The sequence below is a fragment of the Bidens hawaiensis genome, unplaced genomic scaffold (genome assembly GCF_021521415.1).
Source record: "Bidens hawaiensis isolate Kalapana, Puna unplaced genomic scaffold, B.hawaiensis_p1.1 tig00012479_1, whole genome shotgun sequence".
Lineage (NCBI taxonomy): Eukaryota > Viridiplantae > Streptophyta > Magnoliopsida > Asterales > Asteraceae > Bidens > Bidens hawaiensis.
The window spans coordinates 274,572-346,660 of NW_027492022.1; the positions used below are offsets into that span (position 1 = coordinate 274,572).

Sequence of the window (72,089 nt, forward strand, 5' to 3'; positions counted from 1 at the left end):
AGGTAGATACGAGTGTAGAGTATGTAGAGATCGAACACACAAGCAATAAACCAACCACGTTATATTGATAACAAACACGTGACCCGAGGTCACCGTTACAGACTATGACACGTAACTCGGTTACTGAAAACTGAAACGAAAACCCTAAACCAACTTACTAAACTGTTTCGTCTGAAACAGTATATAAACACGACAACTTCGCCACAGGCGAAGTTGTCAATAACTTCGCTGATTCAACAAGTTCGCCATAGCGAACTTGTTGACAACTTCGCGCATTACAAAACAAATATAAACAAAACATAATTACATTACAGACTCGATTACAAATGCTAGACTATGAACTACTGACATACATGTACCAACAGACTCCCCCTTGGCAGTAGCTTCATATCTTGATCTTCAAATCTTGAGTCTTGTAATCTTTACCTCTACGCGTGCGCCCCTTCTCTCACACATACCGACACTACCCTTTGATATTTCCTAGCTTGATCCTTCCAAGCAGGAATGTAGAAGATCTTCTTCTCGTTGAGCACTTTCAAATCATCCTTCGATAGATTAACAAGATGCATCGGGTCGTACACCCGAAGTACTTCTTGTTCATCCTCATCTTCCATTACCGCCTCAGCTGTCTCACAATCCACGTACCACCATTTTAAATCTTTTAGGACGTTCTTGGGCATAACTTTCATCGGTACTTCTTTCAAATGACGGACTGGTTTATACTTCATTACCATCCAAGGTTTGCCGTCAGCCCTCATTCCACGATCTTTGTCTTCTATCAACTTTCCTTTTTGAGGCTTTAGGAGTTCAAACTTTTTGTCTTTAATGGCTTCTTTCCAGACGATCTTCCCAATGATTCTTGCCATATCATCATTACTTCTATTGATCAGCCCCAATCTCGCTAAATCTCTCACCTCACATTCTGGTAAGGAATTCAGAGATCTCAACAATCTCTTAAAGTACTGAATGCCGTCGTACCGTTTGATCACAAATAGTTTCAGCTCTTTGTCGTACAACCAGCATATGATTCCTTTCTTTGACTCTGCATAGCCCTTTATATTATAAGTCTTTCTGAACATCGTTGGCACTGCAGGCTTCTTGGTTTTAACAAACCACTGAGCACAGCCTTCTTTCCAGTTCGGCTGCTCCTCCCATACTGTATCTTCTATCACACTCTCATCCCCCAATTCTGATCTCTCAACAGCTGGAATCTCATGTTCCACTGACTCATCTACAATCTCACCTTCTTCTAATACATCTTCCACATTAATCTGTTCTCCAATCCTCTCAATCTCATCCATAGGCAACACGTCATCATCATCCATCAACTCATCGTCCTCCTCCTCATCCAACTCCTTCAACGCATCAATAACGTCTTCAACATCAGCGTCGTCATCCACAACTACAACATCATCACCAGCTGCATTTGTAGACTCCCCCTCAGTTGTGGAAGCTCCAAGAGCCTGAGAGGTTCTTGGCAGCTCACCACCTGCACCTGAAGGTGCATTGGGATCATCGTCATGATCTTCTCGTCTTTTCGTTCTCAACTCATCGCCCCTACACGTCTTCTCCCCCTGAGATGCCAAGTAATCCTTGAAGGCATCTATTATTCGTCCATGTTCTACCAGGAGGGCAGCTTGTAGTCGATTGGATTCCACTAGGCGGTCAATAGTCTTTGACTGTTCAGCAACAATCCGCTCTAGCGAAAGAATCCTCTCGGTATCTGAAGTAGGCAATGGAGTTGGTGGAACATCAGCAGAAGTGACCGCAGGTGGTACACTTGGTAACCCTGCAGTAGAGGTGATTGTCGACTCCACAAACCGTGCAACTACCACCGGTGGATTAAGCGGTTGAGGTGGTAGGGACACAATTGTTGGTGCCGACGTCTCGATCGCTGAAACCTGTGCAGTAGTAGGAATAAGAGACATACCAGATAAGGCAGGTGGAGCAAAACGTACTAGTCTTGAAGATTCTCCAGCTCCCGAACCTATCCCTCTCTGTTCTCTTCTTGAGCGTCTTAGCACAATCTGTACTGCCTCCTCTTCATCCACTTCATCCTCATCCTCCCCCACAGTTCTCGGCCTCTTTCCCGTAGTCCGTTCACGAGACACCATAAGTCTTCTTGCCTCAGCAAACGTCTCGTCTAGATCAGAGTCAGCTACCGAAGTAGCTGCTCTGGTAACATCCATAAACTGAGGACCCGAGACATCCATATCAAACAAACCATGTCCACTAAAAGCAGCATCTAGATCAACGTTTTCAGCATTGGACACAGCCTGAGATATAGTAGCTGGCACAGCAGCAGAAGATACAACAGGCGCAGCTGATACAGCATGAGGTGCTGCCGCCTGATGTGGTTGCGGATCCCTGAACTCGTCCCCTCCTGCAGGAACATACTCCGGGTTAATGAGATACCCGAAAAGTGGAGTATGACTGGGACGCCGCTCAGGGTTGCTTCGAGTGCTCGACGTTCTGCACTGAGCAAAGATACGTTTTGTTACGCACTCAACGTATCTGATAGGGCGTCTTTGCGGTACAGACGGAGCGACATGATTGATAATCATTTGTAGGAACCGAGGATACATAATAAAACGCTCGCGCGCCGTCGCCCGTCTCTGACGATCAATCTCGTAAAAGATTAGCTGACTAAACGAATATCTGCGGTTGTAAGTCAGCGCAATCATAGCCGATTGCATCGTCGCACCCATCCCATCTGTTCCTGCCTTTCTGCCGGACATGCATACTATCAACACATGCATCAAAAAGCGCCATTGATCCAGCAGAAAGCCTTTCCTCCTCTGCGAGTCCCCCAGCGGACCCGAATAACCCATCCTTAAGTAAGCTCCGTCACGGAAAGGAGCTACGAATTCCGTTGGGTCGTCTCTCGTTTCATCACCGAACTGCAGAGCCAACCGTATGTCTTCCGAGGAAAACTGTATGTCTTGACCATTGACAGTTGCTCGCATCACTGGAGGCTCAGGTCTGCAATCATAATACACCGTCTGCCAGAAATCTTGAATGTTGGGCAGAGATATGGGTAGTGTATTAGTGATCGCGTGAAAAACTCGTGATCGTTGGAGAAATGTGATAATCTCCCTATAGTCTTCAACGCCTCGTGCGTCTGGATCCAAAGTGATGTATTGGTTATGAGCTGGGAAGAATTGTCGTTGCTCATCACCATCATCACCTCCAGCACCTCCAACAGCAGCCATATCTGCACAAAACAAATCAAGTTAGAGACCATAAAACCATCTCACAAGTTCGCTGTGTACCATATGCGAAGTTGTGATGTACAGGCGAATTTAAAGGTGAGGCGAAGTTGGGAACAACTTCGCTTCATCTGTAAGTTCGTCTATAAACTTATAAAAAATTTGAAATAGGCGAAGTTGTGTTCAAGGCGAAGTTATGGATAACTTCGCCATAGGCGAAATTAAGCTTCAAGCGAAGTTGTGGATAACTTCGCTGAAGGCGAACTTAAGCCACTGGCGAAGTTGAGAATAACTTCGCGTAAACCTTAACTTCGCCTGAATCTGAAACGGCGACTGTTCAGATTCAAACAAGTGTTATCCGACGTTTCGGACCGATTTAATGATCCATCAATGAAGAACGGCATGGATTAATGATATTGAAACGTGAAGGACGTCCATGAACACGTAACACAAAGGTGAAAAACTTGGTTTCGAAGGTTCGACGACCCGAGGTCTCGAACCGGGTAAAACTATAGAGAATGAGTATGTTTGTGAAAGATATTGACCATACATACCGTCAATGAGTACTAGAAACTGAAATCAAGGATCGAAATCGAAGATAACAAGATCGCGGATAATCTGTATTTGATATTATGTTCGCCGGAAAGTTTTCAATATATGTTACTGTTCCCGTTAGAAAGTCCTTATATAGGGCTGAGTTGGTTCAGGCGAAGTTACGCTTAACTTCGCCAAGGCGAAGTTAAGCACAACTTCGCTGAATTCAACAACTTCGCCCGAATTTTCAAAATCAGCCCTTTAAGTTTGAATAATCCTGAATTTAACCTTAGAAATTACCAAAAAGAGTTAAACAAATATGATCAAGACCCAGTAACCAACAATAAAATAATATAACTACAAAAACTAAAAAAAAACTTAGAAAAATTTTAACGAAATAAGGGATCAAATTTCAGTCTAGTCAGGGACCACTACGTTTTAGAAAAGATCCTAACAGGAATCATACTAACGATGTGACTGTCACTTAGATCCGTCTTTGGCTGTATTATGACATAGAGACACAGGTTGCAAGCATGTAAATAACGTAAATGGTTTTCATCGTTTCTGTGATACGGATTAAGGTTCAGTTAAGCTCAAAAATTTAAGTTGGCAACATCTCAGAGATAATGATGTCTTCTATCTATTCTCAAAGCGTATTTGGCTATACCCAAGTCACCCCGAATTGACTTCGACCCATAATGTCTGATTAACTTGTATATACTCGTTGACTGCTTCCCGTTCTCTTCTTACTCCAGACATGAGAAGTCTTGATTGTTACTATGTCTCATAAGTACTAAAAATATACATGTTTTTTTTTTTTTTTTTTTTTTTTTTTTAACCAAACATTCTTATTGACTTCGGAGTATTAAACTACTGCAAGTCCCGAATCTGGATCACTGCAGTGTCTTGAAATGCTTTCTTCACGGGAATCAGATCACTCAGGGGCTCGTGTATGACTGGGTAGTCGCTTTTCTGCCTATCATTCGGAAAGATATGTGTGAAGACATTCAAAACTCTTAAGGAGTTTCCACGTAAATTCGAGTAGTTTAAGTTAGTATCACATACACTTTTACGCACCATAAAAATTACCACGACATACAATGACTGTTCTAAAGCCTTTTAAGCCTAATAACTTCACTAGTTAAGCACACACGATTAGTATATATATCATTTTCCAAGGTTGGATCAATTTTCTGTTAAACACAGCATAGAACTTCATACGAAGTAACAGACTTGAAAATTAATTTCATTTCCTTAAAAAAAACTTTAAATTCAATCGCCCCAATCACGTCAAAGTCGTCAGGTAAACGGCTATCCTGAAGATCCAATGGATCAACTGGACCGACCACATACAAGTATGTGTCCTTCTTACTAAGTATGACCGACTAATTTTCAGCAACTGAAAGAACACACGTCATAGCTGCACCGGTCACTTTCAGTCTTCCGGTTAATGGCTATCCTCATTCTCTAAGTTGAAACGAGGACCAAAACATATCCTAGGATATGTCCATCAAACTGAGGTAACCGACTCATTTTAAGCAAAAATGACCCATGTTTTTTTTTTTTTTTTTTTTTTTTTTTTTTTTTTTTTTGAAAATCAAAGACATGGTTACTCGGGATTGATCATCCCGTTTAGCTCAATTAGGTTTTGAAATCTAGATTTATCAAACGCTTTTGTAAACAAGTCAGCAAAATTTTCAAGTGTATCAACTTTTTCGATCTTGATCAGTTTCTTCTCAGCACAATCCCGTATGAAGTGATGACGAATGTCAATATGTTTAGTTTTACTGTGCTTCACGGGATTGTTAATTACTGAGATGGCGGCAGTGTTATCAATTAAAATAGGAGTAAGTAAGAAATTCAGACCATAGTCGCGCAATTGTTGCTGAATCCACAAAACCTGAGAGCAGCAGTTGGATGCTGCCATGTATTCAGCTTCGCATGTTGAAATTGCAACTGATGTCTGTTTCTTGCACTGCCAGGAAACTAATCTTCCTCCAAGAAACTGACAGCCTCCTGTTGTTGACTTCCGACTCTGATTACAGCCACCATAATCAGAATCTGTATACGCCACCAGTTCAACGTCTCCCCCCCTTGGGTACCACAACCCTAGTTTCGGCTTGCCCTTAAGATACCGCAAAATCCTCTTCACACCTTTCATGTGAGATTCCTTTGGGTTTGCCTGAAAACGAGCACAAAGACAAACAGAAAACATTATATCGGGCCTAGAAGCAGTTAAATACATTAATGAACCTATTATCGCCCGATACAGAGTAGGGTCCACATCTGCGTCACCATCTGATTCAGCGCCCAATTTGTGATTGACGCAGATTGGGGTGTCATATGGAGAACTGTCCTCCATCTTGAATCTCTTCAGCACATCATGAACATACTTTGTTTGATGAATGAACATCCCATCCTTCTTCTGATCAACCTGCAATCCTAGAAAGAAGGTTAGTTCACCCATAGCACTCATCTCGAATCGTTTCTTCATGACAGCCTCAAAATCCTGACACATGGATACTCTTGATGCAGCAAAAATGATATCATCCACGTAGACTTGAACCAGTAAGAAGTCACATCCTTCTCTCTTCACAAACAGCGTACTGTCAATCAATCCCCTTTCAAAACCATTTTCCAGCAAGTAGTCCGATAACGTTGAATACCAGGCACGAGGTGCCTGATGTAACCCATATAACGCCTTGCTCAACCTGTATACGTGATCCGGAAAGTCTGGGTCAGGAAAACCCGGAGGTTGTTCAACAAACACAACCTCATCAACTTTCCCGTTAAGAAACGCGCTCTTCACATCTAACTGAAACACCTTCATCTTTTTAGATGCAGCAAACGCCAAAAACAATCGAATCGCTTCTAACCGGGCAACAGGAGCGAAAACCTCATTGTAGTCAATACCCTCTTGTTGATTAAAACCTTTAACAACCAGCCTCGCCTTATTTCTCACGATAATCCCCTTTTCATCCCTCTTACACTTGAACACCCATTTCGTGCCTATAGCATGCACATTTCTTGGTTTTTCAACCAAGGTCCAAACTTCCATTTTCTCGAACTGAGCCAATTCTTCTTGCATGGCTTCGACCCACGAGCTGTCCTTTAAAGCCATTTGATAATTCTTTGGTTCAATTTGGCTTATAAAGCAGGAGTACAAACATTCATTCATTATACCCGTTTCTTTTATGCTTGTATAAACACAGGTGTGCTCATTCAAGCTACTTCTGGTTTGTACACTCGAGGACACATCACCTATAACGTTCTCCAAAGGGTGATCTTTGTGAATTCTCGTGGTCGGAACAGCACCGACATGTAAATTGTCTTCCAAGTTCGAAGAGATCTCATCTATGGTTGTTTCTGGCTGAGAGTGAAAAGGATTAATAAACTCATCTTCAGTTGAGGCCGCAGGGGTATCGATAGGATTTGATGTGGAAGGCTGAGATTTTTCTGTCATCTGATGTTGCACTACCTCCTCTTCCTCATCAAAAATCATCTTCGTCACTGCTCTTTCGTCTTCTTCAGAAATTTCCAAAGTAGGTACGTTAAACGACTTAAAAAGTTTAACATAGTCAAACAGCTCAGCAGGTCCATTGCTTGGTTTTGGCGGTTGGTAACTAGTAATGTCGGTGTTACAAACCACCTCCACCTTGCAAGTTGTCGTATTGAAGACCCGTCTGTTGGGAGTCCCAACAACATAACCGACTAGGATTCCCTCATCGGCTACTTCACCAAATTTCGAGTTAGTCTTCAAAATCGAACAAGGAGACCCAAAAGGTTCAAGACCGCACAAGTTGGGCTTCCTTCCGTGCATAAGCTCGTAACAAGTTTTTCCAAGTCTCTTAACGGTTAACACCCGATTCAGAACATAGCAGGCTGTAGCAACTGCTTCAGCCCAGAACATCACAGGAAGCTTTGAGTCTGCCAGCATAGTTCTGGCTCCTTCAATCAACGTTCGGTTCTTCCTTTCAGCTACTCCGTTCTGTTGTGGAGTATACGGAGCGCTGTATTGATGCTCAATACCCTTCTGAAGACAAAAGATTTCCATCTCAAAGTTCTTGAACTCTGTCCCATTGTCACTTCTGATGAATTTAACTGATTTACTCATGACGTTCTCGACTTTTGTAATCAGATTCTTCACCATCTGAGTCGTCTCGTCTTTCGTTTTCAGAAAATATACCCACGAGTATCGCGAGTAATCATCAGTTATCACCAAGCAGTAAGAAGTACCACCTAGACTTTGTACATTCACCGGACCGAAGAGATCCATATGAAGTAGTTCTAGAGTACCAGCAATTGAGTTGATCGTCTTGGTGAGATGGCTTTTCTTGTGTTGTTTTCCCTTCTTGCACGCTATGCATTTATCTTCAAAGTTAAAACTCTTTAAGGGAACGCCCATCACAAGCCCATTTTTGACAATGAAGTTCATCTTACGAAGATGAATATGTCCCATTCTCCTGTGCCATAATTCTGATTCTGATTCGCTTGCCTTTGTCATTAAACAGGATTCTCCGGTGGCCATTTCAGTAGACCTCATATCCATCACGTATGTATTCGTTTCACGTGGAGCTTTCATTACTATCCATTCTTCTGGTATATGAAAACCAGGCTTCAATACAATCGCTTCATTCTTAGTGAAATGGACAGTGTATTCTTTATCACAGATCTGCGACACACTCAGCAGATTGTGCTTTAATTCCTCCACAAAATTTACGTTTTCAAGTGTCATTCTCCCATTCGACACAGTTCCTCTACCGGTAATCCTTCCTCCGCTTTCACCAGCAAAACTAACTCTAGCTCCCTGAACAGGTTTTAAGTCTTGCAACAAGTGTCTGTTGCCTGTCATGTGCCTGGAACAGCCGCTATCTACAATCCAAAGATTGTTTGCAGCCCTGTTCAACTGTTCCTGCACAATAAAACAAAGAGTTAGAATCTTGGGACCCAAGACCAATTGGTCTTGGATCGATACGTCCCGTACCCTGGCTTTCTTAAGTTAGCATCAGGATAATTTCTGTAAGTCCTGTTAGGGAATCTCCCTGCAGATTGTGTGTAATGCCTTCCAAACCTTTGAGAATTGAAGGTGTTATATCTTGAGGTTTGGTTGTAAAAATGAGGTTGGTTTTTATGAAAACTTGAATTCGTTATATTTTGGCATTTTTTAAAGTTTTCATTTTTAGCAGGAACAAAATGATGCTTATTCTCATTTTTATTTGTCTTTACATCTCTAAATCTCGGTTTCAAAGGGCAATCTGCAACTAGATGTCCTAACTTGTTACATCTAAAGCAACATCTACTCTCCATTTTCTTGTCAAATGTTGGTTTGGATGTAGAGGCAGCGTTACCAGCCGTTCGTCTCACATAAGGTGGGACGTACGGATTGAGTGGAGAACTCTTTTTAGAAACTTCATTTTTATCTCCATCGGTGGGTAACCCTACCTTCTCTTTTGTCTGATCAGATTCAGACAACTTATCCGAATCCGATGAGACTGGACTCAAAACAGAAATATTCACATTAGAAACTTTCGAACTTGTTTCTCCACAGCTAACACTTGGTTTTACACTTGTAATCTTGATTGGAGTTGTCTGAGGAACTTCGAAATCGACAGATTTCTGAACACTCGGATTATAAGTATAGTTGTGGTTAAAGGGTGGTGGAACTTCATTATATCCGATTCCTCCCCTCTTTGCAGAGGTACCTGGATCACTCACGAGGTGATCAAGGATGGCCGAGGAATTCCTGAACTGCTCAAGTTTGCGGTTCAGTTCCACCACCTTTACCTGGTGGTCAGCAATCTGTTTATCTCGATCAGCAATCACTTTAGTTTTTTCCTCCAAAACTTCATAACTAAGATCAATTATTTCAATTTTCTCAGCAAGTTTAATTTTTAAGCTTTGAACGTCTTTTTCACATGCTTTTATTTTAATTTTATAACTCGTTTCTCTTGCTTTCGTAAAATGGTGATCTTCTTTAATAGTTTTAAAGTCAGCATCTAAATGGACATACTGATCAGTTATTGTTTTAAGTTGCTCAGACAAATTCTCACAACTAGTACAAATAGTTTTAGGACTTACCTCGGAGCGATTATCTTTGTCATTTGCCATGAAAGCGGTTTCTTCTTCATTTGCTTTCTCAATTTCTTCAACCTTCTTACATTCTTCAGCTTCAGACTCAGCCATGTTTGCTTGCTCACCAGAACCACTTGAGCGTTGATTCCAGTTGTACTCTCCTGCCTCTCTGGTCAACATGGCATTTATCTCTCTTTTAACTCCTGAGTGTTGTGTAGGTCGACCTTGTCCTCGTTCAACCCTCTCATTTCTGCATTCCTTGGCAAAGTGCCCGTACTGTTGACAATTATAGCACCTTACTTTGGACTTGTCGAACCCGGGCCGACCACCAACAAACTTTCTCCCCGTCTTATTCATGAAACGCTTGACTCTCCTCACTATCATGGCCATTTGCCATTGCAAATCCATCTCCTCCAGATCATCAGCATCGATCTGGTCATAATCCTCATCCAGAACAGCAGGGTCCACAATCTTCCCCTGGATGTAGTTTTCATAGGAAGCAATAAATGATGCATAGACTGCAAACTGCTCTTCAGCAGATTTTACACTCATAGGCATCTTGGAATAACTATTGCTAGATGCATTTGCAGAAAAACTACTTGTGGATGCTTGAGGCTTTGAAGTACTAGATCCTCCAGCAACGAAACATACATCACCATTCGTGTTTACAGAAACTTTTCCTTCATGAGACGAGTCAGAGCCTGACTCCCCTTTAGAGTAATAAGCAGCAGATTCAGGCCTTGAACTTGAGCCTGAGTTGACCTTTGCACCATACATACCAGGGTCTTGTATCTGATCTGTAGGTGTTTCTTTTCGAACCATATTAAGCTCATAAGTTCTGAGCTTGTTCACTGCCGTTTCAAGATCATAATTAGGAAAGTCTCTGTCTTCCCTCATAAGAACGGTGTACATTTCCCACTTCGGTGGAAGAGCATCGAGAAGTTTTTCAACGATCTCTTCTTCTCGGTAAGCAATCGAATAATTGCTAAGCTCTGTCATTAGATGATAGTATCTGGTGATAATATCATCCAGCGATTCGTTCTTCAAAAATTTGAAGACGGAGAACTGGGTCTTCAAAAGTTTTACCTTCGATGCACGGATACCCACATTCCCCTCGAATCTATTTTCAAGAGCATCCCAAAGCTCTCTTGCAGAAGTGTACTTTCGGAATGTATGGAGAACCTCTTGAGGAAGTGCCATTGTTATCGCAGCATGGGCCTTGCTTTCGGCCTCGTACATTTTCTTTTCTTCCTCCTCCATTTTGCTGTACTTCTTAACCACATCGCGACCTTCGTATTGCGCAGTTGGAGGGATATATCCATCCTGGATGCACACCCACATTTTGGCATCCTGGTATTTGATGTATTGGATGAATCTGTCCTTCCATGCCACGAAGTCAGTTCCCTTCATCAGCCTCGGGGCCTTAGTGGCAGACCCCGCTTCTACTTCCATCTTGACCAAGTCGGAGATATTGATCGACGACATCCTTGCAAAAACCTGAAAAACCTGGAAAGAAAAAAAAATATTAAAACAGCTCAGTTGGCGAAGTTAAGAATAACTTCGCTTGAAGGTTAACTTCGCTGAAAGAGAACTTCGCTGAGATCTTAAATTCGCTTGATTTGGGCGAAGTTAAGAATAACTTCGCTTAGCTCTGGCGAACTTATGAGTTGAGCGAACTTGGGTTTGAAGCGAAGTTGCGGATAACTTCGCTAAGGCGAACTTATGAAGTGAGCGAAGTTGTAGTTAACTTCGCTAATCCTTATATCTTCGCCAAAAACCCTAATTCCAGCGACGGCAACTTCGCCTGAAGAATGGTAACTTCGCCCGATGAACAGGGAAGTTTGTTCAGATCTGTTTTCGTCAATCCAGCAGCTCCCGATCAATGCAAAGGCTTGAAAATGACTGTCAAGCACTAGCAAAACTCAATCCCAACAAAAACACGTCCCGCGAATAGGTCAAACGAGACGTTTTCTACACCCGCGTGAAATCCCGAACCTCACAATCGAGCCGATTGGCTCTGATACCAATTGTAGGTTCCTGGACGGATCGTACACGGGATGTCTCTAACAACGCAGGTGCGGAATCCCTGCGTAGGTAGATACGAGTGTAGAGTATGTAGAGATCGAACACACAAGCAATAAACCAACCACGTTATATTGATAACAAACACGTGACCCGAGGTCACCGTTACAGACTATGACACGTAACTCGGTTACTGAAAACTGAAACGAAAACCCTAAACCAACTTACTAAACTGTTTCGTCTGAAACAGTATATAAACACGACAACTTCGCCACAGGCGAAGTTGTCAATAACTTCGCTGATTCAACAAGTTCGCCATAGCGAACTTGTTGACAACTTCGCGCATTACAAAACAAACATAAACAAAACATAATTACATTACAGACTCGATTACAAATGCTAGACTATGAACTACTGACATACATGTACCAACAGAGATAGCTTCAATCTTAGCAGGGTCCACTTGAATACCGTTAACGTTAATGACGTGACCAAGAAATTGTACCTCGTGCAACCAGAACTCGCATTTCGAGAACTTAGCGTACAACTTCTCGGTTCTAAAAATTTCAAGTAACGTTCGAAGATGAATTTCATGATCGGCCTTTGACTTAGAATAAATTAGCGTACAACTTCTCGGTTTTCGGAATATATTCGGTTTGAACTTTGAGTTGGTGATAGCCGGAACGAAGATCGATTTTTGAAAAATAGCTAGCACCTTGAAGTTGGTCGAAAAGATCATCGATACGAGGGAGTGGATATCGGTTTTTGATTGTGACTTTGTTCAACGCACGATAATCGATACACATTCACATGGATTCGTCCTTCTTCTTGAAGAATAAAATTGGTGCTCTCCAAGGCGACGAACTTGGTCGAATAAAACCTTTCTCCAATAATTCGTCGAGTTGTTTCTTTAACTCCTTCATTTTTGTCGGCGCTAAACGATACGGAGCTTTGGCGATCGGAGCAGTACCAGGAATAAGATCGATCCTAAACTCTACTTCACGATCGGGAGGGATACCAGGAAGTTAATCAGGAAAGACGTTTGAAACGATAGGAACGTCTTTGATTTCTTTTGGCTTGGATTCTTCAGTGACGTAGGCCATGAATGCGAGGCATCCTTGATTCAAACACTTGTTAGCCCTAATCATAGAAATTATGCTAACTTGGCCAGCGTCTTTATCCCTTTCAATTCGAATCGTTCGTTTATCGGGGGCTTGAAGTTCAACACCTTGTTTCTTTGGTGACCTTCTCCATTCCACAACATCAATTGAGTGTTTAACGAGTTGGGACGAAGAGATCGATCTCTGATTTACCAAGATATTCAACCCCTTTCTTTCTATGTGCTTACAGTTTTGCTATTGCAGATGATACGAGCATGGTTATCGGATAACCAATCCATACCAAGTACAATATCAAAACCAGCCAGACTCATGGGTAACAAACATATAAGCAAAATATAACCAGCTAAAAGTATTTTTCCGTTTTCAAGGGCTTCGGAGATCTTAACGATTCGCCACTAGCAGTCTCGACGCTTAGAGTTTTATCTAATTTTTTTAATGGTTCGTTTAATAGACTACAAAAACTATAATCTATAAACCTTAAATTGGCACCTTAATCAAATAAAACTCTAGCATAGGTGTCGTTGACTAGAAACGTACCGGCTATGGTTTCCGGCATATCAGCGGCCCTTTTTGTGTCGAGTACAAAGACTCGAGCGTTTCCTTTCTTGTCTTTGCCACTTCCACTCGCACCACCAGCAGCGGGTTTGTTCTTTGGGCTCAAATGGCCCATTACCTTGCAGTTGAAGCAAGTCATCTTCTTTTTCCAACAATTAGCGGCATCATGTCCCGTACGGTTACAGGACTCACAGACTTTAGGAGACGGGGCAAAGTTGCATCTACCCTTGTGGTACCTCCTATAAGTCTTGCATGGCGTAGAGTTGTTTCGGTTTACGCCCTTGCCTCTAAAGTTGGAACTTCCTCCAATCTTTCCTTGAGCAGTCGTTGGTGTCACCTTCTTGTCTTCTTCCTTATTGCGGACCATGCCGCCCATCAAATAGCCGGCCAACTCCATAGCAAAGTCAGCGGTTTGAGGTAGATGAGACCTCACCATGTCACGGATTTCCCGCGGAAATCCCCATATGTATCGAGTGACTTTGCTGGACTCAGGGTTAACCAGCTGGGGAACAAGGCGACAGTACTCGAGGAATTTGATATTGTACTCTTGAAGGTTTGTCCCTACGACCTTATGGTTAAGGAACTTAGTTTGGATTTGATCAGTCTCGTGCATCGGACAAAACTTCCCCATCACCATGGCCTTAAACTCTTCCCACGTCAGGCCGTACATCACATCTCTTCCCTTACTCATTAATAGCACATTCCACCACTCGTGCGCTTCACCCTTGAACATTAGGGCAGAGTACTGAATTTTCTCCTCCTCGGAACACTTGCTTGTGATAACAAGAGTTTCCATCTCCTCAAGCCATCTTACGGTTGTGATGGCTCCTTTGTCACCATGGAACTCTTTCGGTCCATAGTACTTAAAATCTTTGAACGTACACCCACTAATTTTCAACCTTTTCAATTCTCGTCTAATGCCACCGTCGGCGTTAGACTCATGTACACTCACCTCGTCACGAAATGGTTTAGGACGAGATTTAACAGATTTTGATGGATGAATAGAAGGATTAGCAGTTTGGGAATGTCTAGATTGTCGAGATTGAGATCTAAACGTGGATTCTTCCCTAACAGTATCTTTAATCATCTTTTGGATTTTATTCATGTATTTCTCGGGAATTTCTTCCTCTCGCTCGTTCTCGGGGCCTTTTCCTTTATCTCTCATTTCTTTCTCTTTTCGAGCGTTGTTGTTACTTTGTTCAGACATTTTCTTTTTCTTTTCAAATTAGTCTGAGAATTTTAACAACATTTTTCTTATTAAACACTCGTTTATTTATTACATAATTATATATATCCCAAGGATATATATATATATATATATATTTCATATTACACATATTTATATATATCGTTTCAACGATATATATAACTTATCCTATCATTACAATAGAACGTTTTACACGTTCTTTTATTTATACTTATATTACATATAACAGACAAGGTCCTATTACACAAACAACTTCATGTTGCATCCTTTCTCATAATCTCTAATCTTTCATAAACTTCTTCACGACTTTCGTCAACTTGTTGCATTTGTGAAGAAATTTCTCCCCCGTTGTCTTTTTCTTCTTTCCTTCCTCATGCACTTTCTTCCTCCAATAGTCGGTTTCATGTAGAGCGCGGTCCAAGTGCTTTTCATACGATTGAGGAATTACATTGGGGTATCCATACTGCGGAGGTGGGTCACGGTAACCCAGTGTCACCATTTCGTAATGGTTCCTCGGTTCTGGATACGGAACATAATCCATGTCGGATGAAAGGTAGAGATAAGTCTAAGCAGCTTGGTTCTGCTCTTGGATCTCATCAGTTTGTTCTTGAATTGACGGAACTTCTCCTTGAAATGGTGGGAAGCTTGATAAAGCTTGATTCTTAAGTTTCTCAAGATGCTGAACATATGGATCCACAGAGCCATAGCTTGCGATTTGGGAAGTGAGTGGTCCATTCATTGAGCTTGACATCTCATTAGGGTTCTCAGGATGCTCTTCTATCGGTTCCTCTTCAGATTCTTCCTCGGGTTCTTCCTCTTAATCAGGGTCCTCTTCTTCATCAGGATCCTCTACTTCATCGGGTTCTTCTTCTTCTGGTTCATCTTCCTCCATGGGTTGTGTGGTCTCATTGTTTATTGGGATCATCTGGAAAATCTATGAAGGCATCATTACCCTCATCTTGGGTCTACGGGACGGTCCTTCACCGTTGTTTGGTTGGGAACTAACTTCTTTGAAGGTGGAACTTCCGGCATGCCACTCTTGTTGTTCTGAGAGATATTTCATTCACTCGGAGGATGGTTGAGAGTTTGGTAGGTATCCGGCTGGATAGCATTGTGGTATCTCCGAGGGTTGGTAAGTAGGGATTTCTGTTGGATGGTACGTCGGTATTTCGGAGGGATTATACACCGGTATTGTAGGTGGATGATAGCTTGAGTGTCTTGGTGGCTCAATTCCTTGCTTTGGTGGACAATCGGGAACGTCTATTGGGTAATGTCGACTTCCGGGGTAGTACACGGGTTTGTACAAGTCATGTTCCACCGAGAACTCACGACAACTCAAGCACTGACAACATAAACAACAACAACTTTGGGAATGCAAAAAGAGGAAATTTGACAACACCAGGTCCTCATCATCGAACCCCCCACAGCAACAACACCACCGTAAACCCGAACTCGCTTGGAACTTCAATAATCAGGGTTCCAACAATAACAACAACGGTGGCGGACAGGGTTCGAGTGGCTATGCTGGAAAGTACCCGAAGTGCAACAAGTGCAACTATCACCATGCTGGCCCATGCGACCGTATCAAGTGTTTGCGAAGCGGTAAATTGGGTCATCAGGCCAAGGACTGTAGGGGAGACCTAGCGGCTAAGGGTGCTCCTAAAGATCCTACAGCGACGAAAGGGTGCTTTGAGTGTGGTCAATAGGGTCACTTCAGTAAGGATTGCCCAAAACTGAAGCAGAATGAGAACAATGGAGGCAATAACAGTGGCGGGAGCAGTGGTAAAGATAGAGCTTTCGTCATTGGGTCGGGCCAGGCCCGCAGCGATCCGAATGTGGTTACCAGTAAGTTCCCTATGAACGACTGTTTTGCTTCTGTTTTGTTTGACACTGGAGCTGATAGGAGTTTTGTATCGAAAGCCTTTAGTAAACTCTTAGACTTAACTCCAACCCCGTTAGATGCTAAATTTCCTGTTGAATTAGCCTACGGTAAGTCTATAGAAACAACTCATGTACTAGTGGGATGTAAGTTGAAACTGTCAGGTCATACTTTCGATATCGACCTCATACCCTTTACGCTTGGTAGTTTCGACGTCGTTGTCGGCATGGACTTGCTATCCGAGAATAGAGCTGAGATTATATGTCATGACAAGGTAGTCCATATCACTAACTCGTCCGGCGAAATCATCTCGGTACAGGGCGAGAAGAGCGGCATGACTACAAGCGTCATCACCCTCATGAAGGCGCAAAAATATTTACGAAAGGGCCATCCGACGATTTTAGCTCATATTGTCGAGAAACCCGCGGAGGAGAAGCGAATCGAAGACATACCGATTGTGCGAGATTTTCCGGAAGTCTTCCCGGAGGATTTGCCGGGACTTCCACCTATTCGACAAGTCGAGTTCCAAATCGATTTAGCCCCCGGTGCTGCACCCATAGCACGAGCCCCGTATCGGCTCGCACCGACGGAGCTTCAGGAGTTGTCCACTCAACTACAAGACTTGTTGGATAAAGGTTTCATCCAACCTAGCTCATCACCAAGGGGAGCCCCTGTCTTATTTGTTCGAAAGAATGACGGGACTTTCCGCATGTGCATTGACTATCGGGAGCTGAACAAGGTGACGGTCAAGAACCGTTATCCCCTACCCCGAATTGATGATCTTTTCGACCAGCTTCAAGGATCGAGTTACTACTCGAATATCGATCTGAGATCTGGTTACCATCAGTTAAGAGTGAGCGAAGAAGACATTTCAAAGAAGGCATTTAGAACTCGGTACGGTCACTACGAGTTTTCGGTTTTGTCTTTTGGCTTAACCAACGCACCAGTCGTATTTATGGATCTCATGAACAGAGTATGCAAGGCGTACCTCGACAAGTTTGTGATTGTTTTCATTGATGATATCCTCGTCTACTCCAAGAACAAGACCGACCATGAAGAACACCTGAGGTTAATCCTGGAATTGCTAAAGAAGGAACAACTGTACGTTAAACTCTTGAAATGCGAATTTTGGCTTCGCGAGGTTCACTTCTTAGGGCATGTGATCAATGAGAATGGTATCCATGTCGACCCAGGCAAGGTAGAGGCTATCAAAAAACTGAGAAGCACCTAAGACTCCGATTGAGGTGTGACAATTCCTAGGACTGGCTGGCTATTATCGACGTTTCATCGAGGGATTTTCAAAGATTGCTCAACTCCTCACCGCATTGACACACAAGGGTACTAAATACATTTGGAGTGACGCGCAGGAGTCTGCTTTCCAACTGTTGAAAACCAAACTCTGTAGCGCCCCTATCCTAGCCCTTCCCAAGGGAACGGAAAATTTTGAGGTGCATTGTGACGCATCGATACAGGGTCTCGGTTGAGTGTTAATGCAACTCAAGAAGGTTATAGCCTATGCTTCTCGACAGCTACGGATCCACAAGAAGAACTACACGACCCATGACTTGGAACTCAGAGCTGTGGTGTTTGCTCTTAAGATATGGAGACATTACTTGTACGGTACCAAGTTTACCATTTACACCAACCACAAGAGTCTCCAACATATCTACGATCAAAAGGAGTTGAACATGCGACAACGTCGTTGGGTCGAGCTACTTAAGGATTATGACTGTGCCATCAAGTACCACTCGGGCAAGGCCAATATAGTGGCCGATGCTCTCAGCAGAAAAGAAACCGATAAGCCTAGACGGGTGCGAGCGTTACAACTCACCATTCACGCCAACATACCTAATCAGATTCGTGATGCTCAACTCGAAGCGTTGAAAGACGATAACCTCCCATTAGAACTCATGCGGGGTATGGACAAGCAACTTGAAACCAAATCGGACGGGGTCCGATATTTCAAAAACCGGATTTGGGTCCCTCGATACGGAGACTTGAGGAATCTGGTGATGGACGAAGCACACAAGTCCCGATATTCCATTCAACCTGGCTCAGATAAAATGTACCATGACCTAAAGGCACTTTATTGGTGGCCAAACATGAAAGCCGACATCGCCACCTATGTGAGCAAATGCTTGACTTGTGCAAGAGTCAAAGTGGAATATCATAAACCATCTGGTCTGCTACAGCAACCGGAACTCCCAACATGGAAATGGGAACACATTTCCATAGATTTTATCACGGGATTACCCAAAACACCGACGGGATGCGATACCATCTGGGTGATCGTTGACCGGTTGACGAAGTCTGCGCATTTCTTAGCGATCACGGAATCGGACAAAATGGAAAGACTGACTCGGATCTATATGAAAGAAGTAGTGTCTAGACACGGAGTGCCTGTCTCATCATATCTGATCGAGATTCCCGTTTCACTTCGCACTTTTGGAAGTCACTACAGAGCGCACTAGGCACCCGCCTTGATATGAGCACAGCATACCATCCTCAAACGGATGGGCAAAGTGAACGCACCATTCACACCTTGGAAGACATGTTGCGTGCATTCGTGTTGGATTTCGGAAAAAGTTGGGAACCCCACTTGCCCTTGGTGGAGTTTTCGTATAATAACAGCTACCACGCCAGCATTAAAGCAGCGCCGTTGGAAGCGTTGTACGGATGAAAGTGTTGATCACCTCTTTGCTGGGCAGAAGTGGGTGACAGCCAAATCACTGGTCCAGAACTAGTACTTGAAACCTCTGTAAAGATTGTCCAAATCCGAAACCGCATGGCAGCAGCACGGGATCGCCAAAAGAGTTACGCCGACAAGCGCCGAAAACCTCTGGAATTCTAAGTGGACGACCAAGTTTTACTCAAAGTCTCACCTTGGAAAGGTGTAGTTCGCTTCGGAAAGCGAAACAAACTCAACCCACGATACGTTGGCCCATACCGGATAACTGAACGCGTTGGTCCGGTAGCATACCGATTGGATTTACCAACGGAAATCAGTGGCATACATAATGTTTTCCATGTATCCAACTTGAAGAAATGCCTTTCTGATGAAACACAAGCAGTCCCTTTGGCTAGTTGCAAGTTGATAAACAGCTACGCTTCATCGAAGAACCAGTCGAAGTTTGGATTGGGAAACCAAAACACTCAAACACAGCAAAATTCCCATCGTTAAAGATCGTTGGAACTCAAGACGTGGACTAGAGTTCACATGGGAACGCGAGGATCAAATGATGCAAAAGTATCCCCACCTTTTTGAAGGGTTGACCAAACACCGAAAACCGCGAAAGTCGACAAACTGTCAGAAATCACAGGAGGTATGAATTAAATTTCGGGACGAAATTTCTTTCTACTAGGGGATGATATGACAAACTGAAAATTTTTGCCTTTTTCAGACACCCATCGCGACTTGACTCAAATTTTCGGGACGAAAATTCTTTCAACATGGAATGATGTGACACTCGTCAATTTCAGGTTAACTCCGTTTCAAACATAATATCACACGAACTGTAACGCATATCTCATTACATTTAAATTAGGGTTTTAAATGACGCATGACAATCACTACACAAGTAGTCTTTCGGAATTTCACCGAAACACACACGAGTCGACTCAAACCGTTGGTAAACAAACGATAAGTATCATAAAGAAGTTGATAATTATGTGTTACGTTTATGTGCTACTTGGTGTTTACTTGCATAATGTTAATTCATGTGGAAAATAAACTAACTTGTGCTAGAAATTGATTAACTAGAAGATTAGGGGGTTAAGTGTAATATATTAATATTATAATCAGGTTATTACACAACCCTAATCCCCCTCCCACCCACATACGATCGATTTTTCCCCCTCCCTCTCTTGGCGACCGTACCCACACACACACACATACAATCTCTTTTTCAAGCTTGTTTTGAAGGATTCAAGGTTCTAGATAGGTAATTAACATCACCTCTAGCAATTCTAATGATTTAATTATGATATTGAGCATGTTAATTAAAACCCTAAATCTTGAAATTGATGATTGAAGATGAGTTAGGGTTTAATTATGTGTTTGTTGATGATTGCTAGTGAATTGATAACTAATTATGTTGTTATTGATTGTTAATTACATGTTTCTTGAAATTGAACTTCGAAGTAAAACCCTAACTGTGTGTGTAAAGTAAAATTGAGAAGCATGGTTGGTGAATTATGCATCTAGAGGGTTGTATGTATGATTTATAGTTCATAGGTTATTTGTATGTTGAGTTTTGATGAAAACTGATGCTGGACAGATTATGAAATTCGTGTTTAAATGACTGTAAATCGATGTTAATTACATGTTTTGATGTGATTTTTGATTCTTTAATATACTAAGTCGAGTATAGTTTCTGAAAAGTCTGAGTTTGTAAATTTTCGACGTGTAAAAGTTTGTTTTTATTATTTACAAATCTGTTGTGCAAGTCTGATTCGGGAAGCCTGCTGGTAAGCTCTTTTGCAACTGAGATATCTCATAAACGACAAGACCAAATGGGTTGGTTCCACTTCTGCAAGTTAATATTTTGAGATAGAAATCTAACCCAATTGGTCTTGCATTAATTGGATTTGTCATTTAACAGTAATAACAAATAACATTCTGTTGCGCATGATAATGATTGTTGTGTGTTTGCTGTGATGTTTTAATCATTGTGATAAAACCGTATACGATAAAAATATAATAAAAATATTTTTAGAAACCTAACTCACGTGTGCTTCTGTGATGATTTTTGGTGATATTTGACCTGTTAGGATTTATTAAATAGAGTAATCTTGTTGAGTGAAAATCTGCCTGGACAATTTAGCTGCTGAATTACTTGAATTATCATGAAAAGTGCATAACTGATCGATGTTTGCTATGTTTTGACTAAATTGCCCTTGTGGGAGTTAGTTTACTAGTAATGTACAATAGTAACACTTGACACAATATTTGTTCACGCATGTAGCTTATCACCAACGTGTTTGTCGAGTCGCACTTATTTCACAAACGAAACACGAAACGCATCTCATGCATAAGTTGTATGTGTCGAGTCTAGGGACTCACTCGTAGTTCAATACTTAGAAAATATCGTTTTTGTTTTTAGAACACTAGTGAGGATTTTCTGTGATGCACACCTTTCTCGGATCTTTTTGGTTATCTTCGCAAACAGTGAGTTTCACGTCCCCTTTTACTCTTTTTAAAAGCTTTTATTTGGTGGAGATAACGTACTCCAACGCTGTAGATTTTGTTAGTTTTTATATATCACTTGTAAGGCTAAGTGGCAAACAAACCAACTAAAGTCCTTCATAACATCGAACCGGTTAATATTTGGATAATAGCGAGTCACTGTTGAGTAGTACTACTGGGTTTGACAAATCCCACCCAACTCTAAACTCGACTGTAGGTCGAGTGGGTGTAATCTTGGCTAACACATTACCATGGTCGTGGATGACATGGTGGCAAGACAATTGATAAACAGTCAGCTTCGGTGTCGAACACTTAGTAATACATGCATGATAGGTTAGCTACCTATTGATATATAATTGACTTAACACTATCTGGTAACGCAAACGCAAACGCAAACGCTTTAATTATTAAAACCTGTGAACCCACCAACCTTTTTGTTGACACTTTTAGTATGTTATTCTCATGTAGCCGAGGTGGGCGCGCGGTATAGGAAACATGCATTTGCTAAACACCATTGCTTTAGAAACTTCTTTTAATTATTATCTTGATAACTTGGGTTTTTAAGTCATCCAGTGTGGCACAAACTTTTTGGTTTACAATTTACGCTTCCGCATTTTATTTAAGACTTAATGTCTTGTTGGTTTGAAAACTTTAAACATGGTGTTTGATTATAACTGTTAAATGTATTGCCAGTTGTTTTAATTAGGGTTTTAGTCCATGTAGTTTGCTAAAGCCCATGGGCCCTTTATGGGTTGTAGTTAGGGTTTTACTTGTGTATATATAGGTGGTTCCCCCATTGTATTATTCACACCCTCAAGTAATAAACATTACTTCACTACAACCATCTTATTCTTTACATGGTATCAGAGCTACGGCTCTCGATCCAAACCCTAGCCGCCATCTGATCCGAACCATAGTCTGACCAGCCCGCTACCAGATCTGAAACGAGCTTTAACCTCGTTATACCTACTGTTTTACCACGAAATCTTTTTTCGAGACACCTCCTACCATCACCGCCACCACCATCGTAACCAGCAACCTCCGAAACATCATCCGTCAAAAAATCGCCGCCAGCCGCCGCCTGACGCGCCGCCACGCGCCGTCCAGTTGCCGTCACTGTCTCCCATGCGCCGGCGCGTGTGGGCGCGTGACTGGGTTTTCGGTCACCGGATTTTTTCCAGATCTGTTGTTTTTTACTTCCGAAGCTTCCTGTGTTGTTAGTTTTCTGATATAACAACCTTTTCTTTTTTCCGTCTGTCTCGGTTATTGTGTTCGAGTTTGTTCAAGCACCTAAGCCACCAGATCTGAAACAAACCCCATCACCGGTTTCCGGATTTGTTTCAAACCCGTCCAGCCAGCCACTGTCGGAGTACTGTCACTGTTCATGCCGGATTTACTGTTCACGACGAGTTACTGTTCACTGCCGGAAAAGTTATTGTTCGCTGCCGGAAGTTATTGTTCACTGCCGGAATCTACCATGAGAAACGAAAAACACACGTATACATTTACTAAGGAGGAGTATGATCTGATTCAGCGGTTTCTTGCCTCCCAGTTGAATCCTCCTCAAACCAACTCAGCACATCCGGGTAAGTTTTCTAGCCTCGACTCATCGTGGGTAATCGATTCTGGAGCCACACATCACATGACTGGGAATCGGGGTATTTTTTCTAGTCTTCAAAATGTTTCCCATGCACCGGTACGTCTTGCCGATGGATCTTCATGTCCCGTTCTCGGCATAGGATCCATCAGCAACTCGGAAAACCTAAAACTGTCTTCTATCCTATTTGTTCCTAAATTTCCTACCAGTCTTTGTTCAGTGAATCAGATTACCAAACAAAACAACTGTTCTGTGACCTTTTACCCAACTCACTGCGTTTTTCATGAACTAGGAACAAACCGGGTAATTGGTACTGGTTTTGAATCAGGAGGTCTCTATCGTATATCCCCGTTTTCGCATCCTGTAGCAAACTTATGTGATTCCGCTGTCAGGGAGGCTCACTGTCGGTTAGGTCATCCTTCTACAGCGGTTCTAAGGCAAATGCGACCAGATTTACCACTTTCCTCTTTTAATTTTCATTGTGAGTCGTGTCAACTTGGTAAACATACCAGGCGTCCCTATCCCCCTAGGGTGCCTAATCGAGTCAGTTCTTGTTTTGAACTGTTGCATTCTGACGTATAGGGTCCTTGCCCTATCAAATCTACGTTGGGTTTTGAATATTTTATTACCTTTATTGATGACTATTCTCGCACTACTTGGGTTTATTTGATGAAATCTCGTAGTGAGGTATTTTCCATATTTCGAGAATTTAATGCTTATGTTCAAAACCAATTTAACACCACCATTAAAACTTTACGATCTGATAATGCTAAAGAATACTTTTCCACCGACTTTTCTTCATACTTAAAAACCAACGGCATTATTCATGAGTCATCGTGTGCGTATACATCTCAACAAAATGGTGTGTCCGAACGCAAAAATCGTCACATATTGGATGTTGCTCGCACAATCATGATCCAGTCACGTGTTCCTCATCGTTTTTGGGGAGATGTCGTTCTCACTGCCACATATCTGATTAACTGCATGCCCACACCCATTCTTCATGGTAAAACACCGTTTTCTGTACTATTTCCCAACGATGATCCATTTCCTCTCGCACCTAAAGTTTTTGGTTGCGTCGCCTATGTTCATGACCATCGTCCGAAAACCATCAAACTTTATCCCCGAGCCATTCGTTGTGTCTTCCTTGGTTACTCACGGGTTCAAAAAGGGTATCGGTGCTATAGCCCATCACTTCACCGATACTTTACTAGTGCTGATGTCACCTTTCATGAGTATCCTTACTTTCCCGAGTGTTCCACTCCTGTTTCTGACCCGTTTCCTGACCTCGATATACCCACATCTCCCTTCCTCCCCACCATTCATGTGTCGATTCCCTCTACAGATCCTATATCTGCTGATTCTGACCCACCGATTGAACCTCCGCCACTACTTTTCACATATGCTAGGCTAGGTAAGGGTCAAATATCAGAGACACTTGATTCACATCCAGACCGCAACCCTGAGATCTCCTCAGATCTTCCGTCTGCATCCGAACAATCTACACCTCTCACTGATACATCCATACCCGATCCAGACACTACCCCTGATACACCCGTTTATGATCCTCCTGGTGCACCACTACCCGATATACCTATTTCTTTTCGCAAAGAACCCCGGAAATGCACTCGTTACCCGATTCAGGACTATGTTGCCTACACCCACCTATCTTCTGAATCTCATGCGTACACCACTACCCTTGATTCCTACCCGATTCCCAAAAATGTGACGAGCGCTCTCGCTCACCCAGGATGGCGACAGGCTATGGAAGATGAAATTGGGGCTCTAAAGTCCAATCATACATGGGATATTGAAACACTTCCTAAAGGGAAGCGTATTGTTGGTTGTCGTTGGGTGTTTACAGTTAAACTACACCCGGACGACTCCTTACTCCGCTTAAAGGCTCGGTTGGTCGCAAAAGGGTATTCTCAGGCATATGGCATTGATTATAATGAGACCTTCTCGCCAGTTGCTAAGATGCCATCTGTCCGTATTTGTATTGCTCTTGCTGCCATTAATCATTGGCCGCTCCACCAGCTTGATCTCAAGAACGCCTTTCTTAATGGTGTTCTTGAGGAGGAGGTATATATGGAGCAGCCGCTAGGGTTCGTTGTTGAGGAGGAGGCCTCGAAAGTTTGCAGACTACGTCGTTCTCTATATGGTCTTAAACAGTCTCCCAGGGCATGGTTTGGTCGATTCTCTAGTGTTATGGGACAGTTTGGGATGACTCGGAGTGCCTACGATCACTCTGTCTTCTTTAGACACCAGAAAGGAAAGAGGATTATCGTAGTTGTTTATGTGGATGACATTATAATCACAGGTGATAACGAGGTCGAGATCACCGAACTCAAGCAGTTTCTTCAGTCTCAGTTTCAGGTCAGCGACTTAGGTCGATTGAGGTATTTTCTTGGCATAGAAGTATCTCGCTCTCCACAAGGAATACTTCTCTCCTAACGAAAGTATGTCCTTGATATGTTGACCGAATGTGGCTTACTAGGTTGTAAACCTGTTGATACCCCAATGCTTCCTACAAAGAAACTCCTCCCAAATGAAGGAGATCCAATGAAAGATCCTGAGCGATACAGACGATTGGTTGGTAAACTTAATTATTTAACCGTCACACGACCGAATATCTCCTTTACTGTCAGTGTTCTGAGCCAATTTATGGCTGCACCATACACCGGTCACTGGGATGCTGCCCTTCGTGTCTTAAGATATCTTAAGACCTCACCTGGTTTGGGTATATTATACTCTGATCAGGGTCATTGTCGTGTGAGTGCCTTCACGGAAGAAGGAGATGGTCGGATATCAGGGTTCTCAGATGCAGATTGGGCAGGTTGTCCGATTTCTCGACGATCTACCACCGGATATTGTGTATTTGTTGGAGGAAATCTTGTATCATGGAAGAGTAAGAAGCAACACACGGTTTCCCGGTCGAGTGCCGAATCGGAGTATAGAGCCATGGCAGATGTAACATCAGAGATGACATGGGTACGTCGTCTTCTCATAGAACTCGGGGTTGTTTCTAATAACTTGATGAGGTTATACTGTGATAATCAATCAGCCATTCACATAGCCAAGAATCAAGTATTTCATGAAAGGACAAAACATATTGAGGTCGACTGCCACCTTATCGGAGATCGAGTAGTAGGCACACAAACTGATCCTCCATCCATTCAACCGGTTCATGTGAAGACAAACTTTCAGCTTGCAGACATTCTAACTAAACCGCTCCGGAAAGCTTAGATAAATTTCATTTGTAACAAGTTGGGCATGATTAACATCTATGCTCCAACTTGAGGAGGAGTGTTAAATGTATTGCTAGTTGTTTTAATTAGGGTTTTAGCCCATGTAGTTTGCTAAAGCCCATGGGCCATTTATGGGTTGTAGTTAGGGTTTTACTTGTGTATATATAGGTGGTTCCCCCTTTGTATTATTCACACCTTCAAGTAATAAACATTACTTCACTACAACCATCTTATTCTTTACAATAACTAATGATTCCGATCCTGTTAGTTCACACCCTCTGACGGTAAAACTCCGGTAGTGGATTTTGAGGGTGTGACATCGATGGCTCTGATACCAACCTGACACACCCCTATCTAAGGCCTAGGAGTATAATCAATAGTTGGTACCACAAGTGTAAATAAATCAAAGTTGCATTCATTAGCAGAAGACTTGTAAAACTTGTGGATTTAATTTGTAAATATTTACAATACAAAAGTTGGGATTATAAAAGATTCCCAAAATATTCCAAAAGATTATTTGTTATATATTACAAAACCACTAGTGTTTATAAGTTTAAGTTTAGCAAAAGATCCGAGCCATCGGATATTCAAAGCACTTCGTCACTCCAAGTGCTAAACTTGTTCACCTGCAAAATGTAAGAAAATACGTCAGCAACGAATGCTGTTGAACACGCTGACGCAAAATAACTTCTTTTACTTTATTACCCCTCGAGACTACGCCTGCCTCGGCCCAACGTGGCTTAGGAATAACAAAGTCAAATAACACATTATAAACTAGAGTCTCTACACTAGGTCACCTCAACAAACACCGCAACGTTTGACTTAGTTAAGTACCCGTAAATATACACATAAGGTCGTACTCCCTGCAGGAGAGTGTCCTACGACCAAGGGTGGTGCGATCATGCCCATACAACGCATAGTACCACCTATGTAAGGATCCAGACATACGCATACCACAGCCTGGGGGCTAGGTTTATACCCATAGTTATAAAGGTTTTAGGAACACATAGTTCCTTGTAAACAATTTCATATAACAAGTTTGACTCATTTAAAAACAAGTTTAAAAGTTTGGGGGCGTATTCACTTTATCTCTTTAGGATCGGCTTCACTCACCGTCCAAGGGTCTTTCCCTTTCTTTATGTCGCACCTATAGTACGAGTATAAATATTTGTTAGTCGGATACACGATCCATCTTAAGACCTTTAGCCTTATATCTCAATCCTCGATTGAACCTTTAGTTCAATTCTTTATTTACTTAAAAACTTCCAGTTTAAAAGTAAATTATAAACCTTTAGTTTATATTGAAAACCCGACGTTTCTTCTTTTCCAAGAAACGTAATCTATTCTTTTATTATTTAAGAATACTCTTTATTCATTAAATAATATTCTCATAACAAAGAATATATACATATATACTTACACACATATATATGTTATCACAATATTCAACAATCATACTTTCATTCGTTTCTTTGTTATGTTTTCTTTTCTTTTCTTTTATCGAGGCATCGACTATAACCTCGACTTAAGGCTTAAGCCTTGAATATAATATTGAATTATATTGTATTCATTATTACGCCTAACCTTAGTGGCGTATCGAAACTCTAGAGAAATAAGCAGCACTCTGACGCCGCTTTACTTTTCTCGATCAACTTTGATATGCCAACTTCAACACTTGTCAGCACGTCTTTAGGGACTCTTTGCCATTATAACAACGCCTTTTTGATGAATGAGGGTGGAGGGTGGCACAAACTTCAAGAAATCGTTGGTACACAATTGAAGGTTCGGGATACGTTTTACGAGGAAACAAGGCACGTTTATCGAGGCAAATCGAGTATACGATTGTGGTATTGTAGAGAGATGTTAGAGAGAGAAAGAAGAGCAGGTTTTGGTGTGCCAAGAGTGAGATCCCGACCTTGCTATTTATAGGCAAAATCTGGTGTCCCATCACGGTATGCGATGGGCTCCTGGGCACCCGTCGCGTACCGCGACGTAGCCCAAGTGAGTCACAACGTAGGTCTGCCACGTGTCGCCACGTGGCAGACGTTGTGCCACGTGTTGACACGTGGCGGACGTTGCGCCACGTATCTCGTTGTCAGACGCCCCATCGCGGTACGTGATGGGTCTCTCGGATGACCTATTGCGTAGCGCGATGGGTAGAAAAATCAGAATTTTTATTTTAACCCTCAAGTTTGGAATTTGGCAATTTCAGTCACTAGACTTTGGAAAGTTGATACTTTGAACTCGAAATTTTCACGTTGTTACATTGACATCGTGAATTGTAGCTCGATTCAAGCTTTTATCGTGTTAAATGTCAAGTAACCAACTAGCAGCTCGGCTCATTTACAACATACGATTAACTTACTAGATTCAACAATTATGTTTAGTAATAAATATTTTTAGAATTATTATATACTTTTATCGCTTTATAACTAATCTAAAAAAACACAATGTGATTATAGCTTATTTGATAGAGGTTTTTCCCCTCTAGAGTGTCGATTATGAAACAACATAGGTATTCTGAGACCACGTCCCCATACCGCTACCCCCTTCACCCCTTCGAGCCAAAACTCCTTACTGTCCCGCGCTTACTATCGCTCCGTCATGGTGTTTAGTGTCCCTCCACTTGCAAAAGTGTCGCTAACACGGGTTCTAACATATCTAGGAGTCTTGAATATAATAGTTAATTTTCAAAACCATTAAAGAAAAGAAAATTTTAACTTTAATGTATGTTAATAACTAAAAAGTCAGTTACTTTTAACCAAAAAACCTGTTCGAGTCTGCCACGTGAGCGGCACACAAGGGCCATTTTCGTAAAACCACATGACACCCTTTAAAAACCCGTGTATCCCAACACACCCTAAAATAAAACTAAACCCTCTTATTCTCTCACATTATCATCAATGGCAACATTACGGCACAAACAAACGCTCACTGTACTATGTGTTTTATTTCTTTATCTTCTTCATTCAACCAAATCAAACCCATCACCCGTATCCGAATCATCAATCCACGATCTCCTCAAAAGCAAAGGCCTGCCGGTGGGCCTGTTCCCGAAAGAAGTCGAATCGTTCACTCTGTACGATACAGGCCTGTTGGAAGTGTTCTTACGAGGCCCATGTTTAACGAAATTTGATACCATGGCGTTTTACGAGAGTACTGTTAGAGCTAATTTGACCCACGGTAGTCTTACCGGCGTTGAGGGTTTGTCTCAGGAGGAGTTGTTTTTGTGGTTACCGGTGAAGGATATTATTGTTGATGATCCGAAATCTGGGCTTATTTTGTTTGACATTGGGCTTGCGCATAAGCAGTTGTCTTTGTCGTTGTTTGAAGATCCACCGGATTGTAAATCGGAAGGTAGATCTGTGATTTCCGTACAATTTTGATTCATTTTTGAATTTTTTTGTTGAATTAATTTTGGAATCCAGACAGATCCGGTTTCAATTTTGAGAGATTGTTGAATTAATTGTAATTAATTTATGATAATATAATAAAATCCGCCTGAATTCCAGCTGTTTTCATAACGTAAATAACAGAAAATTATTAATAATTTTTTTAATTTTATTTTGGTGCAGATGTGTTGAAAATGAAGAACAGGTCCAGAAAGGAGTATGGATTTGAAGCTCAAATGTAGGAGAATAAGAAGAAGAAATTGGTTTTAATTTTTCAATTTATTAATTAGGTTTTTTGTTTTTCAAGGAATTGTTTGTTTGTTGATCAGGTGGGGGGTGATTGTACCAATGTAAATTTTGAATTCTTGTTCTCTAAAATCACCATAATTTTCTTCTGGTTTTAGGGTTTATAGATTCATGAATGATTGAATAAATTAAATTAATCTTTGTTTTGTTTGATTGATTCCAGCAACAATGTTTGATTTGATTGGGGGTACAGAAAAAAGTGTTTTTTTTAGTTTTTTTACCCGGTTTTGTGGCTTTATAGACCGGTTCAAACTTCAAACTGCAATGATTATGATTAAAGTATTATTTGTTTATTGTGAAAACAAAACTTGGAAAGGAATTTTTAAATCAAAATGTGTTATTTATTACTTTATTGGTGTGTTATTATTATATGTCTCTTTCACAAAAGTGTAATTCCTATTTACCCATGTGTAGGCCTTGCCTTGGACAAGTGTTGGCGATTGTTGTCCATGGGAATTGCTTTTATAATTTTGTTATTTTGTTAAAATATCTTCTAGAATGGTAAATTAGACTTACCTGTATGATTTTAACTGTTTGTTTAACATAAGGTTTTTAAAAAAATGCTTTAACAGATCAAACCATTCATTCTGAAACGAGTCGGTTGGTTTGGGATTCTAATGGTTTGGTTTATGGTTGTCTCTTGATAGTTCAGTTTAGATTGAAACTTGGATTTGACCATCTAAACTGAACTTGTTATTTTTTATGTTTTTTTTTATTTATATAAATCTATATTTTTATCTATACTTCTATTCTATCTAATATTTATATATATACTATCTAATAAACGGATAACTAGTAGAACACTTGCATATATTCTAGTCCTCATGATCATTTTCCTGCCTAACCCCGTTTACCTGTTTAACTTATATGTGGATCCTAGCCGGTAACCGATCTCACTCAACTATAATAAATGAACGTGAACTAGAAAATCCTTATATTTGTAGTTTATGTTTGTTTATAAAAAAATAAAAAACTTATTAAGAACATGATTGTGTTCGTTTATAAAAAAACTAGCTTTAGAAACCCGTGTATTACATGTGATAAGTTAATGTATAAATTACAATGAATAACTTTCATACACATAAAAAAAAGATAATTAAGTTTATATTATTTAATTTTTAAGACTTATTAAACATTGAATATTTGAAAAGTAAAATAAAATAAATTACTATAGTTTATTTAGATGTTTCAAAAATTAAATGTTAGTATACTCTTTAAACATAAATTCTTTTATTTAAAGAAAATATACTTTATGACACGTAATTATTATATTTATATTAAGTATGTTTACAATATAATTTATAACATTAATAATTCAATTAATAGAGATTAACCAAATAATATGGTATGTTGAATTTATAATCAATACTAGAGTATTTTTTTTTTCTTTTCCATTAATATAAAAGAAGTGATTTGAGCGGGAATTTGATAGTGAGAATTAATCTAAGAATGTCATGTGTTTAGAATTATTATTTTTTTTATTAGTATAGGTAGATAACGAATTTATTCACCTACTCTAATTATTTTTATTGCCATTATAGCAAGTTGTTCTATTTGATGATTTAGTATGACCAATCTACCCATGTTTAGGGCTGTGCAACGGTTCAGAACCGTGAGAACTGAACCGCAACCGAAAATGAGTGAAAAATAGAACCGGAACCGGTTATAGTAAACCGGTTCGGTTTCAGAACCGCTAAAGCCGGTTCTCGCTAAGCGGTTCTGGCTAGAACCGGTTCGATCATTTATTTATCAAATGAGTTATGCAAACTTTGCAAATTGCAAAACAAGTTTATACAATTGTACGTCTTTTTTCACAGCAAAACTAATTTAGATTACGACATGAACATCCGTTATTAGAACCTAAGTGTTGAAGTTAAATAAATCATTAACAATGATAGATTCATGAAAAATCATATCATTTTATATTAAATTACCTTGATAGCTTAAATCAAGATTGATCATGGTTGCTAGTTCTTGAACGTAAAGAAAGAAGATTTGAATTAAAAAATGAATGAATGGATGTCGGTTAATAAATTACTCTATAAAAAATGAGGATTTGTAAATTTATTTAAAACGTTTTGAATATTCCGGTTCTTCGGTTCCAGGTCTAGAACCGCCGGTTTTACCCGGAACCGAACCGGAAACCGTTTAATGCAAATTTTGAGAACCGGGAACCGAACCGGTACACACATTAGCGGTTCTGAGGCACCGGTTCGGTTCCAGTTCCTCGGTTCTAACGGTTCCGAACCGTTTTTTGCTCACCCCTACCCGTGTTCATGTATCATTAGTTCTAACTTCTAACTATAAATTTACATTTGACAATTTTAAAATTGATGCCAATAAATATTTGAATTGAAGAGTTATTATGTCTAATACATTTGATATTCTCACAACATTTTAATTAGTGTTTTGACTGATCGATTACTTGTTTGACTGGTCAATATAATTTTGCTTTATGTAACAAATTATTTTGTCTATACATTGGCATCCTCACCGTTGAACCACCTTCTGGAACCTCATCATCAATGCCGGACCACCATCAATCAGCACGTACTATCACTCTCGAACCACTACATGTGTGATGTGTCTCCAACCTAAAACATATATACAACCTAAACGCCTTCTATTATTATCTCCCAAACCTAAGACTTAAACGTAGATACATAAAACACGACCTGTAAAATCTAACACGAATTGAACTACAAACCCAGTTCACGAACTAGAGATATGTTTATAGCAAAAGAAATGTGTATGGGACAAGGGGAGTTGAAGTTGAAGTTAAAAAAAATCCAAATCCAGCTAGTAATCATTTAAGGATTTACTTGTTTGCTTTCGTTTATTAAGAACATGATTGTGCTTGTTTTCGTTCATTTATTTTCTACATAAATGAACTTTTTTTTTAATGTAAGAGATTATATTAAAAAATGTTTAATTCGGTAAGAAGCCGAAAACAAAATAAACAGCTTACATCAAGAGTAGAGGGTTTTTTAACCACTTGTCCCAAGAAAATAGTGTAAAACTTTATGCAGGATTTTCCTCAGCGTCATCTACATAAATGAACTTAAACAAACATAAATGAATTATATTAAAAAAAAGGTATATTAGTTTTAAATATCCCAGCTATCATCTTTTGGTTGTCGTCGATCCCAACTAACGAATTGGTTGTTAACAGTCCCACCAATTAACATGTTTGCTTCTAACAGTCCACGACTAACATAAACATAACTCCGTTAGTCCTCGGTTCCAGAAAAACCTTAGATCGGACCTTTAGAAACTTTTTATAGTAAAAACCTCAATTATTGATGTCGCCGGAACCCTAGTTGGTGGTCACCGAAAAAACACTTTCTGTCAGGAAACTACTTTTTCGCTGCAAAACTAAACTTTTTCGTCCAAAACCTCTTTGTAACCTTTGACCAGCCCTTTAGAAACATTATTTTAGTAAAAACCCAAATTATTGAGGTCGTTGGAATCTTAAAACTATCATCGATGGTGGTTTTCAAATAGTGGTGGTCAGTGGTGGTGGTGCTCAGGTGGTAATGGTCAGCAATGGTGTTCAGGTCGAGTGTTCCGTTAAAAAAGGAGTTTTCCGATGAAAAACGTTTTTCTGGCAACCGATGACTACCGAAGTTACACTTCCGTTAGTCGTGGACCATGAGAAGCAAACATGTTAAAAGACGGAACTGTTATAAGCAATTTCATTAGTTGAGACTAACAACCACCAATAAATTAAAGTCGATATTATTTAAAACCAATATACCTAAAAAGAATAACGCATATTCATCCGTTCAATTCATTAGTAGATTATCTGGTGCTTGGTTCTAGAACTTAATTTTGGGTGACGTGTTAATGCGTGATAGCCTATTTAGTATTTCTAATAAGTAAAGTATATTTAATAATAAATATGTTATACAACGAACATAAATCAACAAATATAAATGAAATAAATGTGAGTGAACGAACATAAATGAATGTTTATAAGCGTGATCGAGCTAAACATATGTTTCTATTCGTTCATTTAACAAAATAAATAAATTTTGTTGGTAATGATATTTGCTTATTAACTAAACAAATAAAAATGAATTTCGAATAAATGGTTCATACAAGAATCACTAAACATAGAATACTAAACAGCGTATTGGTGAATGTTTACGCAATTATAGGCTTTTAACCCAATCATATGTGTGTTTGAAAAAGACTAATGGGTCCGCAAATAGTTGGACAAGTAACATGGGGTGGGAAGGTTTGATTGTGTCCTTTTGTGGCCCATGGACCAAAATCGTTCATTGCTTCTATTGTCAGTAATCTCATTTATGAGTGTAATCGGAGGCGTGCAGTAAAACAGGATTTGGAGTTGAACCCGGTTTTGCAACCTAATCGGAACCGATTGTAAAATCCCTTTGAACCCGAACCGAATGTAGGGTTGAAACAAGTCAAGATATCTTGTGTTGATATATCTTTGATTATACTCTTCACTCTATGAATAAAGACTATTTTAGAACGTTTATACAATTATACTCTAGATACTCTTATACATGATTTGTGTTATGTATACATAGTAGTTTATGTAGTTATGTAGAAATGATAAAAATGACGCGAAGCGTAAGAAGACACACAATGTGTCACATGTATTTCATTTCAGGAGAAGATGGTAAATATTAATATATAACTGCGTAACATGTTAATCACGTATTGTGTTATATGATCACAAGCAACATGTTTTGTAATTATGTATGACGCATATAGTTACCTACCATATTTTATAGGCATGAAAGTCCATACATAATTATGTATCATTTTATATAATCATGTTCCAAGTTATATAATCACGCATTATGTTATACGATCACATATCATCAAAAATATATATATATATGTGTATATATATATATTAGTTTTTATCCCCCATATTACGGGGGTTGTTTTATATTATTTTTCTAATATTTATTTATTTTTTGTATTTATATTTTTTTATTGTATGAAAGTTAATAATATACTTATGGTTTGATGATAAATTGTTTGACAAATAAATGAGATGTTATAACTCGGTTTAAAAATTATATGGTTTTGATGAGACCCAAGACTCGTTTATTTCTTTTAGTATAAAATTGGTTTTTTTTATTATAATTAATATTTATGAAAGTTAATAATATACTTTTGGTTTGATGAGACTCAAGACCCGTTTATTTTTTTTACTATCAAATTGGTTTTTTAATTTAAATTATATATATATATATATATATATATATATATATATACATATATCTTTTTTAATATAAATAAGATATTAATTTTTAGTATATCCTATTTTATAGGATTTTTACACCAATAATTTGGTGAGAATAATTTTTTATTTAATGAGATGTTATAACCCGTTTAAAGATTATCTGGGTTTGGTAAGACTCATACCCATGAATTCGGGTCAAATGCATGAGAAGCCTCAATTTAAAAATCTAGCAAATCTGGTGACTCCAAAAAAGGGGAGCGACCAAATCGCGACACGTAGGATTTTTTTGTCTTCGTTTATATATATTATATATATAGATAGATAGATATATATATATATATATTCAAAAATGCTATTGCAATACTAGATTCAAATTAAAGATAATAAAATTCTATAATATCAGAATTTTTTTTTGAAAGTAATATAGCAATAAAATGTTAATTCGATATTTAAAGAATTGTTGGAGAGAGATTTAACTACACAAAAAGTCAACAATGATACGTTTTCAACTTTTCATTTTAATTTAGACAAGTCATCACGTTTAACTTTGACTCATTAACTCTTCTTGAGCTCGGTCTATTGATACTTTTGAGCTCAGCTTGACTCTAATTGCTTAAGAAAGTTAATAGTTACTTAAAGTTGGAATTAATTGACTCATTTGATTTGAGTAAAACTTGAGTACTTGACAAGACTTAATCAATTAGTACAAAAGTTATATTGACGGGCATATTAAAAGACTCGCAAACTTTACGTGCCCATGATTCAAATACCCGATCTTAAACCAAAATTATGTACATATAGCTTGCTAAGCTCGACGTACACTTAATTCAGGTTTTTTCTAGTCGATTTCAAATCGATCCTGACTTGATTAAACTGGATTAATTAAACCCCTAAGTCCCAAACTCAATGGAGCTTTAGTAAGAAATAAGCATGTCTTTGGACAGTTTTTCAAAGGTTAATTTTAAGTTTAAAAAACAAAAGCGAAAACACTTCACAAAGAAGCCACTAATGCTAAATATAGATGCGTTGAATAAAAGCCAATGATGAAAGATGATCACTCTTACATTTTTTTTAATTAAACTAGTTTAAATTAACTCAATGCGTTTAGTATTTAACTTACCTGGATTTTCATAAAACTAAATTTTTTATAGAGACTAGTCAAAGATTTGTGAGAGTAATATTCTCTAAATAAAAGTGTTCCAAACTGAAATTAAGTCAAAGAATTAGACTAAAGACAAATAAGAACGTAATCATCAAAGTAAAAAATGGAATAAAGTCTCCCCGTTGCTCTTGATCATAGTCCATAGATATTTTGTGACATCTCTCCATATTCCTAGTGTCCAAAGCCCAACGTGAAGTAGTAATAGTAATATTAATAATAATAGTTATTATTATTATTATACGTTTATTTGACTAAGATAAATAGAATTAGTGAACCATAGCACACCCACTATGTTGATGTCCGGTTTCATCATAGAATTGACCGTAGAGGCTCCGATAAACTTTTAAAGGTCAATCTCTTTTATCAATTTGAAGAAACACAGATTCTATTCCCGGGTATGGATCCTGGATCTAATGAGTCCATAAGGTAGGATAGGATAATTACAACCAAGTATGAGTACAACCTCCCAAAGTCCAGTGACCGGAACCTGCAAAACAGACACCGTGAGTCTCGTTACAGGAAGGATAAGAGGGGGGATCTTCCTGTAACCACCCTCCGGCGTGAGAATCAGTAACCTTCGTAACGGAGAAAGTATTGAAGTATATAGACTAAGTGCTGTCAGAATATAGGTGAGTGAATGGATACCTCATACCGTTTGATAAGGTATTTATAGCCGAAGGATGATGGAAGATGATTGGGGCAGCTGTCCTCTTCCAGAAGACCTTTGATAACCGCCTAGACACGTGTCCTCTTGTGATAGGTTGAGCTATACGTCTCATGTGCGTAAGCATAACAACCTGGACACGCGTCACGAGCTGAAATGATGGATCGCGCCCTGGCCATGTGCACGGTTATAACAACCTGGCCAGGTGTCCTTTGTTCATTGGTTAGTATGTCACGTATTCCCCAAGTAAGAATCATGAGCCTTCTTCTAGAGAGTACTTGAATGGTGACAGCTGTCCCGCTGGCATTATCCTCCAGTTGTTTTATGCGGACAGATGTCTTGTCCTGCGGATGACTTTTGAGGATGCCCGGATGCTTCCGCGCGTGTTATGAGGACGTTCCTCCTCTATCGTGACTTTTGATCACCCACATATCACGATAGAGGAGGAACGTCCTCATAACACGCGCGGAAGCATCCAGGCATCCTCAAAAGTCATCCGCAGGACAAGACATCTGTCCGCATAAAACAACTGGAGAATAATGCCAGCGGGACAGCTGTCACCATTCAAGTACTCTCTAGAAGAAGGCTCATGATTCTTACTTGGGGAATACGTGACATACTAACCAATGAACAAAGGACACCTGGCCAGGTTGTTATAACCGTGCACATGGCCAGAGCGCGATCCATCCTTTCAGCTCGTGACGCGTGTCCAGGTTGTTATGCTTATGCACATGAGACGTATAGCTCAACCTATCACAAGAGGACACGTGTCTAGGCGGTTATCAAAGGTCTTCTGGAAGAGGACAGCTGCCCCAATCATCTTCCATCATCATTCGGCTATAAATACCTTGTCAAACGGTATGAGGTATCCATTCACTCACCTATATTCTGACAGCACTTAGTCTATATTCTTCAATACTTTCTCCGTTACGAAGGTTACTGATTCTCACGCCGGAGGGTGGTTACAGGAAGATCCCCTCTCTTGTCCTTCCTGTAACGAGACTCACGGTGTCTGTTTTGCAGGTTCCGGTCACTGGACTTTGGGAGGCTGTACTCAAATCTTGGTTGTAATTATCCTATCCTACCTTGTGGACTCATTAGATCCAGGACCCATACCCGGGGATAGGATCTGTGTTTCTTCAACAACCAAGCTTGGTGTAAGTTGCAAACGATGCCTATATTTTAGAGAGAAGCTGATAGCGTAGCTTAATTCCTCTTGATCAAGGATCAAGCTACAATCGTATGACGTGCTTCTTATTGTCACCCGAGTCTTCGTGAATTGATGTGTTCTTATAGTAAACGATGACTATCCATTCTATATCAACTATCTTATTATGTGCATTCATTTCTCAGTTTACAAGATAACATATAGAACCCTTACTACACTTTTTTTTATTCAATTAACAAAATCCGAAAAACTAAATTTGAACAAAAGAAGGTAGAAAGTTCAATAAATTGAACCTATAAGTAATGTTTTGGAGTTTGATGAACTAAAATTGAACATAGAATTGATGTTTCGGTTTTCAGATTTTAATTAGAAACTGGTTTCAGTTATAAACAGTTTGATTATTTCAGTCATTAGATTTAGGATTATTTGTCGTCCACTTTGGACGTAGATGTATTCAAGTTTATTTCAATTAATAAACCCCCTCCTAAATCAAACAAAATATCAGCAATTTTTCTAGTTTAAAATAAAATATAACGTGTTCACCAAGTCATTCTCATCCCTTCTCATATCCCTAAATTCAGACTTACATTAAAAATCATTACACTCATTTCTTTTTTTTAATTTAAATAATATTTTTTTTATATCTTTGTCATTACAATTTTTTTTCCTTCACTCACAACCACTTTCAAAATATATTAAAAAATTATATGATGTGAACAGTAACTTTTCAAATATATAGAAAAATCATTGTATTTATATCTCCTTCACTCACAACACTCTAAACTACTATTTACATTATAAAAACTTTACACACATTTTTTAATGGATTGAATGTATATGTATCTTCCCCTATCTTCAAATTTTTGAGATGTGATGTATTTATACTACTATGAAATACATTTTCTGTAAGCAAGAAGTTACAAAATTTAAGTAATTATAAGATTTAGAGCTTATGGTACAACACCTAGTGTAAAGGTAAGGAGGATAAATATGTTTTTTTGTCTTGCACTTTTTGTTCCTTATAATCTTTACAATTTTACATAGCTTTTAGTTATTTAAAATCTATTTACACTTTTGTTTCATCATCTTTAACCATATACTTCTTTATATTTATTTGCAAATAAGCCTTTTCCCGTAATTTTTAAAGGACCACAGATTTTGCTATGTTATATTTAAAAAATTACCCCATAAGAAAATGTATATTATTTTCTTTAATTTGATATATTATTGCTATAACTTTTTATTTAATTAAAAAAATTAACAAGTTAAGTGATTATCAGTTTATATGTTCCGCACTGCATCATGTGAATACTTTTTAATGTATTATGGTGTCTAAATATAACATATTGTATCTCAAGCTTCTCGATTGGTATACTGATAAAACAAATAAATTAAATATATATCGAGATTTATATAGAATGTAAAGTAGGAGATTAATTTTTTTTTATTAAACTAAGTAAATGTTGATATAAAGAAACCTTTTCGGCTAGCCAGTTGGTTAAAACAACGAAGATAAAAACTAGGTTTCTTTCGGGAGGTCGTAATAGGATGGTCAATGATGAAACTTGAAAGAACCCGAAAATCATGGGTCATGCCATTTGAGAGAAATTCTTTGGAATACCTGACCCGGGTATGAAAAAAAATGGTGATATAAAAACGACTAGTTATAAAAACGTAGGGGGTGAAGGACGAACTATTCATTCTACATATTATATTCTCGTTGCTTCAGCAGCTATTAACCTCCGCCACCGGCCGCTTGCTTAGCTTATTCCACGTCTCAGGTACGACTTATTCATCATGATTTGCCTTGCTGAATAATCATCAAATTATATTGACCCGGTCCCATATAAGTATTCAAATTCAATTTCCAGAAATTGCAAACTTCAAGGGTTCGGATATCAGGGCTTTTGTTGAATATCTAAAACATTGTTATTATAATTATTCTGGAATCTGTACTTCTTAAGCTGCTTAATTTGATTGGCTTATCAGTTTATAATAGAATGCATATAAGATTTTTCAAATTTAGTTGCTTATGGGAGTTAGGTTACTGCTTGTCTGCAACTAATAAACGGGTGCCAATCATGTCGGGTTAACGGGCTTTGGTTTAGTGGGTTGTATTAACCGTATCTTTATTCTTGTCAAAGACATCAATCCAAACCCAACACACTTAAAATCCTGTAACTCATTTATCCAAACGAGTCAAACTGCTGCCTAGTTGTAAATAAGTTCAACGCGTTGGCTGGTTGACCTGTTATAAGTTTTTTAGATTTATTCTAATTCTAAAGGCGCTATATAGGTCAACTCGAGCACGTGCTATTTGTCAAACATGTTAGATATCACAACCAAAACCCGATAGTTTTCATCCTTAACTATTACTTGAAGCAGGTTTTCATCAAATTCACTGGTCAGTTCAAGATGCGGATTAAAAATAGAAACAAAAGTTCGTTAGTGCCTCAGAAAGCCCCGACTGACCACATTCTTCAACCACCAAAGTAAATTTCTATTTTATTTTATATCCATTTGACTTGTGTTGATTTAGTTCTTATGTATGTTTACTAACTGTAATCTTGATACTTATGTATTCATGTAAGTTCTTATGAAGGTGAAAGTCTTCTTCGTCTTCTCAAATCAATTCAAAGGTAATAAATACAACAAAATTTAATGTCCATTCAGTGGTTGTAAATACACTACTGATAATACCTTTCCCTTTTTGGACCAGAGAAATAAAGTCAGCCAGACTTGCAGATCAATCTTTACCTCATAAAATTTGGCTCAAGGTGTTATTTACTGCTACTTATTTATTATTCTAATTTTATTTATAAACCTTTCCAGTTTTGATTTATGTTGATTTAATCTTGTTCCTTATCAGCAACAATTTGCAATTGGGGTCAATGATGTGACCCGCGTACTTGAACGAATGCCACCAGTTCATGGATCTATTAGTTCTTCCACGCAGAATGCTGTCTACAGCAGTCGTAATGCCAAACAGCCTCCCATCCAATTGCAGGTTACTTACTGTTTTTTTTACTTTTCTGTTTGATCTTGAAAATACCGTTGAGGCGTAACCGAATCCCAGCTTTCACTGGTTTGCTGTCTTTAATCCATTGAAAGTGACGTCGGTATCGGTTCGGTTTATCCCAAAGTTTATACCAGAACGTCGAGAAAAAATTTAAACACTATATAGCTTTTTTGAAAGATCAAAATTAAAAAATAAAAAACTTTGAAGTTCAAAATATATGTATTTTGTGTTCAGCTTTTTAAAATGAAAACTATACTAGTTTAACATATTAAAATAACCTTTGCGGCCTAACTTTAAAACACAAACACAAAACTTTTGTAATCAATTAAAAAAAAGGAAAAGTTTACTAGACGCTGCACAAAATCCCAAACACCAATGTTAGTATAGGTATATAATAATTTAAACGGTTAGTATTTATGACAAAATTTAAAAATTGAAAGAGAAATTGACATCAACTTTCTAATTTAAACGTAATATTTTTGTAATTTTTGTTGTAAAATTGTAATTTTAGACTGTTAATATGTAGAAGATTAAAAAAGTATTAAAAATATTGGGTTAGACGGGCCCAAGTCGTGTTAAGCTGCAAATATGCGTGTTCTGTTCGGGTTGGTATGTCTGGGTTGGTAATTTGGTATGTCTTGACATGATTTTCGGGTTCAACTCACCAGCCCACTAACACGACCTGTTTAGCACTCCTAATTGGTGGTGGTACTGTGAGTTTTCTTGTAACTGATTCTCACGGTTATAAAAAGGAGTAACTTAAAACTTAATTTGTTTTGTGTATCCCAGGCTATACTTATAGCAACCGATTGTAATCCTCGTGGGCTTACGAAGCACCTACCGATCCTGGCCTCGTCTCGGGAAGTGCCTGTCATCTTTGTGAAAGATAAGACGGGTGGATCGATTAAATTAGGTGAAATTGTCAATTTAAAAACGGCTATGGCCATTGGAGTTAAAGCTAGAGGAAATTCAATCAACACAATGATAGCCGAGATTCTTGGAGAGAACGATTGTGGGCCCGTCAATGATGCGTCATGATATGCATGTTAATGAAACAAGTAATACTTCGTACATTATCGAAAAACATTTTTGTTAGAAGACTGGACCGATAATTGAAGTTCGGGGCGGGGTTAGTCTATTGTGTTTATTTGTTTATCTATTGACAGCTTAGTATGGATTAGGGACTGTTGGTATGTGAAAAAGGATGATGATGTCAAATATTAACATTTTTTTAGCCATTTGGTTAAGACTTTGAATTTGATACACTTTTGTTTGGAAAGCTGGTTGTCATATTGGATTTTTAGAAGCGTGGGTCGCTTTGAGGCGTTTAGGTCCTAAAAGTTGAGGCGGAGTAAGAACAAACCTCTCAGATATCCTTTGAGATAAAAAGGCTGCATACACTATATAATTGGAAAACAAAACATAGTGGGACAACTTATACAAACATATATAGCTCAATGTCTTTCGACAAATTAATACAATTTTGCTTACGTGACTTGCTCGCTTTCTTCATCTGCCATCCCACTTATGGTGTCATATAGCGGATTGTTTAAAGTTTCCGGTAGATAAAACATAAGAAACCCACCCACAATTCCACACGCCCCCAAAAACCATAAACGAAAGATCGCCATTCTTAGCTACCACGAAAGGCACGAGTATGTTTCCAAGTTGTCCTACTTGCTTTGCACACCCAAGAGCTGCGTTTCTAACTACCGTTGGAAACAACTCCATCGCGTATACAAATAACAAGTTATATGTCCCAGCCACCCCGAATATTCCCAAAATCCCACACACCATCCTCATCACCTTCCAGTTCTCTTGGCTTCCCATCTAGCAACCCATTATGCAAAAGATCCCACTAAACCACTGTGTTCCAATTCCCAACGGTTTCCTCCCAAACTTATCTATTAAGATTGCGGTCAAAAGATACGCTGGCATCTCTGCAATGGAATTTAGTAGCACACTGAGATAGAGGTTCGTTTTAAGGTTTGTGGCATTTAGGTTGAGCCCATAGTACACGACTGCGGTTGTATAGTTGATTCCCATAAGAAGAAGCAAACGTTTTCGCAACGATGGTGACTTGATTACGTCCATAACCAACCCTTTGACATTTTCATCCGTTCCAGCTTCTATACCTTTGTGTCCCCAACTCTTGGTTTCATAGTCTAGGACAACATGGACATTTTCAGGGAGGTGTTTGCCATTTTATTTGGCGATCTTATGCATGATCTTTATGGCCTGATCGGTTTGACCGCGAATGAGGTACCAACGTGGGGACTCAGAGATGAAAGGGAGCATGAAGACAAGGAAAATGATGGAGGGTATGGAAGAAGCAATGTAAAGAAGGCGCCATGATCGGACTATGTAAGCTATGCCTGAGAGAAGAGCTATGCCCAATGAATAAAAATATAAGGTTGACATACCAGCAATACCACGCTTGGTGGGACCTATTGGTTCTGTGGCGAGGACGAAGGCGCAGACACCGACTCCACCAGTGCTGAAGCCGGTGAGTAGGCGAAGGAGAACATATGTCCAGTAATTTGGGGAGAGTGATGTCATTAGACCCAAAATGATGTTCATAATGCATACAATTGTAAGTGATCCTTTTCTTCCCAATTTTGAATCAGAAAAATGACCAAATATTCCACTGCCTGTAAAATAAGATAAACCATTTAAGATTGTTGAAACAAGCCAAAGTTCATACCATTAATAAAAGTATATTCAAGATAAATGAGTGAAACCTTAATTTTCAATGTGTCAACTCATGTGCCTGGCACGTTAGTTAGTTCATGGAAATACTGATAAAAATAAATGATTACAAATTTTATATGTAACTAGTGCTATCATTAAACTCACAATTAGTTGTGCCGGTGACGTAGTGATAATTCAATCAGTATCATTCGTTCAGTCTGTTATAGTACCGGTACAGTATGGTACGTGTAACTTTTTTTATATTACATTTTGTACCTCTTTAAAAATGAGATTTTGTATCCCCTATTACTAGCAAATTAATTTAATTTTCTATAAAACAAGTTGTATACGAGCCAACTCGTATAAGATTGTTGTAGCATATGAACATCATCCGTTATACGAATTAAGCTTATACATGTGCCATTTTTATGTGGCTTGTATAAACGCCTGTATAAGTACGTGCCCCAACTACACCACGACTTATAAGTGTACCTCACATGTAGTTAAAATTTTGACTAATGGTAAGTTTAAGCTCCTAGAAAGGTTTACTCAAACGAGTCTCCATTCGGCCACCTTTTACCGGCTGTCACTTCCTTCAACCCACCGCGATGATCCTGGCTCAAGCCCACACACGATGTTGTCCGAATCCCATGCATATGCATCCAGAACCAGGATCGCATGCATGCCCAACCAAGTCCACGGTCAGAAAAAATCATGACCATTGTGTGGAATGCCTCAAGTGCCCATGCCGTGATAAAGAAATGCTTGGATTGCCAAAACCCAAACTCGCCGCAATATTTGGTTATCTTTTAAGGCCCCATTAGAAATAGTCTTAAGTCTTAACAACATAATTATGGTTTTATGGGGTTTCTGAATTATTCACAAATTTCCGATCATTGAAGAATCGACCAACGGACCTTTAATTGACCACTGATCACCACACCTTTGATCCCTATAACACCCATGCAACCTATTAATTAAACCTTAACGCCCACCCTTTTCGACCGCCACACATAACTATTTAAAGTGAGGTTTTAGCACTAGTTTAATATACAAAACATTTTTTAAAGATCATAAACCATCCTTTTTAATTCGAACTCAAATTAAAAGTTATAGCGTACTGAGCTAGACACCACGTCCAACTCAAAAATAATTCTTTGACATTTAATGTTTACTTATTAACATGAGAAAATACTGTTACAATGTAAATTGCGTTTATGTGACATATAGATCAACCTCACAAACAACAACTTGAGCTTGACAATTAGCTAAGAGATAAGCATATCGAGCTAGACCTCATTTTGAACAACTTGAGCTTCAAAACTAATGAAGTATATACAAGCCCCGGTTCAAACTCTATAGAAGTTTATTCATGCTCAAACTGGTTAATTTATAACTAGAGTTGAACCTAAATTTCCTACTTTTTGGTTTGGCTACATACATAAAGTTTAATTTTCATATTGTGATAAATTCATATCATACAAAATTATTGTTATTTGAAAAGATAGAAGATGTTTACCTATCATGCAGCCAGCAAAGAACAAAGCCTGAACCAACCCAACCTTATATTTTTCTCCACACACAAGTCCCCACTCGGCCCCCGTTGACCACCCCTCACTACCGTCAACCCATTGCCATGATCCCGGCTCAAGCCCACAGACGCTCTTGTCCGTATCCCATACGCATCCAGAACCAGGATTGCATGTCCAATCAAGTTCACGGTCAGCAAAAATCATGACCATTGTGTGGAAGGCCTCAAGTGCCCATGCCATACACGTGAGAAGGAAATGCTTGAGTTGCCAAAACCCAAACTCACCACAATATTTGGTTAACATTTGGTCTACAGTGAGCATCTCTAGCGGTGGTTCCGCGGTGAGTATTGTTTCGACACGAGGGAGGAGAGGCGGCCTGAGATCGTCCAATGATCTTTTATGGGAAGACATTGTTATGCTACGTATATTAGTGTAGTTTTAGTTATATAGGGAAAAAAAATGTTAACTTTGTTTATATTCAAATGAGAAAAACCCATGTGTGCCAACCAAATTTCTTGTTCAACTACCCTTCTCTCAACTTTAGCATATTGGAAGTTGTTTTTTAACTTAATTGTATATAATTGTAATTTATTACTAGTCTAGATCGTAAAAAGATTTTAATTTTATTAGTATGAAATTGAGTTTTACTTGTTATTTCTTACCTCGTTTGTTTTTAGCCTTCACTCACTAAGAAAAAAAATGTAATTTTGTTACGTTGAAATGTATGTAACGATGGATACAAATGTTAAGCCGGGGCAAGTCGGTAAAATCGGCGTTGGTAAAACCCAAGCGTTGTTGGTCCTGAAATTAAGGCGGTAAATCGAAGAAAATTCAGTTGGTTTCAGTTACGCACAACTATGGTAATGGAACAAAAACAAAAATATATAAAAAATGAGGTGGGCCAGTAGGGTGGCGTCAATCGGTAAAACTCGGACGTTGGTAAAACGCGAGCATTGTTGATCCTGAGAGTTGAGGCGGTGAGTCTGCGCAAATTCGGCATGTCTCCTTCACGTTCGTTACGGTACCGGAACTAAAACTAAAAAAACAAAATTGGGATACGGTCGGTTTTCGTTACGATACCAGAACAAAAACAAAATTTGGTGAGTTAATCAATATCGGTCGGTTTTCGTCACGTCGTTATGATGCCAGAACTAAAGCAAAATAAAAACAAAACAAAATTGGCATTCGGTCAGTTTTTCGTTATGTCCGTCACAGTACCGAAACTAAAACAAAAGGTGAGTCAACACGAATTCGGTCGGTTTTGATTATGTATGTTATGGTACCGAAACCAAAACAAGATGGCCGGTAAAACCCAGGCTTTGGCAAACCTAAACTCCCAAACATTACGATATTGAGTCGATGCCAAAAAAAGGTAACATTAAAAAACAATGCTGTGGCACAATTGTTTGGTGCCACGTGAACCAATCAATAGTCGGTGGCACGAAACTTCTACTTTACTGTATATAGATAGTAGATAATAGGTCGAAGATTAATAATTTAAAAATTATGAGTTATTAAAAAGAACATACAACGTTAAAGAGCATTAATTTATGTTTTAGTCAAAAATTACCAAAACAATTTACTGATTTAGAATGTGAGGTAGTGTGTTCTTCATAAAATTGACAAATGATTGAGGTAAAGTAAAGAGTTGACATAAGATATATCAAGTAAAAACCTCACATCCAGGTGAGGATTCTTGCAAAACATCTCGGAAGAGAAAAATTATCCCACGCCTCAAATTTATTAAATAAAGGATGAAGTACAGATCAAGAACTAATTGCAATGACATCTAACTTACAGAGAATGTGAGTAAAAGTGTATGAGCATATGTGTTTTTAAGCCATGCATTAGCCACTTTATATATATATATATATGAGTTGAGTTATTCTAAAAAGACTAATAAAAATGAGAAGTGTGAGAACACATAATTAATTGACATGTGTCAAGTGGAAACAAAGAAAAAAACGTATAGAAATAATAGTACACGTTTTCTCTCTCCAATGCAAATCACATGTTAATTCCCACATCATTTTAAAACTTCTATAACTTTTTCATATAATATATATATATATATATATTTTAAAAAGTTCATCATAATAACAAACATTTTTTTAATCTCTAATAGGAGTATGATTTTCTTATATAAAAATAAAAAAAATTACATCATTGTGTCTTTTTGCTTATCATTGTTGTCTTTTTCGTCATTACATTTTTCTGTTTGTTATTGGGGTTTTTTCGCAATTATGTATTTCAACTCATCATTGTGTTTATTTAAACATTAATAACACCGTTGTGTAATAATAATATGTAAATATAATGAAAAATACCAACAAATTATCTTATACATAACACAATGATAAATACATATTACACAATAACCTGAAACGTAAAACACAAATATACCGCAATGGCCTAAAACGTATGACACGATGGTAATATACATATAACACAATGACCAGAAACGTAAAACACAGTGGAACTACATATTACACAATGACTTGAACATAATACACAACGAACATAATACTAACATTCTCAAATTAAGTGAATGTTGAACACACTGAAAAAAACACAATGATAAGTAGAAAGGCAAATTTTGATCACAAAAACACAATAACGTAATATTTGTATTAATTTTTATCTTTAATATGAGTACCAATTAAAAACAAAATGACCAAAATCTATAACCCAACATATAGAAATACCCAATTAAAAAACACAAGGCCAATCAAATAACACAATATAAAAAATCCACTAGTTTTTTTTTGTTCTGAAAAAAACACACACACACACACACAATGGTGAGTGAAAAGATCATTGTGTTTTGTGTTTATTTTGTCATTTATTGTGTCTTTTTTCCTTAACATTGTGCCTTTTTATTCTTTAAATTTTGCTATATTTTGTTCGCATTGTGTTATATTTTGTGATCTATTGTGTCTTTTTTAATTATAATTGTGTATTTTGTTAATTTTCGTCATTGTGTCTTCGATCTCAGCATTGTATCTATTCGTCATTTTTTTTATTGTTTTTACTTTTTTTTAATTTTTTTGAACAAGAATGATGGCAAAAACATTTTAGTTTTTCAAATTTTTCGTTTTTTATTTATATTTTGAGTTACGATTTTTTATTATTTTTTTTTGAATTTTTTGTTAAGGGGTTTTTTGTGTGATCACAAATTCTTCTCACACTTCACATTTTTGTCTCCTTTTGTATTTTAATTATACCTTATATATATAGAGAGAAAAATGTTATAATAAGAAATAAATTTTTCCTAAGAAGTGTAGAAAGTTTGTTCTCTATTAAATCTAATAAAATACACCGCAACTAAAATAAAAACAAATAAACACACTTTTCATATCCACTATCAGATCAACTTATATTACATTTCTTATTTTAGTGGCTGAGATTGGTAGTTTCTAAAAGTTGTATAGTTTCCTATTTACATGTTATAATGTCATATTTGAATAGTGTGCTTTATTTTAAAGTTTTCTCACACATTTTATAAAATAATTATTTTTTATTTGAACCATTTACAATAACATAATAATATTCTTTAACTTACAATTTGTGATCGTAAGCATGCTAATACTTCACCGGATTTTGCCGGCAATAAAATTATAATAAACACAAAGGCCTACTTAATTATTAATATAATAATATTTCTCAAACCTTACAATTTTTTATAACCAAGTTAGTGGATTTAACTCTTGCCCCGGTTAGTGGGATAAGGCCTTGTTAATCAAATGTTTGAACTTACAATTTCATCAAAGCAAAATCATAATCATGCCAATACTTCACCATAATCAATATTACAATAATAATAGCAAGTCACGTTTCATCATGCATTAAGGTGATATAAAGAGTTTAACTCATAATGAGCATGAATAATACATCAACAAAGCAAAAAAACATGAGGTTTTATGGTAAAAACCAAAAAGTTTTAAGTCAATGTTATGATGGAATGATTCGATTATTTACTAAACATTGAATCCGTAACTTCGATTCTTCAGTTTCAAAGTCAATATTATGTATAATTTTTGTGGCGATTTTAATAATTATTAGATGGGACTACATGCTAGTAAATATCAAATCAATATTCATAATTGTATTTGAAATAATCAACAAGGTCGACCCTTAGACTGTGACACCCCGCTAAAATCATGTAACTATGCATACGACTTCGAGCAGAAATTAAATCGAAACATTTATGATAGGCTTAATTATGAGTAATTAGGTCGTCATGCACATCTAGAAGTTCACATCATGTCTTGTATTGATAATCGTTGAAGGATTACCGGGTCACGTATTAGTATGTCCGACAACAGACGAAAGCAAGTGAATATTTACAGTTTTTTATAAACCGGTGAGCTGGTGTTCGTAACTAGAAGCAACAAATAAAATATTATGGACTCACGTCTATACGCATACAAAAATTGTACCAGCACGAAATGTGATACGTTAAGTATATGTGAGCTCGTTTTGTTCAATAGTTGGATAGTTAAAAAAATTAAACCACATCTAAATTTGAGTGATTTATAGATTTTTGTAATTAACATTTATGACCATTAGTTAGCAAATTTAATTATCACTTGGAATTCTAAAACAAAACCCACGGTGGTGTTAATACTCATGCAATTATTTATTTGCAAGTCTTCAAAGTGGTGTTGAAAATATAATATATGCACACACAAGTTTAGTTATACATGATACTCACAATACCTTAGCATTATGTGGAATATGGTTTACGTTTCAGGTAATTGTGAAATATGTATTCATCGTTGTGTTTTATGTATTAGATAATTTGTTGGTATCTTTCATTATATTTACATATTATTACACAACGGTGTTATTAGTATTTAAAAAAAACACAATGATCAGTTGAAAGACACAATGTCGAAAAAAACACAATAACAAACAGAAATACACAATGATGAAAAAAGACACAATAGTAAACAAAAAGAAACAATGACGTAAATTATTTTTTATTCCTGTATAACAAAATTATATTCATATTAAAGATAAAAAATGCTTGTTATTATAGTGATTTTATTTAAAAATATATATATCATATGAAAGGTTATAGACGTTTAAAAATGATGGAGGAATTAACATGTGACTTGCATGTGGAGAGAGAAAATGTGTATTATTACCTTTATACCTTTTTTTTCTTTGGTCCCTACTTGACACATGTCAATAAATTATGGCTTCTCACACTTCTCATTTTTGTTTTTTGTGGGTTACTATTTTAATACTATTGTGTGAATTTGAGTCATCGTCATGAAATATACAGGCTAGTTATTAGCCAATTCATTGATTGTCATTGGGGTTGTCGTCCAATGGTAGAGGCAAAGCTTCTAATACACTAAGGTTTGGGAAGGTTGTGGGTTCAATACCCACTTTAAATAAGGGATTAATAAATTCACCATTCAAAAAAAAAAAAGCCGATTCATTGATTTATTTGTTTGGTCAGCTCATTATGTACTTGAAAAGATGCATTAGATATAATGGATCATGGATTCGTATTTAAAAGAAAGAAAGGCCCATGAGAAGAAAGGGTTCCCAAAAAGGAAGATTTTAAACGGCATATTATTATTTTCTGTGGAGTGGTTCGACGGCAGGAAGTTGAAGCCACCAAAGGGAGCTGTGCACGCAAATCAAGAAGGACCAAAGGGTTGAATATCATAACATGAGCGGCCACACTCAGTCACTCGCATATGGCTTCCTCCATACGAACGTTTTGTAAGGTTTAACACTTTTCTCTTTTTTATTTATGTTTGAATTTGTTTTTGACATCGACAACGTTGTATAAATAATTTGATGTTTTGGTTTATTTAAACTATTTGCATGTGCTAGTAGTAATCCTTATTTTACAACTTGTTCGATTTATGACAAAACATAATAACTTGTTGGATGATATAGAGTAGCTAGGTTGATTTACAAAAGCAAATAGGGTAATTGATCTGTAAAAGATCTAATGACAAAGACACATTTTTTTATTACAACTTAAAAACCGACTTTCTAGCATCATGTTTATGTGATGTCAATTAATCAAACGAGTTTTGTGTAAAATCTAAAGCCTGAAATCCAGGGGAAGTTGCGTTTTCCTTAAATTGTTTTTAAAATCACTCTTTTAAATTTGGCTTGACATCGTTTGTCCACCTCAGTTAGGTAATATAATAGTAAATAACCAAACTAAAAGTGTAATACCGACCACATGCTCCTCGTGTATACGATACCTGACTTGCCCTATCTACTTTGGTTAATTAAATTTTTACATGACTCGAACGACGGTTATCATAGATCCATATATTAAATTGTATATATATGTGTAAACATGTTATGATAATAAACATTTGGTTAAATTAATGATTTAGAAATATATAAACATGTGTAAAATAAACACCACATATATGCAAGTAGGTTTATTGAAAAGAAATATAAAAAAATAAGAATTAATACATATATTTATTACGTGTTGGGGAATATACAACATACTTAAATGTATAAAAAAAGTGGGTGTGTATGTAGATATATATCCTGAAAGGAAGATAAAGACACGGTTTTTTTTTTTTTTTTTTTTTTTGTAAAAAAACCTATTTTGAATAAATAAACATGAACATATTGTGTAAATATTCATGGAGAAATGTATAATATACTTAATAAAAGTATAAGTTATGCTAAAAAGAGACATATATGTATATATATGTTAAGAAAACATATATAAATATAGAGTCACGAAACTTATCACCAACGGCTCATTGAATCACGTTTAGTAAAATGATAACGAATGAAACAAATCTAACTAGTTGGGTGAAGCATGGTCACGAAACACATAAGTATCGAATTTGTAACAATAGACCTAAATCTTCTGGCACATTATAGTGCACTTGTAGGATGAGATAAGTAGGATGAGACTTGGACTTTTATATTATCTAGCGCATTAGAGTATCAGGTGAGTCTCACGGTCCCTTTTTAATTAATATGTTTGAAACTTTTTAGGGGAGAATGCATGAAGCAACACATGTTAAGAAACGAGTAGAAATTCGGTCTCATTTTGTTGCATGGGCTGGAAACAATAATTCACCCAAAGTCTCTTGTAATCTATGATCATTAACTATTGTAGACGTTGTCAATGTGAATTGTACTATTCAGGATTAACACACCCCACCCATGGTTAGTCTCACTAACTTAGATTGGAGGTCTAGCGAGTGATATTTACCCAGCATTTGACTTCGATGTTTTCACATTACAACATCAAGAGGGGCGATCATAGAAACATTATTAGGTCTTGATCATGGAGCTTTGGTAACTATTTGAGGAATTTTTTACATAAGACAATGTCGGGCGACTCGTTGAAGCACATATTTTAGATATCATATAAACCCGTGAAACTCACCAACAATTTTTGTTGACGTTTTTTTTATGCATACATTCTCAAGTAATTGAAACATTCGAAACACATATGGAGTTACATGTAAGTAGAGGGATTTTGATGAACCTTTTATAGTATAGTTTACAAACATTGACTACGATCCATGACGTCATCACGCCCTCGAGTTCCCCTGTTGTCGGGGGTGTGACATAGACCAAGCAAGCCTATGCTGTCCCTTAGAGTTATCATCGTAAAGGCCTGAAAAATCTTAACACGATTGGCCAATCTTTTCTCTTAAGCCAATAATAACTAAGGGGGTGTTTGGCTGAGCTTATTTTTTTTGCTTCTTGCTTTTTGAAGAGGCAAAATGTCTAAAATGTCCCTCCAAAAAACAAAAAAGCTTCAATTTGGTGCTTTTTATGTGCTTTTGGAGGGGCATTTTGAACATTTTGCCCCTCTAAAAAGCAAAAAGCAAAAAAAATAAGCTCAGCCAAACACCCTCTAACTAATAGTTATAGGGTCCAACAGTGAAGTCCAATACCCATTATGTTTAACCCACTATATAAACTGTTGTATGCCACTTGTTAGGAAAGTCGTGTTGATAGTGTTAAGCGGTGGCGGACATACATGGTGCCCAGGGAAAGCCCGAGCCACCCCTCAACTTTACTGGCAAATTGTAAATGTTATTTTATTTTCTTCATCGGTTTAGTATCGGGATATAGGGGTGTTCAAAACTATCCGAATCCGAACCCGTATCCGAATTCGTATCCGAATTATCCAACTATCCGTATCCGAACTATCTGAATTTTCGGATATCCGAAATTCGGTTTCGGATAGCAGTTTTCAAATTTTTCAGATATCTGAAATATCCGGTATTTTAGTTTTAATATATTTTTAATTTATTTTATATGTTTGGTTGTTGTATGTTTAGTTTGTTGGATTTAGAAACTTGTTATTTGGTTGTTGTATGTTTGATTTGTTGGATTTGAAAACTTAATTCTTAAAATGATGTATGGTTTTTATTATTAAAACAAGTTTCTTTTTATATTTTACTTCTTTTTCGGATATTCGGATATCCGAAATTTCGGATATCCGAAGTTTCGGATTCAGATAGTGATTTTCGCTATCCGAATATCCGAAGTTTCGGTTTTGTGGTCCAGCCGTCGGTTGTGGTGGTCAACTGGTGGTGGTTATTGTGGCGTGGTGTAGTGGTGGTTAACTGGTGGTAGATGAAAAACTATGGTGGTTGACCTTTGGGGTCATGCCCTAGATACAAGCAAGTCTTTTTCTCAGACATGAAATCAAAATTATTGTGGTGGTTTTTTGCAATGGTTATTGACTTATTGTTATGGGTAGAGACAACCGAAAAAGATGTATCTTGCGGTGATGATGGTGGTGTATAGGTGTATAGAGAGAGAAAGAAGACAGTATAAAAATATACAGAGAAGAAAGAGAATTTGATTAAAAGAAAATAAAAAATAAGGAAAACAACGAAGTTACTAATTTCCCCCTGACTTAACGGACAAAAATACGGAGTTAGCAAAAACTAAAAAGTACTAAAATTAAAAGGTTTAAAAAATTGAAGAAGTCATTTGTAATAAATTCAAAAACGGTACTAAAGTTACGTAATTGGGCGAACCACATGTACCAAAATGACACTTAACTCTTCTAATTTTAATTGTTGTGTATTTCATTATAGTTTATATTTTATTCATTATACAATTAGAGGATTTGAAATTTGAAAAATGAAACCACATTCTAAACTTGGAAGCTCGTGTTGGTTATATATAATGGTCGATATTTAGTACTTGTTTAAGGCATTCGAAATCTCAAAAACCACCTTGATAATCAACAATGCTCTTGTATCACCTAACTCAGTGTAATCAGCTACCGGCAGATCATGTTGAATTGAAACAAACATTTCAAATCATGTATGACCAACAACCAGATTAGAATGGAGGAAGTGCACGCTTGCATTATCACCACCTATCGGTCACTGCCCCGTCTGCCGTAGACATCACGCATTCGTCATTGCTATTGCTATACGCCATAAAATGATAAAAACAAGGGGCAATTTTATATATACTCCTACAAACTTGAAAAATATCATATATATACAAATGTAAAACTGAAAATATCATATCTACTCTTAAAAGTAGGTAAAATATCACATTTACCCATTTCATTAAAATAATTTAGGAAATGACAAATTTACCGATATACCTTTAAATTTTAATCACTTTACTCTTATTTTTCAACTTTGATTTCACCATACACACAATTAAGATGGATTCAGTACCATTTTTTTAAAATATTACATCGTCTTCTAAGCATAGATCATAATCAAATCTCTTTGCTTTCTAAAACCAAGGCTAAGTTAGAGATTGAGATATTGCTCCCAAACTTTACTATACAACCATTGTGTATTTTTGCTTACCATTGCTCCCAAACTTTACTATACAACCATTGTGTATTTTTGCTAACCATTGCTTACCATGGGTATATGATATTTTAAAGTTTGGTCGGGTATATATGATATTTAGAAGATGTGCGCGGGGGGGGGGGGGGGGGGGTATTAGGCATATAATATGAAGCCTAAAAACATATATAACTTGTAAACCGGTATGTACCTGCACCCATTTAACTTGTTACTTAAAACTATTTTGGCCTTTCGGCTTACACAGTTACACTAAAAACATTTATAACTCAACTCTATACCCATATAACTACCAAGTACCAACTAGTTTGGGCTTTCAGGGTATATTATGCTAAAACCAACACCAACTTAATATTTTCACCTTGTCTTTCTCAATGCCAAGCAGATGCTGATACAAGACTCCTCTCTTTCCATCCCAACAACAAAGCTCCATCTTTCTCCACCAAACTATAATGCTCCGAGTAACACCTTAGCAAATCCCGAATAACTGAATTCACATACGCGCTCAACGGATACTGCTTAAACCCCGCCATGGTAAACCGAGACCTCCATTTCCTAAAAAGCTCGTGTCTTTCGACACGTTCTGTACCCTCACACGCTATAATATTCACCATATCCCGAGCCAAACAATGTTGTTCCACGTTTATTCGTTCTTTGTTATCGCGTGCTAAAATCGCATCGATTGACTCAAACATTGCGGAGTAATAATCCAAAGCTTCCAAGAACCTTGGAACGAAAGCGGCTGTGTTCGTGTTTGATTCTTGTTCGATTATCGTAACCACTTTCGGTGAAAGCGACTTCACCATTCGCAAGCGTTCGTCACGTGGGTTGTTCACGTCAACGCTTTCGTCTGGCATGTGGTGAAGTTGAAGCGGAAAGTTAACCGCTAACGCTTCACCGGGCCTCACATCGAGCATTTCGGTTGTCACGAACGGAGCATAAACCGAAAGCGGGTGAAACTCGATAGGAATCTTAAACTTTTGTGAAACCGATTCTAACCGCTTTCCAACTAACTCCAAACCGTCTCCACGAGCGTATTTTGAAACCGGATCATCGATTCCTGTTATACGAACGTGTGGTGGCCCCCCAGGCCGAGCAGCGAGTGCTTGTAACAAAGTCATCCATTGTGTCCCTTGAGCTATTTGAAAGTCTATGATGTGGATTCGGTTTTCGGTTCTACAAGCTTCGGCTATTGCACCGTTTGCGGCTAAGTAACCGAACTTCAAATATGGGCATATTTCGTATAAGATATGCATGTAAGAAAGTAAATCTTTCCCTTGTGGCTCACGGCATCTTAACGCTCGGTAAATATTATTACCCGATGACTCCCGTCTAGCCACCAACCCTTCCACCATATACGCGCCGAGCCTCTGGATCGGGTCACCACTAATATTAACCATAGCTCGTGCGTATTCCACTAAAGTTTCAAACTCGTTGATCTTGTTTGAGGCTAGAGCACTTGCACATCTAATAAGCAACTGCTTTAGATTATTATTGTTATTGTTACCACTACCAGACAGACTGTATCTTGGGCTATATACAGTCTGGGGGTGGTGGGCCACGTTTGAACTAGTGGGTTCATGGGCCCACCTGGTTTGACTTTGAGCCATGGGTGAGTTCATTGGCACAGACGGTCCCTCGTCCTGAGCCATAGGAGTTGTTTCTATATCGTGAAGAGCGGTTTTCATGTAACGAGTACCGCTCGATTGGTTAAACGAGGTACAATCTTCAAAGGAAGGACTAGCACCTGAGCTAAATATGGAAAGAGGGCAGTTGGGGGAGGCTTGTGGTTCAAAGTTTTGTGATTCGGTTGGTGTCGTGGGGTTCGCCGGGACTTTTGGGTTTGAAGGGGAGTAAGATGAGCGTTGACTGGTCAATCTGTAACCATGAAACTTATCTGAGTCCATGCTATCAAATAATCATCAAATGTTGTACATCATGTTGAACCAATTAAGGTTGGTTTTGTGATTATTTGGTGAAAAAAAATAGGGAAGCCTGCAATATATAAATACAACCATAAGTTCCTAATTCATGTAAAAAAGAAAAAAAAAAGATAATCAAACACCCAAAATATCATGAAAGATTGGCAAATAACTAAACTTATTGATCTACTATATAAAAAAATGCAAAGTCACAAGTTCAAACCTTGCATCAAACCTTTTATTTTTTGCTGTTCAAAAGAAAGATTAGTCTACTATAAATCTGAGTTAAGTCATTAACAAACATATGAGGAAATCTTTGTCTGATATACATATAATAAATTAAGGTTGTTTGGTTTGGACATGATCAAATCGTTTTTTAATAAATTCAACCCACCAACCAAATAGTCAATAAAAATAAACTCTTTGACTCGATTTATTAATTAAAGTAAATTACAAACGTGCTTCCCGGAGAAAAAAAAAACACAATTTTCTTCTCTTGAGCATTTCAACAAACACGTTATATGCATATCATATGATCATATCTTTACCTTCAATCCTTTAAGAATTCGATATCGAAATATAATCAAACAAAAGGTTCTTCTTTTTATGCATTTCATTTCAACAAACAGATAATATACATATCATCAACCAAAAAAATGATAATAATAACAATAATACTAATAAAAAAAACTATATAGAATGAAAGTTGATGCGCGTAGTACCTTAAACAAGACGAAAGATTAGTTCTGAGCTTGTAATGAACAGATGGTTCTCGTTTGTGGATTGTATTTATATAATAATATATATATGTTTAGGATTACAAATGAGAATTGAGAATTTTAGAAGACGAAACCGATGAATTAAGGTTTGACAAAACAGGCGGCTGGGGAATTTATAAGCCAAGCTGGGGGATAACGGAAGCTAACGGAACCGTGAGACAGGTAGACACGTGAGCTAACGGTGGTTGAACGGACCGCCGACCATTACACTAAAGTACATGGGAGAACATTCTTGGCTCTCTCTAGTTTCATACTTCTGTTGATATGTCTTGTACTTTAACCACGCTTTCAGGATGAGGAGTGTCGTACACGCTCCCGTAAATCTTTACGAGGAAGGTCCCAACATGTGATCACCATTACGTTGGCGAGGCATGTTTTACTAATCATGTTTCTTTTTTTTTGAAAAAACACGTTAAAAGTTGTTATTATAGTTCTACAAAAAGTCATTACTTTTGAAAATCTTTTTATTAAAAAGAAGAGTGACAAACAAACGCTTTTTAATTTTTAGAACAACAATAATATTAGCGTATTTTTAAAAAAATAAAAAGGTATGGTATAAAGTTAAAATAAACGTTGTCAAAAATACACACTTTATGCAAATAAGAAAAATAAGTATGTTAGTCTTTTCTTTTTCAGAACGACAAGTCTAAATGTTTTTCTAAATTATTATGTTTTTATTGAGAACGATGGAATTTGAATACTCGAAAGGGGAAATATTTTCCCAACACTTTAGAAATATGAGGCAAAAACCAAAATCCCTTTCTATACGAACATTATACAATTACGTTTAATTGTTTATATAGTAGAAGATAGTATATTTCCAACCGTTATATAATATTATATTTTAACGGTCTAATTTCTATTATATTTATACAATTATGTTTTATATTTCATATATGAACATTATAACATTAACTAACCTTTAGAATATGCTATTATGATATACAAATGATCTTGTTTTCTAGTTTTAGACAGGTCACTATGGTGAGGGGCTTCGAAGCCCCTCTCCAGTGCCACGTCAGCGTCACATGTGCACTGGGGGCTTCAAAGCTCCACCCCCAAGATGCCCCTCAATGGTGTGGGGGCTTCGAAGCCCTTTAATTTTTTTTAATAAGCTAACAAATTTATTAAATACAATAATTATCAAATACAAACTAAATTAAAATTTAAAAAATATACATAAAAAATCAACTAATTTTAGTCGTCGTCGTCGTCGTCGCCATTTTGTTGTTTGTCTCTCCAAATATGTTCAACCAAATCCGCTCGAAGACTGAAATTCATTTCTTTTTTTCGTGTTCTTAATAAAATAGCAAATCAAATATTGTTCATTTTTGCTAATATCCTAATGGTATTTGTGACGTTTTCTTCACCAAACTCCAAAATCAACCTAGATGCAAACCTATAACATTTCATAAAATAAAGTTTATCAACACTAAGGTTGGTGAGCAATTCATAAGTTTGAACAATAGATATATAGTATGAAAAGCCACAAAACTAGTATACAAAACCATAAATAATAGCTATAAACTTGGATAAATAGTTATCGCTAACAAGTTAGCGACACCCAACTATAAGGGGTTGTCAAATAGTTTAGGATTTTATAGTTATCGTTAATTGCATTGCGTTAACGACACCTTGCCATGAGGGGTTGCCAAATGGTCTAGGATTTATAGTTCCACCATCCAAAAGCGATAAACACATAGGCAAATAAGCATAGAACACCAAATCGAGCAATTATTCAAGTAAAGTATACAACAACGTTTGTGGTTTAAGACTCAAGTATAAAACATTTAGTTTAGATAAGATGAAATGTCACCCCCAAAATAAAAGATAGAAAACGGGGTATGAAGTTACTCACGTTCAAGTATAAAACTTGATCGGTAAAAGATGAATAACCGGATCGAGCAAGGCCTAAATGACAATAAAATCTTGGATTTAGAATGGTTGTCTTGAAGATCTTTAAATAAAATAATTGTTGCAAAAAGTAAACAATTAAAGTTCAAGGTTTAAAATGTAACTATTTAAGAATTTATAATAATAATCCTTTAAAAACGTAAGTTTGCTCGAAACCGGGTTAAAGTATCTAACCTTAATATTTACTTAACCAATGTTAAGTAATAAGGTGGGAAAAATGCTAAAATGCAAGTTCCTTTGGGACAAAGATACTAAAACGGGTCTTTAACGAGTGTTCGGGTTGTCGGTTCGGGTCTTGACAAATGGTCAAACCCAAAGTCAACTCTCCAACATATTAATTGTTATGAGATAACTCATTAAAATATACTAACGCTTAACCAAGTATGTAGATCTATTGTTTAGAACTAACAACGCACGTTAAGCGAGTGTTCCGTTTTGTCGGTCCAAACTATGTGATGAGATCAAGTTGGATCCAACAATTCCAAGTACTTAAGAAAATAATTAAAATCAGTTTGTAAACTATTTTTAAAGAAATATACAAGTCTTGATAGCTAAAAACACACTTGTGTGTCTTAAGCTAGTAAAAGTCGGTATAGTTCGGTTTGGTTCGGTCTCCATCTCACAAATAGTTCATAGATGGTTTCTACATGCCCAAATATCATAAAACTTGTATATTGGTTTATAAATGAAGAAAACTTAAATTTTACAACTAAAAAGTTAACTACAAGTCTTTTAAGCAAAAGTTTCGGTTTAGTTCGGTTTCCATCTCCCAACGAGTTCATAGATGGATTCCATATGCTTAATATCAAAGAACTTGTAAAAATGATTTTTGAAACTCAAATCTAGCAATAAACATGTTTAAACAACTATTTTAACAAAACTAGTAAACAAAAGTTATGTTTCCGGTTTGGACTAGTTTCGGTTAAACCGAGGTTAGTCTTATACAAACCCACACCATGGAATTTGTAAATAAGATGAACAAACTAAAAAGGGTTAGAAGTTAGTCATAAGTGATATGTATAATAAGTTATGTGTGTGTAAATATATATCAATAACACGAAGTCCTCCATGAAGCCTTGCCTTATGACATTCGAAACTTAACCAACCGGAGTCGGTGAAGTAACAAATAAAGGAAACAAGGGGTGTGTATTATATATATGTTGTACCACCGTATTCAAGTTTAAGTAATATTAGATGAACAAGTTAAAATGAAATACTATATTTAGTTGACCTTAAGAAATCAAAATAACAAAATGTTGAAGATGAATACTTGGATTTGAGAGAGATTTTGGAGAAAATGAACAACCAAAATGGTGCATGGAGCCTTGCTTTTATAATGGTAAGAGTATGGTTCATACAAATAGGGTAAAGATGCATGTGATGGTTGAAATGGTCAAACAAGTTTTTGGTAAATGGCAATAATAGTCTCCAAGGTTTGGTTTAAGTCATTTTAAGGAGTTTTAAGGACCAAAAAGAATGTTTTCAAGACCCAACAAGTGTAAAATAATATTGTAACATAAAATCCATCATTTTGATTATATCATAAGCTTTGGTTTACAAAATGAGTCGGTTTACATGATAAACGAATACAAACGAGACCCGAAATTGTTGAATGTCACAGCGGTGTTCGGCGCCCGCCACCTCAGCCATGGGCGCCCCATAGCGAAGAGTCTTAGAAAGATTTATTTGCACGTTAAATACTCGTTTTATTTAAACGAAAATATGGTCAGGCTAAAGTTGGCCATAAGAAAGTTCTAGACGAAAGTGTTCTAATTTTCGCCCAAATAATTATGCGAAAGAATGATTACATGAAAGATTAAGCGAAAGTATTGTTTTAAGTGTATCTAACTTAGCTTTCGCCTAAGCCTAAAATGGAAGTATAATGGTCAGGGTCTCCTTATTAAACGAAACTTGATTCAATTCACATGTGAACTTTGTTCAAGTGTTTAGCACGGAAAGAGATCATGTATAATCTTAGGTAGCGTTTGGTAGGCAAGAATGAAGGGTGGAATGGAATGACCCATTGCAAGGGAATGGAGAGAAGTGCGTTTGGTTGATCAAATGAATGGAATGACTCATTACCTAGTTCATTCCCTCTAAAACACCTCAAATTCATTTCATCCATACCCCATGTTTTTTTCATTCCATTCCCCATTTAACTCTATATCACTTCCACCACCCTCCCACCACCACCACAAACACCAACCATCGCTGTCGTTGCCACCAACCACCACCATCTTCGTTACCGCCGCCGCCACCCACCGCCACCCGCCCACCAACCATCAGCATTAGGGCCAGCCGCCCACCACTGCTGCCCGCCGCCACCATCAACCATCACCACCAGCCACTCACGACCACCACCACATGCCGCCCACTACCCATCGTCACCGCCACTGCCACCTCCACCACTACCGCCACCACCCACCCCTAACACCACCACCAACGTCCAACGACCATTATCTCCCGTTGCACACCACCACCCGCCACCCGCCAACTACCATCACCGCCCACCAATGCCACTATCGCCACCTACCGCCCACCACCACCGCCACTCACCACCATTTTAATTTTATTTTTTTTATTTTTTTCCTACCTATTAAACAACGCAAAGTAATGATGTATTTTATTCCTATGCGGTAAACAAACAACTCATTGGAATGGTAATAACACATTTCATTCCTTTGTTCATTCCATTCCGTCATCCATTCCATTATCTCATATCAATAGACCCTTAGTATTGAAAGCTCAAGTAACCAGGTGAGTCATAAAGCCACTTTTTAACATGTCTCTGGGTGGTGTGCCAACAGGTAAGGCATGGTTTATGATTGTATATTTTCTAAACGTATGAAGTGTTTTTTTAAGATACGAGAATGAGAAAAGGGTTATGATTTTATACTAGTCAATGTGTGGTCCAAAATCTAAATTCTCCTATATGGACGCATGGTCTTTTACCATACGAGGAAGAACGATGACGATTTTAATGGTAATGTCTTTGTGGCTTGCCGACATTTGTACAATTGTATGTATAATGGCGGTTATCATTTGGATGAATCGAGGGACATCACAACCTCGAGTAATAAAGATAAATCAAGATACTAAAACCTTTTTCTATTTATAATGTATGTTAAAGTATGTTTATGAATGCATTTTATGTGCTCTTGTAGTACAATGTGTGATATACTCTTGTGGTACAATGTGTGATATTTTTTGTATAACAGATTATGTATGTGGTGAATGTTATGGAAAATTATAACTCAATTATTAACGGCTCGACGCTAACTTTTAGTATGTACAAGGGCGGACCTTATTAAAGGCGGGGAGGGGTCATGGCCCCCTAGTTTAAGGCTTAGAACTTCTGACTTTAGGCTCTTACCGGTAGCATGGTTGAAGCAAGGGGAGAAAAATGGAGTAAGATCATTATTGCTTTTTCCGGCCACAACCGACGTAGGAGGCGGTGGTATTCATGTAGCTTGAAGTGGGAGGAAGAGGATAAACCATAGTGATAATTGCTCTTGATTTCTTTATTCTTTTATTTCTCTTATTTAGTGGCTGAGATTAAAACTAGTACAACCTAATACCTACTCTAAGACCATCCGTAGTCCACGATTTTTTGCAGCGTTATGGGCTAAAACGCCGGGGGCATCCCCCCCCCCCCCCCCCCCGGGCATTATGGCTTTTTTTTGGCGTTTTGTACATAACGCGGGTGGAAGACAAAAAAATAATAATAAAATAATGGAGTTTGAGGCATTATGGAGGCTTTATGAGTACACCCTATTTTTGTTTAAAATCATAACTCTTACTGGACGCCACGTGTCGCATAATGGCTGAAGGTAGGCTTTATGACTACTCATAGTCTAAGTCTCAAACCCATACACTCAATTTTTGTGAAGCTGTATATTGTTTTTATTTTGTTATTAAGATTGTATGATACTCTGATATTTTTAACTTTAGTATTATTTGCTTTATTCAAATAATTTTTTTTAATAAAATTATTTATAATAATTTCATGATATGTTATTTGAAGTCATTTTTATTTTTTCTAAGGAAATAAATTTATCGTGTACAATGCCGATTATAAATATTTATGTACGAGCATCAAATTAAAACTTTTTGTTTCTCCACTGGAATCCCCCCCCCCCCCCCCCTCTTCAAAAGTTGAAGTTCCGCCTATTAGTATGTACATCAGGTTAAGTGAAGTTACGTTTGACAAGGTTACGGGATTGGCTGGCATAAGGGCTACTTGCCTGCAAAAGACATACATCCTGAACTTTATGTTTATGTTATCAAACATTTTTGTTTGTGTAAGAATTATGTACTTGAGTTCTTATCTCATGTTTTGAATGATTCCATTGTCAATGAATGAAATTTAAGGTTAAAGAACTATAATGCGATTAAGTATATCCAACTGTGAAAACCTTCGGTTTCGACGGCGTTTCATATAACATGAAAGTTACATGTGCATGATTTAGAGACGAGTCGAGGTTGGTTGTTCCAAACTATAAAGTCTAAATTACAATGATCTCAGTACGAATGGAATCAAGCTTTTTGATCGTCTTGACGTATGCTTATAATCTTTTTGTTTAAGAAATTTAACCTATTTTGTCGAGTGATGGCTCAAGTATGCAACTAGGGATGTTACATAATTTCAACATATGACACCAACCCAATCAAGCAATTAATTCTTGCATGAATTAGGGGTGAGCATAAAACCAAATTAACTGAACTGAAACCGAATAACCGAAAAAACCGAACCGAAAAAAACCGAACCTAAGCATTAACCGATGGTTAATTTTTTAGTTTTTCGAAAAACCGTTTTTTGGGTTTAGGTTAGGTTATCCATTTTAAAAAAAACAAAAACCGAACCGAACCGATAATCGAACCTATGTTTTCTACGTGTTTTTTAAGATGTTATGACCCGAAAAAAAACACCAAAAGAATCTAACATTAATGGTGATGAAGATTATAAAGAAGATCAAGATTGGGTCTAACATTTGAAGATGAATAAGACAATGAATGAAGATTCGGGAAACCTTTAGTTTTTTTATTAAGAACGTTGTCGAATTTTAAACTCTACTACTCAAACAACTTTTTGTTTGTTTGATTCCAAATAACACGTGCCTATTTTTTTATTTTGAATTCTATATGTATGAGGTTTTCTATTTCTTTTGAATTCTTTTATTTTGTAATGTCTACTCACAATAAAAAAAACCCGAAAATAACCTAAACCGAAACCGAAAATAACCGAAAACCGAATAACCTTATAATCGAAAAACCGAAAACCGATTGGTTGGTATTCTAAAATAACCGATAGCTTAGGTTTAGGTTTGGGTTTCACCCAATAACCGAACCGAACCGTGCTCACCCCTAGCATGAATATTTATTGCTGATGTTTCGTGCATTGACTTTAGATTTTAGACTAACCTAGTAAACTGGTTATCGGCGTAAACATTTTCTGATCATCGGTTTTAATAGGTCTATCTGGTTTAGGATCCATAAACAATCCTATGAAAGACGTATTTATGAATATTATGACTTGTAATATAATAATAATAATAATAATAATAATAATAATACCTCCGTCCCATTATAAGTGTCTTAGTTTGAATTTTCAAGTCTTTCTTGTTTAACTTTGACCGACAATATTTTTGTTTGTGTTATATAATATTTGATGTAAAATATATGAATGGATTGGGTTTTAAATGTATTTTACATTGATATAATTTTCATCAAATATTATATGACACGAACAAAAATATTTACGGTCAAAGTTGTAAAAGAAATACTTGAAAATTCAAACTAGGACACTTATAATGGGACGGAGGGAGTAATAATAATAATAATAATAATAATAATAATAATAATAATGAAAATTGGATTTTAATAATCCCAACTTTATGCAGTTGGCCGATAATAATCCCAACTTTAAAAATAGCTGTCACTGATCCCAACTTTCAAACTATTTGTTTTCATTGAACCTCCGTTAAAACAAACTTAACGACGTTAAGTTTTTTCCAAATTTCAAAATGATATTTTAGGGCTTTTGATCGGAATGAGGATACGAGTCGATTGATGTAAAACTTACCAGTGGTCCAAACGACTAAAGGAAGCTTCAATTCCGATGTTTAAACTTTTAATTAACAAAAATCAAACTGTTTAAAGCGTAATTTCGAGTTAAGTTTTATATCAGTCGATTCATATTCTCATTCTGATCAAAAGCCCTAAAATATCAATCTGAAATTTGAAAAAAACTTAACGTCGTTAATTTTTTTTAACGGATGTCCAATGAAAACAAATAGTGTGAAAGTTGGGACCAGTGACGGCTATTTTTAAAGTTGGGATTATTATCAGCCAACTGGGATTATTAAAATCCAATTTTCCTAATAATAATAATAATAATCAAGAATGGGGGCGTGGGGCGAAAAGGTGTACAAGTTGAAGTTGTGTTAGTCAAGTTTCAAAATTCTTGTACATAAGTTGCTTTTGTACCCAAAAAAGGGGTTTTCACACCTTTGAAAGTGACTTCTCGAATCAAATTCCCCTTTTTCATGTTAACGCTTTGCCTTTTAAACGAGTATGAAAGCTAGAAATCCATCACTATCCCATCATTACATCTTACCATCTACATTTTTTAATGTATTTGATAGTCTTATTAAAGTTTAGTTTTAAGAATGAAAATTGGTGAAAAAGAAATATGACTAAATTAGATGCAAAGAATAAAAGATTATGAACTTGTGCTTTCAAATAATAATAAAATCAAGTAAATAGATGATGTTTGTGAATTAGAAAAAAAAATCATGTTGATGCTATTATATATGAAAAGAAAGATATCATGATAGTCAATTATAATGTTATATATGGGTGTTTATTGCGGAGTATTTGACAAAATTGTTAGTTTGGCGATTTCAATGTGATTTTATGCTTTATTTGTTCAGGCACATTTATAACAAAACTTAATTGTTTTATTGGAATTAAAATTGGTTTTGGACACTACCTAATAAAACAGAGTATTACTTTTCTTTTCAACGTATGTGCCAATTGTATTAACTATTAATCATATGCCTATAGTTAACCGTGCATTTTGGGATGCCCTTCTCTTCTTACATTTTTTTTCTGAATCTACTTGAAATTTCATACCGTCCCCAATTATTTAAAATTTTATGTTCGACTTGAAAAGCCCATGTGGTTAAGGATAGCGAGGCTTGATCCACCCCTAAGTAATCCAATATATTTACGACACGTAGGTGATGACGTGGCACATGATAAAACCCTCAGAAGATTTCGTGATCCAAGTGATTCAGGTCTTGATTGGGCTTTTTTTTTTTTTGTTAAACACAAATATACTAAATTAAAATATTTCATTAAACATAAATAAAAAGGAAAATAAAAATATAAATTTAAAATGCAACAACCTCTAAAAAAATACATAAAAATAACGTTTTTATTTTTTTTCGCCAATTCCTTCCGAATACGATCTTTTTCTTCCTCTATTATCGCTTGGTCGGATGGCAGTAGGTGGCTAAAGTCTTTGGCTAGAAAAGCCATGCTCTTGAACCGGTTTTTGGTATGTCGAGCTTCACCAATCGATAATTTCTTAATTTCCTTTTTATAGTCGTCATCACCAACCGTTTTTCCCCATGTTCCCTACACGATTGGGGGGGGGGGGGGGGTTTACAATCTTGGTCTTTCAAATGATCTTCAGACAAGTTTAGGTCGGAGTCAATTTGATTCTCCGACCCGCTCGAAGAGACGTATGTGCCGGACGTACTAGTTTTCGAACGTTTTACCCATTCGCCAAAGTCCTCCCCACATTGTTGCATCCATTTCGAGCACTTCCTTAACAACTCCCATAAGTAGTCCTCGTCAAACGTCTTCACTATCCCGTACCTTCGAAACACCTCTTGTTTCCATTCATCACAAGTGAATTGGAAAGCCAAGAGATCATCGATCTCACTCGGTCGCATTTCGGTTATGTAGGTTGGTAAGCAATCCTACAAATTTACGAATATCGGTCCACCGACCCGATACATATTTTCGGTAAGATCCGTACTCCCCACTTGCTTATAAAAACATTCCCGAACCTTAGCCCAAAACACTTGACGTCTTTGAAAGTCGGCTACAAAATAAATAACAAAAAATCGTAATAATTGCATACAAAACTAAAAAGATATATTAAAAAAAATAAAATTCGCAAAATAATTTACCCGCGTTCTGATCTTGGAATATTTCAATCCAAGCATTTGCTAACACAAGTTTCTCTCTTTAGACCACGGAGTAGCCTTCTGCTTAACCGGTGCCGATGAACCACCTCCGGTTTTCTTCCCCTTACCTTTGTGGGATCGTTTTGCGGGTTTAGCCGACACCGGTTCCGACTCCGGTTGTGTGTCCGGGACCGAATATTCGGATTGTGATATCTCAAAGTACATGAAAGCTTGAAACGATTCGTCATCCAAGTAGTTCAATCCTTCGGGAAATTGAGGGTCGCTTATGTTGAAATTACCGAAACCTGAACCCGACATGGTTATAAATTTGAGAAATTTAGAGATGTTTTGTAAATAAGAGTAGAGAGAATGGGAGTGATATTGGTGTGTTATATTTATAAAATGGGGTTGTTATTTATAGTGGTAGTAGTAAGGTGTATAATTAAAAATATTAAAAATTTTTTTTTTTTTAAAACTCAAGCCCAACGGCTCTTTTAGCAAATCAATGCCCAACGGCTCTTTTGTGTCCCGTGGTCCGGCTCGCCCCCCGCCTTCGCGCCCCTGCTTGCGTGGGGGTGGTAGTGGTGTGCGTGGCTGCCACCTAGATCACGCCCAAGAGATGACGTCCCATTACCCTTAGCCTTAATGTTCTGTTAATCTAGGAGCATTTGCTATGCAAAATGTTTCTAATAAAATAAAATGTTTTGAACGAACTAAAACTAATTCCAATTAAAATTTGCAAAGTTAAGTGGTGGTGTCTCCATGTTGGTAGCCTAGGCCCCCATAACCCAAAATTTAGATAGCCATTTGAAAATCGTGTCAGACATATGAGATCGATTGCTACCTAGCCCTAAATTCATATACTAGCTACAACCAGATATCCATCTTCATCTATGATTGATTGTTCTCCACTGGCTGCAAAGATCCAAGAACAGGCTTTGTTTGTTGCCTTGTATCCTCATCCTCTTCAATAAGTTGAAGCCGAACCTATAACCTATATTAACGTTTTTCAGGTCATCCTAATCCTGTATGGATCCATTGCTATGTTGTTTGTCCTGTATTATAATCAAAACGATCCCACAAAGGTAAGGGGAAGAAAACCAGTTTCAAGTAATTTGAATAGTAAAAACTAGTGTCTAGTTATTCGGCTAATTGTCCACTTTAAACCTGTATGGATCCATTGCTATGTTGTTTGCCCTATATGATCAATTTCTATTTTAATAATATATAATCATGTGCCTAATCTTATTATTTTCGTTAAAACGATGTCATGAGTCATGACTATTTTTTTCGCATGAAAATAAAGATTTTATTTGGAAGCTGGAAGTTCAAGTCTTGGAGGCATACCGCGTAACGCGTTTGGTCAACTCTAGTCAAACTTCTCGATCTATCGGCAATATGGCATACCTCTTACTGTCTTACATGTGTTAACCGCACGTGCTCCCATTTCACTAACTTATCTTATTCTTGATTTTTGCAATAAACGTCCCCAAACTTGTCATAATGTTCAAATTAGAGGTGTCAATATAAATAAGTTTGGTTGGATTTTGGTGATCGGTTATAATGTGTTTGGGTCAGAATGAATTTTTAAAATAAAGGGTTATGATGGGTAGGGTGAGCAAATTCGGTACCGGTATCGAAATTGGTACCGATTTGGTGCCATCGGTATCGAATCAATACCAAAGTTTTAAGTTTCAGGATTGGTACGGTACCGATTTTTTACCTTCGGTACCGGTACCATCCCGGTACCGAACCGAATATTTCAATACTGGTACCGGTACCAAGAATTTGCGATTTTCGGGATCGGTATATTTGGTGCAGGTATCAGTACGGTACCGTGCTCATCCCTAATGATGGGTAAATGTCAAAATGTGTAAAGTTAACTCATCTTAACTCAAGTGAATGTTAAAATACAATGGGTTTCAAAAACTTCTAAAAAAATTCTAAAAAATTAATAATAAAAATATAATTCAAAATATAAATCAAAAACTCAAAATGTAAAATAACAAAAATGTTTCCACCGTTGTCCTCGTTAATTAAAAAAAACCGGTTTTGTGTCGTCGGATTTGATTTTTTCGGTTTTTCTTTTCAGTTCGGTTTTGCTTTTTTTAATTCCGTGAGTTATATGTTTGGTTTCAATGATTTCGATTACGATTTCTCAGTTTCTATTCGGTTTCGTGGATTTTGTTTGAAATAAAATTGGATATAGCTTGTTAGTTCATTATAACCCACCAACAAATCCATTCTAAAATATAACCAAAAGTCACTACATTTTCTCAACCCATCATGACCTTCTTACTAATTTCTTTTTGATTTATCCTGACTTATTTTAATTTTAAAAATTATCCATATTAACCCAAAACAACCCATTTGGATTTGTTTTATCACCCCTTAGTTCAAATTATTATTATTGTTATTATATTATTATAACTATTATTTTATGATAATTAGTGGCAGTATTCAACCCCAATAGTTTGGTCGTTGATTTCTCACACATCCTTCAAATTTTCAAAGATTTTGAAATCTTACATCAAAACATGACATGGATATATGATAACTCCGAATTAACTTTTTAGATATATTCATCATTAAAATTCGAAGTCTTACATTAAGCATATCCAAGTTATAACAATAATCAGAGAAAATGCTTTATTAACTTTATCAATTATTTAAAAGGTATATCAGTCAACATGTAAATTCTCGTGCAAGGTTACGTTATATAATTTTTTGCGTAGACTGATTTGTCTCATTGTGTGCACCATTAAAATATAATGTTGATAAAATGGCAAAAGACGTCATTTACGTTTGCACGGTTTTTCAATGGACGTCCTTTGGCCAAACATATAGCAGAAAGCATATTTCATGTTTCAAATCTATTTCACGTACGTCCTTTGACACTAACCCCGTTAATTTTCTCGTTAAATCTGGTCATGTGCAACGCACATGAGGGTAATTTTGTAATTTTACAATCTATTTATTAACAAATATTATAAAAGAATAAATATACAAAAAAAACACTCTCTCTCATCTCCACCCAGTAACCTATCTTCATCTAAAAGAATAACCCGTCTTCATCTTCTTCTCCCACAATAATATACGAACCATCACCACCACCACTCACCTACCAAACAACTACCACCCATCTGTAACAACTTGGACTTTCCAAAGTTAATATTTATATCAGAACCCGACCCCTTTTGATACTCGGAAAATTTTATCGCCTTTTTAAAGTTAATTAAATTATTATTATATTGTCTAATTAATTTTATAATATAAATATAATTTTCTTACTTTGGCAAAAACCACCCAAAATCGAACTTTAACACCAATTGTTTCCATCCTCAAACTTTAAGGGCCAAAATACAAAATTTGATTTAACCCACTCAAAATCTGGTTAACCCGTTTACCCCTTTAACCGTTTTTCTCAAACTCGCGGCCCGTTTAACAAACTTGAGCCTCAATTCTCGTCATATACTTGGAAATTGAATCAAGGACGACATAACAGATAACCAATTTAGAAACAACAATCGTTTTGATATATATTAACCTATTAACAAACCGACGTCACTTGTTTATCAACATACATCATATCATACATAATAATCCAATTAAACTTGCAGCCACGATCCCCTAACCCTCGACATCTAAACCCCTCAAACCAATCTGATTATAATCACTGA

General features: G+C 37.2%; 3 protein-coding genes and 1 pseudogene across 4 annotated transcripts; 2 read left to right on the forward strand and 2 right to left on the reverse strand.

Annotated features, from left to right (window-relative positions):
* The first annotated feature begins 29,571 nt into the window (after positions 1-29,571).
* Positions 29,572-30,295, forward strand: LOC143541229 (uncharacterized). The gene is made up of 2 exons (XM_077034107.1): positions 29,572-29,986; positions 30,205-30,295. The coding sequence occupies exons 1-2, from the start codon at positions 29,770-29,772 to the stop codon at positions 30,261-30,263; spliced, it is 276 nt and encodes a 91-aa protein (XP_076890222.1). The 5' UTR covers positions 29,572-29,769; the 3' UTR covers positions 30,264-30,295.
* A 9,927-nt stretch (positions 30,296-40,222) lies between these two features.
* On the forward strand, positions 40,223-42,913 carry LOC143541230 (uncharacterized). The gene is made up of 6 exons (XM_077034108.1): positions 40,223-40,326; positions 40,931-41,037; positions 41,137-41,184; positions 41,265-41,322; positions 41,415-41,552; positions 42,354-42,913. The coding sequence occupies exons 2-6, from the start codon at positions 40,961-40,963 to the stop codon at positions 42,600-42,602; spliced, it is 570 nt and encodes a 189-aa protein (XP_076890223.1). The 5' UTR covers positions 40,223-40,326; positions 40,931-40,960; the 3' UTR covers positions 42,603-42,913.
* Positions 42,914-43,051: 138 nt separating this feature from the next.
* LOC143541237 (organic cation/carnitine transporter 4 pseudogene) lies at positions 43,052-46,311 on the reverse strand (annotated as a pseudogene). The gene is made up of 2 exons (XR_013136723.1): positions 45,775-46,311; positions 43,052-44,215 (listed from the first exon to the last, which is right to left on the reverse strand). The product of XR_013136723.1 is annotated as an organic cation/carnitine transporter 4 pseudogene (transcript).
* A 9,479-nt stretch (positions 46,312-55,790) lies between these two features.
* LOC143541254 (chitin-inducible gibberellin-responsive protein 1-like) lies at positions 55,791-57,571 on the reverse strand. The gene has a single exon (XM_077034130.1). It carries the CDS (start codon positions 57,501-57,503, stop codon positions 55,968-55,970), a length of 1,536 nt encoding a protein of 511 aa, XP_076890245.1. The 5' UTR covers positions 57,504-57,571; the 3' UTR covers positions 55,791-55,967.
* Positions 57,572-72,089: the final 14,518 nt, after the last annotated feature.

Coding starts and splice junctions, on each gene's coding strand:
- LOC143541229 (XM_077034107.1), top strand. CDS start 29,770: ATGGCGTTTTACGAGAGTACTGTTAGAGCTAATTTGACCCACGGTAGT. Junction 29,987..30,204: donor ACCGGATTGTAAATCGGAAG/GTAGATCTGTGA, acceptor ATTTTGGTGCAG/ATGTGTTGAAAATGAAGAAC.
- LOC143541230 (XM_077034108.1), top strand. CDS start 40,961: ATGCGGATTAAAAATAGAAACAAAAGTTCGTTAGTGCCTCAGAAAGCC. Junction 41,185..41,264: donor CTTCTCAAATCAATTCAAAG/GTAATAAATACA, acceptor TTTTTGGACCAG/AGAAATAAAGTCAGCCAGAC. Junction 41,323..41,414: donor CTCATAAAATTTGGCTCAAG/GTGTTATTTACT, acceptor GTTCCTTATCAG/CAACAATTTGCAATTGGGGT.
- LOC143541254 (XM_077034130.1), bottom strand. CDS start 57,503: ATGGACTCAGATAAGTTTCATGGTTACAGATTGACCAGTCAACGCTCA.